Source organism: Lissotriton vulgaris, chromosome 2_1, assembly GCF_964263255.1.
Source record: "Lissotriton vulgaris chromosome 2_1, aLisVul1.2, whole genome shotgun sequence".
In the NCBI taxonomy this organism is placed as follows: Eukaryota; Metazoa; Chordata; class Amphibia; order Caudata; family Salamandridae; genus Lissotriton; species Lissotriton vulgaris.
Window position 1 is genome coordinate 957,339,839 of NC_141687.1, and position 72,089 is coordinate 957,411,927.

Consider the following 72,089-nt stretch of genomic DNA (forward strand, 5'->3'; position numbering starts at 1 on the left):
ACTCCGGGATTGCACCACTGGAGTGCGAGTCGTATCACACACACAGATCCGGTGCAGGTAATCAGGATAAGCAACAGGATAATAGAGCGAAGGACGGAGGTCAGCGGAGCCGGGAGACTATGCGGCCATCTTGGTTGGTGTCGTAGCTCCTCCTCCATGAAAGTAATTTTAATGGTGGATATTAGTCAGTTATTTGGAGTGAGAAGGAAAGCGGAGGGATAATAGGGGAAGAAAGGTTTACATTCATATAGCACTTGTTACCCATGATAGGTGTTGAAGCGCTTTTCTGGCGCATAACACGCCACTCCAGAACCCATAAAGAATTATTGTTGAAAATTAGTATAGTAAAATATGAAGTAATTTGAGTAGTGGATATGTTATTCAGTTATTTGGGTAGAGAATGAGCAGTGTGAATACTTGGCAACAATGAAGCATATTCCAAAATAATGTTTTGAAACGTGAGGGTGACCGTTCATAAATGAACCCTGATGAGGAAATTTGCTCTCTTGTGGGGAGAATTGTCACACAACATATAAATTTATTGAAAAAATGAACTCCAGTTACGAAACGACAGTGCGGTTCAACCATAAATATTTAAATCGCGGCTGGAATAAAAAAACAAGCATTTACAATGCAATGGTCTCGGCATTATTAAAGGTAGAGCTATTGGCATTGCTCATGACATCTTTTTTTATCATAAATAAATAGCATTGTCATTTACATTGCCAATAGCTTAATCGTTAAATAAATGGCATTGTCATTTACAATGCCAATAGCTTAATTGCTCATATATGCATGAGCTATTGCATTTGCACCCACACAGAGCCACACACACACATATATAGAGCCACCCACACAGAGTCATTCACATAGAGCCACCCACACACACAGAGCCACCCACACATAGAGCCACCTACAAAAAAGCTATCCACACAGAGCCACACACATACACAGAGAACACACACACATAGCACACACACACAGACAGAGCCACACACACACAGACAGATCCACACACACACAGACAGATCCACACACACACACAGACAGATCCACACACACACAGAGCCACACACACACACAGACAGAGCCACACACACAAAGCCACACACACACACGGAGCCACACACACACACAGAGCCACACACACACACACACGGAGCCACACACACAGACAGAGCCACACACACACAGACAGAGCCACACACACACAGACAGAGCCACACACACACACAGACAGAGCCACACACACAGACATGCTGCACACCACTCCTGATGCTGTGTCACAGACGCCAACCTAGGTTATTCTGCAGGGATGCATGTATGCCCCAGTGCAACGGAGTCCTAAACCTAAAAAGGGGGCACACACACGAGAATTCATTATTCCAGCCAGTTTAATGAGGTTAGGTCCCACCACACTCTGCAGAAAAATCACTGAGACGCGTTTCGGCTGTGAACAGCCTTTATCAATCAGCGAGTCATCAGATTAAACACTGCTTTTAAAACCACCCTGATCATGAAAATAAAAACCGTACTAACATTGATTTCACCGAATGAAAATAATGAACAGGAGGTGTAAAAATGTAAAGCAAAGACAAATGAAGGAGGCCCCCTTATCTGTCGGTTTTGGGACAGGGGAGAATAAGTGAAAAAAACAAGGAAGTCCCACAAATAACCCTAATTGGGTGATATTATTTTGTAGGTGCCCAAAATTGTGTTTTTTACTAATACCAATCACACATTATTGTAACCAAATCTTATTTATAGCTCTCTTAGGTTGTATAACTGCCAACATCTAAATACAAACAATTCAGGATTTATTTAATACTCATACTCTCCTTGAGTTTTATCAAGCTTAAAGAGGACAGGACATTAGATTTTAGAAAAATATAACAATGTATATTTATTTCAGTGTCACAAGTTGATCGCAAAAAACACAAGTAATAAAAACAGTTTATACAGTAACAGGTTTAAAAACATTTAAAAAAAAAAAATCATTGGTGTGCGCATCAAGCAAATAGTTCATACAAAAAAAATTTCTACAAAAGAATTTCACAAGAAATTACACAAGAACAGGGGTCGACGCGGCGTTTCGGTTTTTGGAGAAACGATTAAAAACCTTCTTCAGGACCAAGTTCTAAAAATAAACATACAATTACTTTTTTTGCGTTTAACAAGTATTTCGTGCATTTATAAAACATTTTTTGCAACAATCATGTGAACCTAAATCATTTCCTGTCATTTAGGGATACAGAACACCTTATTTCTATTTGTAGTTGGCACTAAGCTATTTTCAGATTTTGGTAAAGATATTGGTATATGTAAAAGACATCTTTAATCACTAAAAGGCACATCACTGGTAAATACCAATGTTTGATTTACTTGATCTATGTGTTACGACTGGCATTGATTGCCTTAATATCAAAAAAAAATGTAAATTTAAAATTTCTTAATAATATCATTGAGGTGTTTTTAGCATATCACCATCATTTTCTGATTTTTAAAGCAGATGGAAACTCGCTCTTATCCCTTGCCTGATGTGAAAGGACATTTTATAAAGCTAGTTACCTTTGTTATAAAAAACTGTCATCCAGATAAATCAGAGAAGACTGTCTGCCCAAGTACACTTTTGGGTTTCAGCAGAGCTGCATATTACCAGGTATAGACATAATTGTGGTACCTGTGAGTAGATAATAGTGACAAAGCCTGTATCAGTTTCTAACCAGACATGCTATATAAGACAAGGGGCAGATAGTAAAGTACAGCTACCTTGTGATTTCCTGGAGTAATTTCATACTTTAGTAGTAGGAGCCACCGATATGGGTATTTCGTAGGGCTGAAAAATAGATGGAGATGCAGATACTCTAATCACTGTTTTTTGGGGTGATTCTCGATGGTGTAAAAATGTATACACTTTGCCATCATGCGCTTAAAAATTTTGCCCTGCATGTATATTGTAATACTGATTTTGAGCCACAGTGACCTTTCAATGAAATACCGTTGCCTAACGTGTAGCGCAATTGCAATAAACTCAATCCTGCCAATACTACAGTCCAAATGATCTAGATATATACAAACGGAAGATTTGTCATTACAGTCTGTTCGTGTGGCGTGTTCCACCAAAATTTGAAAAGTATTGAACATATATTTGCGCTCTTTCAAATGAATGTTTCTGTTGCGGGAAACGCAAGTTGCAAGTTACACAAACACTTCTTAGTACCTATGCATTGAAGCGCTATGCGGGGATAACTGTGAGTAACATAATGTTGCCACATTGCTGCCAATAGGATGCGAAGTTCTCAGAGAACACCAAATGCTGATCACAGCAAAGGAACAAACAGTAATATGTGGCATATGGTCTAACAGGAAGGGAGCTATTGAAGTCTTATGCCGGGCATGGAGGCACAATCACCAACAGTATCGAAGCCGACCATGAGCACACGAGGGAGTGAGCAACACGAAGTGTGGTGGTGAAGCAGATAGAGAGCAGCACACGAGGGAGAGAGCTACATGAAGTGGGGTGGGGGAGAAGCAGATAGAGAGCAGCACACGAGGGAGAGACCAACATGAAGTGAGGTGGGGAGAAGCAGATAGAGAGCAGCACACGAGGGAGAGAGCATCAAGAAGTGTGGTGGGGAGGAGAAGCAGATAGAGAGCCACACACAAGGGAGGGAGCATCATGAAGTGTGGTGTTGGCGGTGAAGCAGATAGAGAGCAGCACACAAGGGAGAGAGCAATATGAAGTGTGGTGGGGGAGAAGCAGATAGAGAGCAGCACACGAGGGAGAGAGCAACATGAAGTGTGGTGGTGGAGGAGAAGCAGATAGAGAGCAGCACACGAGGGAGAGAGCAATATTGAATGCAGGTGTATGGAGAGAGCCACATAAGAAAGACCTGCACAAGAGGGAGAGAGCAACACAGAGCGCAAGCGCTGAGGGTGGGGGGGGGGGTGTTTGGATGAGGAAAGCAGCTCACAACCGAGGGAGCTAGAAAGCACATGGACACCCATGGAGCACTGAAAGAAAAAGAAAAAACGTAGTTGTCCTACTGTGAGCAGTGGAAGGATACAAGAAATCAAATCAAGAGGATGAGGAAGAGACTGTGGTCATGGGGAGGTAGAAGCAGAAGAATGAGAATGCAAGCCATGATCAAGGAAGAAGTGAGCAACTGAGAGTGACAATAAAGCCAACCAAGGAAAGAACACAATAGGTCTTTTGCAACCAGGTAGGTGCGCTGTGTGGACGGCGATACCTAAAAAGAGAGTCCTTTAAGTACACAGTGAAAAGAAACACGTCATCCAATCACAACACTGGAAGACCAGAATGCTCCTGGCCCAGGCACACACATGTATAGAGAGGAAAACCATGGATCAAGAGCAACAACTCAGACAGGCCCAAGGTCCACTCTAAGTATATATTTTGCGTTGGCAATAATAGGTATGCCTACAGTCAGCTCGAGCCAAAACTCTCTGTAGCAGAGACCTAAAGACAGATAAACAACAAACGGCTCCAACACATACTAACATTAAAGTATCAAAATGAAAACACAAAGGCTTTAAGAAATACAGCAAGCAAACACAGACACCCACAGAAATGATACACCAATGGACAAAAACCTACACAAGCACTTATGCAGATATCGCTACTGTACACACTCACTGTCAGCAGGGCCCTACTTCGAGCCGTCAATACAATGCTAAGTTACTCCAGGTGTCTTGAGAATTCATCTTGCATTCAGACAGCTCACTCCTCATTCTCACTATTCACCCTTCACACTCACAGTGATTACACTGCTCACCATGTAATAACACCATCTACCCTCCTCCCTCCCTGCACTCACACATCACTCACCCTGCACGCACTCCACTCACACTACACTCACAGCGATCACACTGCACTCACACCGTTCCTCCTACTCTTACCCTGCGCTCACACAAGCACACCATTCACCTTGCACTCACAGCGTACACACTGCACTCATGCCCCTAGCTATGAACGCATGCCTTTATCCCTCCACTTACTCTTCGGTCACATGAGCACACCGCTCACCCTGCACTCACAGGGACCACACTGCACTCATACCACTCGCCATGCACTTGCACTTTTCACACTGCACTTACACAAGGACACTACTCACCTGTCACTCACTGCTCACTCTGCAATCTCAATCCAACAAGCACATCACTCAGCATGCATTCATTCCGCTCACTCTGCACTTTCCCCTGCACCCAAACTCATGTCACATCACTCACTGTGCACTCACATAGGCACTCCGGTAACTCACACAGCTCACCCTTCATCCACACAGACTGCACTCCTGCTCCCACACCACACAAACAAAAACAGCACTCACCTTGGAGTCACAGCACTCACCTTGCACTTCCTCCTCTCACCCTGCACTGACAGACAAACTAGCCTGCATTTATACAGGCACTCTGTTCATCCTGTCTGCACACAGGGACAATAGTCTGCCAGAATTCATAAGAACACACCACTCACTCTGCACTAACTCCTCTCACCATGCGCTTACCAGTCACTCTCACAGATCACCCTGCACCACACACAGGCACACCACTCACCCTCATTTACACTGCTCACACCAGCCTCCACTCATTCCGCTCTGCACGCACTCCTCTCACCAAACACACACATGGGCCCTCTCACACTGTATTGATGCAGCTCACCTGACATATCCGCACTTTTTTTTACCCTGCACTCGCACCACTCATGATGCACTCATTGGCACTATTAACCATTATCCAGCACTTACATGAGCACACCTCTTACTCTGCACATATAGAAATTACACAACTTTCGGGAATATACACATTTCTACAAAGGCACCCACAGAATACCTGCTCTTTCTGCAGTACTAGATGCCTACTTAATTCCATCTGCAACAAAGGGGCTGGTGCAAGAGGGGAGAGTGGACTGAAAATGTGGGACGGCACAAGGAAAGGGGACTAGAGATGAGACTTTGGGGTATGGTGAAAGATCGAGAATTGTGTGACACATTCAGCCATTCCTGGCTTTCCATTCACCACAATGCTTCATTCCAGGACATGTCATTTTTGTTTTTTTCATTAGAAGCTGGGTCTCCAAAATCCTAAAATGCAAAGTGTTACCAGATAAAATCCATGGTTGCAGAAGTCAAGCATTTCAAAAGATCGATTGGATGCTGTGATATTACATGTTAGAACATAGTTTAGTTAACTCCTATAACTGTAGCTGCTTGAGCCACATGTGAAACCAAATACAAGCCCTGTAAAGCTATTTAAAGGAAGTGTACTTTTCATTCACATCATACTCGTAGCAAACATTGACAAGGCAAAATATATATATTTTTTAATAGAGTATAACTTGTTTAGCTTGCTGGAAGTATCACACCCCACCACTTTCCTTATATAATAGCTATGAGGTTAGCTCTCATGCTTTTTCTGGAAAAGCTTGTCATGTACCATTGTTGGGCGCAGTACTGGCTTTTGGGCAGTGCAACTGGTGCAGCTGCACCTAGCACTGACCTTGGTGGGGGCCTCTGTGTTCAAAAAAACCTTTTGGTTTAACAGCACATGAACTGCCTTGTGCATCAGGTAGTTTTCAAGCAACAATAAAAATGTGAAGCTAACGCTGGTGAATAATGTTCCTACTGGTGGGAGTTCGGAATGTTGTCCAGTGGCAGTTTTGGGTCTTCGTAAAGTTTCACGGAGGGTTAATTTCCCTGCTGCAAAGAACGTGTACCATGCCGATCACACAACTGAGTGAGAGGACTAAGTAGCACTGTAAAAATTGAAATGTACGACAGAGAGAGGCTACGGATAGATGAGGTACACTGTTGGAGAGGGGTAGTGATGGAGAAAGAGGATATGGGGGAGTAGTGCGCCAAAAAAAGACTGTCGAACTGTCGCCACCAGCCGGCCCTGACTGGGAGTCTTAGCCCCCCTTCCCCACCCCAAAGTTCAAGTCTAGTTGCGCACCTGGAAGTCTCCCAGGATATTTGCAGTAGATTGGAAGGCACCATCATGGTGTGCAAGCAACCAAAAATGCAGATGGAGTTAAGCATTGAACAGGGTGATCCCAGTGAGGTGAATGCGGGATAAATAATTTAGCGGGTGACGTGACACCACTAGAGAGAAATGTTATTCTTCTGTAGCGTGAGAATACATAAACAGGGGATTACACAAAATGCAGACCCCTGCGGTGAAGGGGGAGATTTCAGGGGTCCCAACCTTAAGAGGGCCCCTATGCAGACCAAGAACAATGAAAATCTGTAAGAAATAGAAGGCTCAAGGACCTCTAATCAGTCTCACAATCTAAAGGAAGCCCCATTATTTTGTCACGTCATTGCATTCGCCAAATGCTGGCGAGTTGGCATGAACGAAATGCCATAAACATACCTGTGATTATGGCGTCCCAGCTGGAGATCCTGGCCAGACTGAGCCCTCAGTAATCCCGGTTTTCAGCCGCAGCCACACTCTGCTCCTCGCACATAGTGTAAGCTTTTTAGATCCGCCCTTGTCGAGCATGAACACCTGTCAGAGCGAGGGGAGGGGCGCCAGGGTTAGCTGCAGCTCCTGGTCTAGGGACACCTGGGAAGGGGAGTGTCCTGGTTGTGAGGGCACCTGAGCTGTCTGGGGAATCCGGGGTTGAGAATAGAGAGCGTCTTGCCTTACAGGAGGGGGAACGCATGCAAACTAACATTCTCTGCCCGAGAAATCAAAAGCAGGCTGTAAATGACCGGACTGCGGAACAACGAGCAAACTCCAACTTCCGCCGTGGGGGATAATAAAGACCGAGTAAGATGTTATGCATTTTGGTATCAGCCTACAATCACCTGCTGCATCACAAGCAGATTCCAACATTTCCAGTCTGAGGTAGATACTACAAATAAAGACGCTCTCTGTAACAACAGTATTCACGATATTTAGAATAAAAGTGCGCTACCGTTCTGCCTGGCTATAAGCAAATCATAGCGAAACATTGAATTAGGAGGAGACTTCGGCACAGAGACACGGCAATGTGCGAACGAGCCTCGAGGATGTATACTGCTCCGAATACCTGTTTGCTGTTAAAGAGCGGTTCACATCAAACGTTCTCCTTTTTAAGCCCCCAGGGGACACGCAAACAAGGTGACTGAAGAGGCGACTCACAGGGGACGGGTTGGTGCAGGCTAGACGGCGGGAAAAATGGCGACTCAAGCTTCCGATATTTTTCGGATTTGGGGACAACAGTATTCACGATATTTAGAACAAAAGTGCGCTACCGTTCTGCCTGGCTATAAGCAAATCATAGAGAAACATTGAATTAGGTGGAGACTTCGGCACAGAGACACAGCAATGTGCGAACGAGCCTCGAGGATGTTATCTGCTCCGAATACCTGTTTGCTGTTAAAGAGCGGTTCACATCAAACGTTCTCATTTTAAGCCCCCAGGGGACACGCAAACAAGGTGACTGAAGAGGCGACTCACAGGGGACGGGTTGGTGCAGGCTAGACGGCGGGAAAAATGGCGACTCAAGCTTCCGATATTTTTCGGATTTGGGGGCGTGGTTTTGCTGTCCTGAGTGACGGACTACGTCACGAGCTAAAGAACAGCAAAAATGACGCCCCCAAATCCGAAAAAGACGGAGCCTATTTGGAGTGATGGCTCTCTCCTCCAATGGCTGGCCTCCATTTAGGAAGCCAGCCAATGGGAGAGAGCCAAAAAGAGCCAAAATTAGAGGCGGGATGAAGAGCCCCTCTAAGAAACATAATTTCTCGCTACTTCCGGTTCTGACGAACCGGATAGTACCGAGACCTAAAAAAAAAATTAAGTAGAGGGGTCCGATTATGAGTTACTGGTAATATTCTGAGCCATGTGTATCATACGGATTTTGGTGCTTAAACACCAAAATCGGCACCTCGTTGGAATCGTGATTTATCGGGCGATATATGACGCCTTGAATCGTAATCCGGACCTAAGTGTTCCTCATTTCTCCATACTATTTTTCGCGCATGACAGTTGAAAAAATTTCCCCCTCTGCTTGCTTCAAAGGTAACCTCACTATCTCACTCTACAACAATGGTACTGTCCTGATCCAAGGCACAGACAACTGCCTCTCGCTCTTTGACTGCCTCTTCCCCTCCTTACTCCCCTCCTCTGCAACCGGATTCCGCCATCACTCTCCTTCCAGCTCCACCCATTACTCCCTTTCTCCTCCGCAGACCCCACCTCACTCCAATTGGCGGCTCCCTCGAGGAGCACAGGTCGGCCCCCTTCCCTCCCCCCCCCTGTGACCTCCCCTCCTATTCCTCCCCCCTCACAGTATATCCCTTCACACATCATTTCAACCTTACCACAAGCCAATACGCTCCTCGTCCCATCTGCACCATCCCGTTTCTCCAATCTCTTCTCCTCCCCCATCTTCCTTCCCATTACCCCCCTTTTTAGCCCACCTCTCCTCCGTCCCTCTCCCCAAGTGTACTTTCCTTATGCTCCCCTCACCCCTTCCATCCCTCCCCCTTACCCCCTCCTCCCCTCGTTATTCACCCCGTCCTGCGCTGCATGCTTCACAACTGCAGATCTGCAGTAAAACACAAACTTGAAATCTCCGATACCATCACCCTTCATAATATTGACATGCTCTTCCTCACAGAGACCTGGTTCAAAGATACATCTCACTCTATATTTGATCTCCTATTACCCACAGGCTACTCTTTACTTAGAAATGACAGAACTGACAACACGGGGGGAGGTGTTGCAGTCATCTTTAGAAACACCCTCCAACTCAAGGCCTCTCCTAACAGCTCCTCCAAAACCTTTGAATGCCTTTCTCTTGAGCTTCAATTGCAACACCGTTCACCCCTCAGATTCCATGTCATTTACCGCCCGCCTCGTAGTGGCCCTTCGTTTATGGATGAACTCACCGACTTCATCAGCGACCAATACTCGCGAAGTGACAATCAGACCTTCGTGGGTGACTTCAATCTCCACTGGGGAGTACCGCAAGACTCCTCTGCGAACTCACTGGCCACTTTCCTATCTACTAACGATCTTATCCAACACTGCACTGAATCAACCCATTCTAAGGGCGCAATCCTGGACCTTGTTATATCTAAAGCAGGCATGCTTTCTACCACTACCCCAATTCATGTAGATTGGTCTGACCACCTCCTCATCCCATTCTCTCTTCAACTTTCACACTCTATAACTCTTGGCCAACCCAAGAGGGCCATCTCATGGTTCCGGGATGCAAAAAAATATTGATGTCGGTCCCCTTTGTGAATCAGCTTTGCTATCCCTTCCAAGGCTCGACCCGAACCTAGATGTTGACGAACTCACCTCTCAAAGCCTCACAGTTCTTGCAGCTGAAATTAATAAAGTCGCTCCACTCAAAAGCAAAAGGTTAAGGCCCACTCCCTCAGCACCTTGGTTCAACAAATCCCTTTATGAGGAAAGGAAGCAGCTAAGATCCCTGGAGAAACAATGGAGGCAAGTGCCCTCCTCCGACAATCTGGCCAAGCTTCGCTCAGCAAGATCCAAGTACCACAAGCACATCTTCCTTGGGAAAGCGACACACTTCAAAACCCTCCTTGATTCCGCCAAAAATAGACCCAAAAAACTATTTGATCTCATCAAAATGCCTAACTGCTCTCCCCCAACCTCCAAGGTGGATGATTCTACAAAGAGAGCAGCGGATTTTGCTATTTTCTTTGATGAAAAAGTGAAATCACTTGTGGATCAGGTCGCTCATCCTACCCCTCCAGAGGAGCGCAAATCCTTAGCCATTTGGCAGAGCTTTGACTCTATATCTGAAGATGCCCTTCTCAAGTGCATACGAGAAACGAAGCCATCCAACCACTCTCTTGACCCTATCCCCAGTGCCATTGCCATTGACTTCTATACCCATTCCCTCTCCTATTGGACCACTCTGATCAACCTCTCCCTCTGGCAAGGCTCCCTTCCTGCCTCCTTCAAAACTGGGCAGGTCACCCCTCTTCTGAAAAAACCCACTGCTGATGCGAATGACCTCAACAACTTCCGCCCCATCACTAACCTTCCCTTTCTGGCGAAGATCACAGAAAGATGTGTATCAAAACAACTCTCCTGTCATATCAAGGACAATGACCTTCTAGACCACTGTCAGTCCGGCTTCATCCAAAACTGCAGCACTGAAACAGCCCTACTGCAAGTGGTTGATGACGCGTTGAGGATACTCGATTCAGGGGGGTCCTGTCTGCTAATTCTCCTTGACCTTTCCGCAGCCTTTGACACTGTCAATCACAATACCCTCCTCAATATTCTTCAACAGAGAATGGGCATGGAGGGCACTGTGCTTAAATGGTTTGCATCCTTCCTTTCTGGCAGATCCCAAATGATCAAAATAGCGAACAGTCTTTCACCTCCTGTGGCGGTAGGTCAAGGAGTTCCCCAAGGCTCGATACTTGCTCCCACACTGTTCAATCTCTATTTAGAACCACTGGGAAATCTCCTAAGTAAATCCGGGATTCACTATCATCTTTATGCTGACGACACTCAACTCTACCTCAAGATTGCCTCTACTCACGATCTTTCCATCCTAAGCTCCACTCTCGACTCCATTCAAAACTGGATGTCAACTCATCAACTGATTCTGAATCCCTCCAAAACGGAATTCCTCCTCTTCTCCTCCTCACTCTCTCCTCCCCCGGTTCAATCATGGATGGATCAGATGAATCTACTAAACAATAAACCCATCATTGTCGACAGCGCCAAATCCCTTGGTGTCATACTAGACAAAAAACTTAATCTAATTCCCCACATCAATTCCATTGCGAAATCAGCTCGTTACCAACTGCGCCTTCTTTGGGGAATCCGTCGCTTCTTCGCGGAGCGGGACCTTATAACCCTGGTGCAAGCACTGGTCCTCTCCAGACTCGACTACTGCAATTCTCTTCTTACTGGCCTCCCCAAATCCCACGTGTCCCCACTTAAGTCTGTTTTCCACTCAGCAACTCGTTTCATTTATGGGGCCAAAAGAAGCGATCACATCACACCGATGTTATCTACCCTCCGCTGGCTTCCCTTGGAGGCTAGAGCTATCTACAAGACCGCTTGTATCACCCACAAAGCCCTGCACTCCTCTTCTCCTCTCTACCTGGCGAATAAACTGAAACTCTCTGGAGGTTCTAGACCTTCACGCAATGCGGAGAATCTACTGCTTGAACCTCCCACTTTCAAGAAGGAAAGAACGATGGCCCAATCATTTTCAGGCAACGCAGTGAGAATCTGGAACTCATTGCCGCCTCAGCTCCGGACCACAGCCTCCTCCCAGGCCTTTAAAAGGGACCTCAAAGCTCTCCTCCTCCAGAGACACCTCCAAAAGTAACTCTCTTCTGTCTGTAGGAAGATCTCCCACTACTGATAATTTCTACTTCTCATGTCCATGGAAGTGCCTTCCCAGTGTGTTCTTGCGGTTAGAGTGTTTGCCTTTTATTGCAGTATTATCCATGTACTTGTGTTTGGTACCCTCTTGCAACTTGCACTCACCACTTTGCCCCTGTAACACACGGTTTGCTTCCTCTCACAGGTTTTTTTACCTTTGATACTTGCACAAGTGCCACTTTTGCCTACGTAATCGTTTGTTCTTGTGCTTGAGTGTGTAACATATACTGCAGTATTATACCACAAATTATACTCTATTTTCTCTTGTAGCCTGCACACTTGTCACTTTTCCCTCCTGAGCACTTTTTACTACCTCATGTATTTTTGGTAGCCCACATTTTTACTACCTCATGTATTTTGTTTGCTCACAAGTGTCACAATTACCTTGTCTACCTCATGTATTTTTGGTTTCTCACAATTTTTACTACCTCATGTATTCTTGGTTGCTCACAATTATCACTTTACCGTATGTAACATAACGAATGCCTCTGCAATCTGTTGCTCGTGTAACGTTCTCAGTTTGTATCTTTTCTGTTCCTATTGTGAAGCGCTCTGACACCTTCGGGTAAAGTCCGCGCTATATAAAATTGCATAAATAAAATAAAATAAAATAAATAACTGGGACTGCGCAGCCAGTGACTGAATTTCCTGGCAAATGCTCCAGGCTGATTCAGGCGTCGTGAACTACAGTGGGCCGCCCTGACACCAAAAACACACCCATCGGAATTGCGTAGACCAACACCAATCAACACTGCTATGTGGAGTTAACTGACAGCGAACTGGCCCAATGGCGCTCCCTGGGGGCGCGGAATACGGGGGAGTGGAGACGTCGCTATTGGACGAGCTATACGTCCGTTGCCAGCCATCGTGACCGTTAGGCGGAGCAACGTCACATATTTAAGACAGGAACAAAGCCCGTGACGAACTCTCTAGTACGCCATTTTAGGAGCTTGCTTCTCAAGGTTACCTCAGCGAGAAGCACACAAAATCTTCGTCTGGCGGAAGAGCCTGCACAAACACCGACCGGAGGGAGGCATGGCGCACAACCAGTTCAGAGGCCGCGGTATGGTGATGGGAGGCGGCTACCAGCAGCGCGGCCGAGGCGGCGCCATGCCCCGCGGAGGCGGCATGTTCAGCCCCATGCAGAATTTCCGCAGCCCCTATATGGGCCAGAGTCCGAACCGCGGCTACCAGGGGGGATCAGCCCCATCGAAGCCGCAGACATCGCCGATCGCCAACAAGCCGACACCTACTCCTCCCAAACCGTCACCCACCACCACCCCAGCCAAGCCAACGCCGGCTTCAACTACTCCTACGAAACCAGCGGCCGATACCACCCCCGTTAAGCCCACAGGGCAACCCTCTTCGACCGCGTCTACACAGAGTAACGCCGCTGCTAAGCCGGCCACTCCGAACTCCGCGACGTCCACGCCTCAGAAACCAGCGACAGCAACTACCCCTGGTGGTGCGCAGAAGACAGGCCAGACTCCTACAGGACAAGCTTCAACTAAACCTGGTCAGACACCTGGAAAGCCTGGACAGTCTCCGAACACTACCACAAACACTACAAAGCCGGCCCAGTCTCCTGCATCTCAAGCTCAGAAACCAGGCCAGGCCTCGACGCCTGGCAAGCCTGCCCAATCTCCTGCCCCTCAGCCTGGCAAGCCTGCCCAATCTCCTGCCCCTCAGCCTGGCAAGCCTGCCCAATCTCCAGCCCCTCAGCCTGGCAAGCCTGCCCAATCTCCAGCCCCTCAGCCTGGCAAGCCTGCCCAGTCCCCAGCCGGACAGGGAGCAAAGCCAGCCCAGTCTCCTAATGTGCAGCAGGAGAAGACCGCTCAGACTCCTCCCTCCTCACAGCAAAATAAGCCCGGACAAAACCAGCAACCACAGAAACCAGGCCAGAACCAGCAGAGGCCTGGTCAGAATCAAGGCCAACAAAAACCAGGTCAAACCCAGAACCAGGTGAACCAAAACCAGCAACAAAAAACGGGTCAAAATCAAGGCCAAAGTCAACAGAAAGGCGGTCAGAATCCGGTACAGAGCCAGCAGCAACAGAAGACTACACAGAACCAAAATCAGAGACCCGGTCAGAGTCCTGGACAAAACCAGCAACAGAAGCCAGGCCAGAATCAACAGCAAAAGCCGGGCCAGGGGCCAAACCAGGGCCAGAATCAACAGCAAAAGCCGGGCCAGGGGGCAAACCAGAGCCAGAATAATCAGCAGCAGAAACCGGGCCAGGGGACAAACCAGAGCCAGAATAATCAGCAGCAGAAACCAGGCCAGGGGCCAAACCAAGGCCAGAATCAGCAGCAGAAAACGGGCCAGGGGCCAAACCAGGGTCAAAATCAGCAGCTGAAACCGGGCCAGGGGCCAAACCAGGGCCAGAATCAACAGCAGAAGCCGGGCCAGGGGCCAAACCAGGGCCAGAATCAACAGCAGAAGCCGGGCCAGGGACCAAACCAGGGCCAGAATCAACAGCAGAAGCAAGGCCAGGGCCAAAACCAGGCGCAGACTCAGCAACGACCCGGTCAAAACCAGAATCAGCAACGACCCGGTCAGAATCAGGGGTCCAATCAGGGTCAGAATCAGCGTGGTGGGTCTGGCATGCAGCAGAACCAGCAGGGCAGGCCTAGGCCGAATAATCCCCAAAACCAGGCCGGACAAAAAAGGCCCTACAGCCGTTTCCAGGACTACCCACCCACTGAACAGCAACAGCGGCAACACGAACAGTATCGACAGGAACGACGAGAAGAAAGGCAACAGCAGCAGGTATACATGCAGTACGGCGGAGCTGAGGACGAGGATGACCAACCGGAGGATGCTGAAGAGGAGAAGCCTACGGAAGGGGTAAGTGTCAGAAATAAGAGTCAAATGAGTCTAGAAATGCTGCGATTGTGAAGATGGTGGGCAAAATGGCGGCGGCGACGTAAAATGGCGGCTTTGTTTGGGTCTATGCTAGTGCGCCATGTTTATGGGTGGGTGGCACTGATACCGCGTATCTCGACACGGCAGCCATTACTGTTCCTTTTTTGTGTGAAACGGTAAGATTAAGTGATTTGCAGTCGGTGCCTCTGGTCGTGACGTCACATTGCGTGGGTCATTTTCGTGGAAGAAAACGCACCCTATTTAGTCGCGCACTGATTTGTAGACTGGTACGAGTGGGTGGAGCCTCTAGCCTGTTCCTCAGTTTATAGATTTTCGATTTCAAAATGGCGCTGGTGTCTGTTTGTTGTGAAGAACTGACAATGGATTAACGCTTACATTTTGACCTCCTTTTCAGGGCATTGTAGCTTCACTGTCGCTTCTGAGAAGGCCAGGAGAGAAGACTTATACACAACGCTGTCGCCTGTTTGTCGGTAACCTTCCCGCTGATATCACAGAAGAGGAGTTTAAGGGTCTCTTTTCCAAGTATGGGGAGCCCGGAGAAGTTTTTATAAATAAAAGCAAAGGCTTTGGATTCATTAAACTGGTATGTATAAAGGCGTAGTGATATTTTAACATACTATGTCGTTGCTGTTATAAAGAAACGTCTTCCAAAACTCTTTACAAGAAGTACTTCGATGTTTTATTAGCAATCTTTTTATTTGTAGGAGTCTCGGGCGTTGTCTGAAATTGCTAAGGCGGAACTTGATGACCTGCCTATGAGAGGACGACAACTTCGCGTTAGATTTGCCACACACGCAGCAGCTCTGTCCGTCCGCAACCTTTCTCCTTTTATTTCAAATGAATTGCTCGAAGAAGCTTTCAGTCAGTTTGGTCCAGTGGAAAGGGCGGTTGTAATTGTCGATGACCGTGGGCGATCTACAGGGAAAGGGATTGTGGAATTTGCATCCAAACCAGCAGCACGGAAAGCATTTGATCGATGCAATGATGGCGTTTTCCTTTTGACAACGTGAGTTTAACGCTTTTACGGCTCTGTAAACAGGTTATACCCGTGGCACAATTTATGAATATTTTTTTAATTATTTTTAGGACTCCACAACCGGTCATTGTTGAACCGCTTGAACAGTTTGACGAAGATGATGGTTTGCCTGAAAAGCTTGCTCAGAAGCATCCTTTGTATATGAAGTAAGTGCCGGACTTGTTTAAACAGTCTCTCGTCAACGTGACATGAGTTACCGTGCTAAATCGAAGTTACAGGTTCTAGTTAATTTCGAGCCAGGGTGAAAACCCTATAGCGTTGGGTATTACTCGCGCTCCATATTTCTCTGGCTCGTTTTGTATTAATGTGCTCAGATCAGTTGAGTTGCCGGTCGCACTGCAGGTATGCCTTAGAACAGCATTACACAGCTGATGTGACAGTTCTGTCATCATGCGCGTCAGCTGTGGAGTACTTTTGATCCTGATTGACTTATGTCAGCTATTCATCTTTTAGCGGTTTCAAGATTTTGCACTTTATATCCCTATGTGGTATACGTAGGGGCGTAATAGCCGAACCAAGGGCCATATGTATGAACACATTTTCCCATAGACACAGAATGGGCAAAACCCTCTGATGCATCTGGCCACAAGTCTTGTTCCGTTGTGCAATTTACTAAATCATAACACTCGACGTTAACTATGACCCTGCTGCTACCGTTGTCAGTGAATCGGGCTTGTAATTGATCTTTGTGCATGTTTATTGTGCAAAGCTTGACTAGTGTCCTGATCAAAAATTGCCTTGTGCAGGGAGAGGGAACACCCACCGCGTTTTGCCCAACCAGGCTCCTTTGAATATGAATATTCTAAAAGGTGGAAGTCTTTGGATGAGATGGAGAAGCAGCAAAGGGAGCAAGTTGAAAAAAACTTGAAAGATGCAAAAGAAAAGCTAGAGAGCGAGATGGACGATGCATACCACGAACATCAAGCTAAGCTTATGCGTCAGGGTGAGTCATTTATAGTAAAGTCCTGATCTTTGTAGAAAAGAAGTTGGGCTGTCTGGTCACCAGATGACTGGTTGTCGGCTATTTCTTCTAGACCTCATGAGGCGTCAAGAAGAGCTCCGGCGTATGGAGGAGATACACAATCAAGAAATGCTGAAACGTAAAGAAATGCAAATGCGGTAAGCGGTTTTTAATCAATACTAAGCGGTTTGTTCTCTAAATTGGGTGTTGTACACAAGTACAAACTGTTACTGCAATTTTATTTGTACAGTCCCTAAAACATAAAATTGCTAAACATCTGTATGAACCAGACGTGAAAGGAAAGACAATCGAGCCCCAATAGTTCCAAAATGAGCCGCCCGAGCAGAGAATTTAGATCTCCTGCTCTTGAGGAACCACTTGAATGTTCATATATCTAGAAATGCCTGGCCTTTAACAAGACGACTTTAAGTGGCAAATGCGCTTGTGAATTTTTAGTCGCTGAATTGGAGCTAGGAATGCTTCATGAAGCAACGAAGCAGTACGTTAATCGGCACAATATCGTAATCCTACTGGTCCCAGATGTGCTCTTAAGGTGAAATTGGGTTAATGAATCAATGTCTCTATACTAGATTTCTTTTTCAGGTGTGTGCATCTTATTTTATCCCTTATGTTTACTTAGGCCACGGATGAACATTTCGGCTGTTTTTTAGGTGCTTTAAACCATGTTGCATTGTCTAGTAGATTTGAATTGAATGTATACAATAAACATATTTGTAACTATTTAACAGGCAGGACGAAGAGCGCCGTAGGAGGGAAGAAATGATAATTCGTCAGCGCGACATGGAGGAACAAATGCGGCGTCAACGAGAAGAAGCATACCGTATGAGCTACATGGACCCGGTAAGTTACCTGTACAGTCAACTGAGCGTAGAACGACTTGCGATCATCTTTGGTCTTGCAGTGGTAAGCTTACGCCATTTTTTGTTATTTTAGCGCGAACGAGAGATGAGAATGGCTAGCAGTACAATGAGCGCTGCAGGTAACGAAGCATCTTTTATTTATTGATATTGGTCTGAACTACGCATACACGATGTGCGCTTAAGTGACAATTAACAGCCACGGTCCAATTGGGGACTAAATATGAATCTTAAAAACCCAGTATGGCTATTCAGTTGTAAACTTATCTGCTTTGCTTAGATCCTTACAGCTCAGCAAGCCAACAGTATGCTATACCTAGCCAAACCGCCACAGGATACGAAGACAGTCCAGGGGCGACACCAGCTGTTAGTGCCTCTGCCTTAGACCCAGACATGGTAACGTATTACTATTTACATATCTTAGGCTACTTGCAAAGGCCGCGTTCACTTCAGCTTAGTTGGCCAATTCTATGAGCTAAGTCATTGTCTATCAGAAGTTATTCATACACTTTATACCTGCGACTCCCTTGTCGCACATTTACGCTCGAACAGCACTTTTACACTATAGCTTGCAGCCTTGACTGTGCAAGCCTCCTGCATTGCCACGCCCTAATACAATTAGGAGCTTTCCCCCTATGGTAGTCTTCTTACTGCTATGGCAGTGGAGCTTTTACCCTATGGTAGTAAGTTTACTGACTTCCAAAATGTATTTCCGAGCCTTACACTGCGCCCCCTCAGTCCTCCTAGTGTAGAACTTGAGTTGTAATAGGCATTTAAAAAATGGGTAGAATGAACATTCTCTATAGGAAATACCCATCCTTCCACACACTTAAGATCCATTCCTTGGTGACATTAAAGGATTGGATCACCAATTGCAGCCCCCCCTCCCCGCTTGAACATTTCTTTGTTGTAACAGACCATGACATTTATGTAAGCATATGACCACTTAAGCTTCCACTGGGACCATCGCACCAAACGGACGTGCGTTGACTTTTTGGTGCCCTAGATACTTCTAATAGTACGGTAGTCTAGGTGCGTACAATTCCAATGGATATTTTTAGGTATGCGACTCCTGTAGATCAATACATTAAATTGATATATAAATATAGGTACATTGTTTTATCTTAGCATATGGGCTCTAGTTGTGGAGGAAGATTTCTATTAAAGGGGTGTGGTTAAGCTACGTGTAACCGTAAAAAAGCAATGCTTGAATTTGCTTTTGAGTGGGTGACAATTTCCACCGTAAAAAGCTGGCTACTGTATTGTCATTTAGGGTATTTGGAAGATGTTGTTACTTTAGGGTAGAGCTTGGTGACGAGGGAAAGAGCTAAAGGCAAAATTTAGATTTCAATCAGTTTACACTCCCATTAAGGCAGATCCTAACGTCACAGCCCCTACAGGCACTGACTGCGACACTTGCACTATTTATTGCCTTGTTGCATGGAGTTGCCGATTTACATTGCAGATGGTAATTTAGGGTAGAGCTTGGTGACGAGGGAAAGTGCTAAAAGAAAAATTAAGATTTCAATCAGTTTACACTCCCAATAAGGCAGATCCTAACGTCACAGCCCCTACAGGCACTGACTGCGGCACTGCACTATTTATTGCCTTGTTGCATGGAGTTGCCGATTTACATTGCAGTAATAGAAAACGTTAATGACCCTTTTAGACCACGGAGAGTAAACCGTATTGTAAATTGTTTCCGTAATACCGCAGGGGTTGAGAATATGCAGAAACTGGATGCCTTGCAGGCGTTCTTTCAGATAGTGTCAAGTTAAATTTTCCAGCATGTTGCTCAATACAGTAGTGATCCGTAGTGTAAATAGCTTTTCAGAATTTCTAGGAAAGTGATTTTCACGTGTCAATATAGCAAATTCGGAACATGTTTCAGTTAATTAAAACGGTCATAACAGATTCATTCAGTGCCAGCTCTATTGCTGTCCAATCAGTTAAACAAGTTACATCACTGAGGAAAGTTGCCTCATAAATTACTTCCATTACATGGAAAATCACCTCCGTGTCTTACTTCCTTTACATTGAAAATCACCTCCGTGTCTAGATGGCAAAATGACTTGTAGATCAGTATTACATACTGCACGGACTTGCCATCTTGAATCCATTAACCTTTAAGCCTTTACTTCTCTTACAAGGTACAGCCCACTGAATTAATATAGGATCGTTAATAGTAAAGAGCATAAAATACTAGGCAGCTTTGGCCCGCCAGCTAATGTCTATTCTCGGAGTACATTTGTGAGGTGGCTTTGTCTCAGTTTGTCATTATCCATTTTAAAGAATTTGGCGACTTCAACTGAGCAGACAGTTCTCATTTGAGGCAACCCGATGTCTTTAAACCTTCAGTGGAGTTTTACACTACACACATACTTAGTAGATAGAGCTGGTCGCCAAAGCGAGCACGAAAATTTGTGCTGATCACTGCATTACAATTGGGTACTATATACCGCAACTCTTGCGGCGGGCGACCAATTGTACAGGTATTCTGCACATTAGCAGAACTTGTCTTCCTGTATGCTACTCTGCGAAACCTGCATGCTTCATTGTTGGTCAAGGTGGTAAGATGTCTTTGTAAGAAGTTTGTGAGGAAAACAAACGCATGACAAATGTGACTTGTGTTTTTAGGCCTTCATGTCCGTGCCAACTGATGTAGTTTAAGTACTTGATACTCCTTGTCCAGCTCCTTGAAGGTCTCCATTCCTGCGAATGTCAAGATGCAACCAGTGCCAGAAACTGTAGTTCCACAGCCACACCGTGGCTTCAGCATCGTCTACTGTTTTTTCCGGACAATAATTCGGATTTTTCCTGTGCAGCGACTAATGTTACATTGCAGGTCTGTTCTGTAATGTGATGTTAGTCTCGGTGTTTTGTCGTGATATTTGCTTATCGACTTGTATGCTTTGTGTACTTTTGCTTATTCAGGGTTCGGTTATTAAATGCCTGTCATTTTTAACCAGACAGCTCTGAATGCGGCATTGGTGGATATACCCAAAATTGTTTCGGGTGTTGGGCAATGTTCTAGTCTGTAATGAACTGGAACATAATGTATTGCGCTGAACCGGAAAAGGCGACCAAGGGGTCGCCTTGACCGAGTATCTCGGAGGTTCCCAGTTTCTAAAGCAAGTTGTGGTTTGAAGCGATTGTGATTTTTGCGTGAATGTTCCCTTGAGTGAATGTGCTCTAAAGGCATGCATTTTCGTGGAAGCACCTGCCTGTAAAGATCCGTGCTAAGGAATCATTTGCGCGCTGACCAGATAACAGTTACTTACTTACCTGAAGGTTTATTTGCTGTTCCGTTAGGAAAAGTTGGGGAAACTCTTAACTGTTCCGGTTGTAAATCTTAATGTGAATAGGAGTGGAAGTCCAGCTGTGGGGAGGAGTTTAAAATAGTTAACAAAATTTGCTCGATGGCATATTTTTGAGACTTCGCGAATGGAGAAACAATAACTTGCTCAAATAAAATGGCGCTTAATGAATTGTGCCGTGGGTGAAAACTGTATCTTACACATTTGTGCCTCGCAATTTAGATCCTCCAGGTTCAAATGTTATCCTGCAAGGTTGCCTACCACAGCACTGGTATTTTCTGAGAATCTGTATGCCTTGCAAATAAATGCTCCTTAAATAATCCTGTGTCACCGTGCAAATTTAAATATTTGTAGAGGTAAGCGGGTTTGCCAATTGACCACCATCATGGTGCCCCACTTGTTTTGGGTTTAGTGCTTCTGTATCAAAGTTTCCAACGTTTAAATAAATCTATATACTAGGTAAATTTAAATATTTGTAGAGGTAAGCGGGTTTGCCAATTGACTTCCATCATGGTGCCCCACTTGTTTTGGGTTTAGTGCTTCTGTATCAAAGTTTCCAACGTTTAAATAAATCTATATACTAGGTATATGAACTCGCGCAATCTGCATTGCTGCGCTTTTTTAAGGAGACCCTCTGAGCTGGCACAAGTTTGTAAAAGCTGGCACAAGTTTGTAGTTTTACTTGTTGATAATGCCCAATGGGCTGGGTCTAAGGGCTAAATTCAGCTTAGTATCTTCCTGTAAAAACGCCGTATACTTGTGTATCCCTAATATCGCAACAGTTTGTCAGTTAAAAAGAAATAACGGTTTACTTATGTCCAACCTAAAGTCAATGAAATGCGGCTTTTAGTTATCCAGTGGTTTCAACTTTACACTCCTAGTTGTGCCTGGCTGTTTAGACTAATCCCAAAGCCTCCTGATTTGTCTGCCACCACATCCCGAGACTTTAATCGTTAAATTAACACAGGTCAATAGCCAGTCTGGGGTATGCACATCTGCGATTACGGTATTGTAGCTTAAGACGCTGCACTGTTTCAGACAAGTTTTTAACTTGGACGGGATAGGGTCTGTTTCATCTTTGCAAGTGCTTAAATGCGCCCTGTGAATCCCCTGATGAAATATTGACACAATCCTGAACGGGGTCACTAAGCAGCACCAGATTAAAAAAACATGGTTGTGGTAGCCAATCTTAGGAGATCTTTACGGATTTATCCACCGAAAAGTAATTGGGTACCACATTTCTCCTTAGAAATCTAGCAAAATATGTGTCCTTAATCAGGTTTCTCAGTGACCGCACATGACAAGATTGCATTGGTGCTTCAGGCAGGGTTGCCAGTTGTAATGTTTAAGGTTTCAAGTTGAAATGCCTCTTGCTGGTAAGTTACTGCTGCACCCCTCGCAGACGCCACAGCAATACTGATATAAGATGCACCTTCTCGCATGCTTTAAATATTTTGGAAATCAACCATTTTTTGTACCCCACCATGTGAGTCATGAAAATGTTCGTCTCGTACACTTCGATTTTGGTATACATATATTGGCTGCCTACAGGCGAGCTACAGGTTGCTTGAGAGCTTCTAGTAGCTCCCTTACTAGACAGACTACTAAGCAGAGACTGCCTAAATGTCAACCTCGCTAGTAATGTCACTTAACCTAATAGATCGTATACCAACTTTTCAGTGGCACGAATGGGCTGAATACTTGCTATCGAATGAAATGGCATTGTTTTGCCCCTTAAATATATTATTTTCGCTAATACATGATTACTCTGCAGTTTGGGGTGGGGGGGTCAGTCCCCTTTTGATAACCTGTACTATATTCTAGTTAGTTACTTTGTCAGTTGGCCTTTTTTGTATGCAAAAGAGCGCGTGGTCCGGCGTCTTTTTTGTATGCAAAAGAGCGTGTTCGCGGCCTTTTTTCAAGATGCTTTACAGTTTCTGGCCCTGGTCATCAGATGGCAACATTTCTTAGGATTTGGTAATGGGAGCCTGTGGACCAGGAGTACCATTTACTATGGTAAGTAGCGACCTTTTAACATCTGTAGTGTTAAATCGAATATAGCTCTGGTATTCTCGTAGTTTTCAATGACTTGCTCTGTGCCCGGTTTGCAAATGGTTAATATTGTGGCTGACTTCTGCTGACAGACCTACTGCTACACCAAATTTGTTCAATTGCTGATTTGTTAAACCTTGGAGAAATGACTCCACATAGTATTCTTCAGAATACTTCTGTCCCCTTGTGTTACGTCCACGTCTGGCTTGCAGAGCCGGAACTGCACACGTATGACATTCTGCATAGCCCTCGTCATTCTGTGGATCCCATGTTCCAGTTCCATATGCTCATTGCAGGGGAATATTTTCATTGCGAGGCTTATGTTTCGACTCCATGTAGTGTATCTCTGCACGAGCGGAGCGTGTCAAAGGTGGTAGACAAGAATGCCATCAGTTAGCCGAAAGGCTGCCTCCCCTCGCTGCTCTATTTTACATACTAGGTAGAAGTGTGGCTCAATGGTTAGAGCAGGCAGCCCTCGACGCAGAGCTCTGGCCAGGGACCAGGGTTCGATTCCTGCCCCGGCGGGTCTCTGGCTCATTAATTCCCCATACCAGATATTCTCGCCTCAGTGCCTATTCTGATCATGGGTCCCACGCTGCAACTCTGGGCAATAGCTTGCTTAGTCTCCACAACGGCCCCCACAACGCGAGGGATGCCTGGTCAACCATGGGGGTGCTCAGGAATGGACACTTCACAGGGAAAGCCAGGAAGGGTTCCCTTGCGGTATTCGTACAAGCGCCGGGAAACCCACTGCGCTACAAATGTACAAAAAAACATTTACTAGGTAATGCCCCCCCCCCTCCCCCCCTCCATCCAAAACATAATTTTCTGGTTAAGCCCATAGAGGGCACGGCACATCCCACTCCCACCTATTTACAGGTACACGTCCCTGTACCGGAGGCATGTTTGGCGCTAGCATTGCAACGCTTTAGCATCAGCCGACTGATCAATGGTTTGTATTCTGGCTTGTCACGTCAACTTAATAGGGTACCGCCTTCCCTCGCAATGCCAACTTCATTAACTCAGTATGATAGAAATCCCGAGGGTTGGAGTTACTGTCACCTGAAAATATACAAATGCCAATGTAGTTAAAACTTCATTGATGGCAACTTTAAAAATAAATTGACCCGATAATCGGGTTATAGTAGCATGCTGTGATTTAACATGGGATTATAACCTCGTTAATTCAGAGTATGGCAACAGTGTGTAGTGTCATAAGAATTCTCTGCACCTCTTACCAGTCAGTATCCGTGAATGGTTTGTGTTCGCCAGTAATCTGTCAGCAGAATAAATCAGTTGCTTTTGAGATTACACAATGCAAATTCACTTAAAAGGCCAGTTCGTAGCCTAACAGTCCACAGAATTTGAATATATTTTCAACATGGTCCCTAGTTGCGAATTTACTTCCCTGTGACTGCTTCATGCCATCTTCCAAAGTGACTTAATCTGACGCTTGGTGCAGCTAGTAATTTATTGCATGCGCCATGTCGTCAGGCTTGCCGGAAAAGAATCGCTTGGTGTGGCACGAAGCAATAGGGCAGCGAATGAACATTAACTTGTTTTATAATTGGAGTATACAGAAGGGGGAGATGCGAGTGGCTATAGATTGGTAAGCGTCACCTGTTACCACAAATCCATGGCTAAGTCATCCTCCAGGTATTGGGTTTTTTTACACTTCAGCACGTTCGTGCTTGGCTTAGCCTGTAAACCATGGCTAACCCGATATTGGTTTAGAATAGCTTAAACTGGTGCTTCCTATGGTACCAGTTAAAACTTCAAATTTCTGCAGACAAGGCTATCCCTTCGCAGTAAATCTTAAATGTGAAGTTAGTGTTTGGGGTTTATTCATGAGCACACCACATGTGTATTTCATTTATCTTTAGATTTGGATCTAAATTTGTTAGGTGGGTTGTGGTTTTACTCTTTACATTATAGGACTGGTCTGTTTTTGTGGAACCAGATGTGTGGATCAGTGGAACATACCAGAAAAGGCATGTGTATAACTTAACTAATTTTCAAATTACCCTTTTTTCCTTTCTATGTTCCTGGTGCCTGTGGATCGACTCAATGGTGATTGTATCGACGAACGTTGACTGCGGATCCTTCTAAATATAATCTATGCACATATGGACGTCAACTACCTATAATGACCGGATTCTGCCCCAATAGCGAAGTGAGCGCTATGCTCAGGGAAGTGCAAGTGCAGGTCCTGCGAGTACCTCGGCTCCCAGAGGAATGGGCACTGGGGCGCAAAGTGCAGGAACAGTTGCAGCTGGGTATAGTAGGGGGAGAGGGGACGAGTACGAAGGCCCGAACAAAAAGCCCCGATACTAAAACTTACATTCCTTTTTATTTTACTTTTTTGGCACCAACATTTTTATTCTTGCATTTTAGTAAGAAACATTTTTTTGTTAAGCCAAGATTTGCAAAAGGTCTGTTTAGAGGTAATTTATGTAAATGTTCCAAATTTGCAGTTCTCATGTTCACTTCCCCATTGCAATGTAACAGAGCCGTACCGCCATTATTGTCCGTTGTATGACTGCAAATGGGGTTCATTGGACACAATGCGTATCTTGTGTTTTTTAAGACTGGTAGACCAAGTCAATTAAATCCATACTTGGTTTTGCGTGCAGGTTACAAACATTGCAGTTAATGACCGTAGCACTCTGGAAATATATTCTCCAGTTACCAACTTGCATAGTATATATTTAACACAACTGACTGAGGGCATAGCATCTAAACTGTAATACTTGTTGCGGTTATGTGAACATTGTGATATAGGCCTCAACTTTAAGCCATTAGGGCAAAGTGCTGGCAGTTTAATGTTGAGGCTTATTTTTTGGCATTGTACATGTGAGCGTTTGCGGACCTTGAATGTGGAAGTTGTCCTTTTAAGAAACGCTATCCCTATTGGGTTGTATTAAATGACTTTAAATAAAAAGAAAAAATGTCAAACGTTCAGACTGGTTGTGTATTGGGAAACTAAACTGTTCATTGTGAGTGAAACTAGGATATAAAACTTGAGTCACATTTGAAGGTATGTGTTGGTTTAGCAAGCCCATACTATGTATAATTTGCAAGTGGCCTCCCCGTTCTGGCATCCGTAGTACAGATAACGGAGGAATAGCAGAATTTGAATTCGGTTTTAAATACATGGGATTTTGGTAGATGCTTAATTTGGGTGTTGAAAGTTTTATAATTCTGCACAATAAATCCTGGGCAATGAAGGTGTAATAGATACTTTAAAAGTTATGGAGTTGTCTCCATGATATGCGACACTGATTTGGCAACTAAATAAAACGGGAGTAACCTGCGTTGGTCTACTCTCTAAATCCGGCAATGGTTGGTCGAAGTAGCCTATGGCTTTTCGCAAACGAGCGCTGGGTATGTTTGGAATGTTAGCTTTAATTGACTGCCTCTTCAAACTTGTCCTTGTGTTAATGACTAGTCAACAGGTGTACGCTTTGGACACCTCATTAGTTGAACGATCCAATAACGCGATGAGATTGGCAGAACACTGCTATACTGGACTTGCATAAAATTGCTTATGCAGGAAACTAGTTGCATTTGTTAGATTTTTTAAAAAGTAGTGAAACCCCTTAAGTGTGCTTTCCACAACTCAAACGTGTACAGAATTTGTTTAATTAAGACTCGCTGTCCTAGTAATTGTACATCGGCTTAAGGGCCCTATTGACTTGTTAATGTGGGTTTGGGCTTAGTTAGTTAAACACGCTTATTGTTAAGTGGAATTGCCCTCTACAGTACCATAATAAGTTTGCATTCCTTTTTTCTTACATCCACTTGTGGACCGGCACAGTCGGACATATTAGGTCCACAATTCCTAAATAGTTGTCCAGTTGGCTTTAAATTCAACCTATGGATACGTGTCCGCATGATGTAGCCTGGTCAATTCGCATATATACATAGTGGTTTGTACGCTTTAGACAGCCGTCCTAAACCTTCGATGAGAAAATTGTGCCATGTATTAGACCACGAAGTGGTAATTTTTAATGCCAAAAGCTTTACTTACCCTGAATTAGAGGCCACGCGTTGCCAAATGTGAAATGGTTCACGTTCCCTATAGTAAAGTTTAAAACTTGAAGGACTTGCTTAGCTTAACATTCAGCTGCTATTTGCCCCCGCCATTCCTCACCTCCAGTGTTTTGCATAGTCTTTATTTGGCCAGTAGATTCCCCCACCAGTGTTTAAGACTGGAAGGCATTGCCCCTGAAGTTAACATTGTAATTTGAATACCTATTCCACAAATGCTGCGCAGTGTAAAACTGCGTTTACGACGGGGTTGCCGTGTATTTCAGACTGCATTTGACTTAAAAATGAATGGGATTGTACACATTTGCTAGCCTAGTTTCTAAAGTCTTAGTCAAATGACCGATTCACATGCGAGTTCTTTAGTTCCTGCAGTAGGCCTAATTAAGTCTGTTACACTTGGTCACTGAATCCCTAGAAAAAGGTTGGGCTTGCTCCCTACTCCGATTTGCATTGTTCCTAACATACACAAAGGGTATCACTTTTTGGACGCTTATATGGAATTTTGCCAGTTTTCAATTAAGAGTTGTACACATTTTGTAGGAACTGCTCTAGTTAAATTACATTTGGGTAAAAAAATGCGCATTCCCCATATGCTGAATTTTATTGTGACTGTTGCACAAGAGGATGCTCTTAAAGAGCGTTTGGAGGATTGGGAACCTCACTGGCATCTGGCACAGAACCTTGTTTTGGATGCTCGTCTGCCTAACTTCGTTAGACATGAGCAGTTCGTCACTTGATGCCTTACTAATATGTAAGTTGGTTGCCTCCTACAGGTGCAATGGTGTAGCCAACTGACCCCCTTTCTAAGGAACCCCTCCACCAGAATGGACACGCCAAATTTAAGACTGAAGATTAGCCTTTGGCCTAGCCCACTTATACTAACGTTTGACTTTTTTACACCCCACATTACATTTTTCTGTATCATACTAAGTTATTTGGCCAACAATGTTAACCTACCACAATTTTTTGACCTTAAACACTTCATTCACACTTTTGTCCAAATGCATCATTCCTTTTTTTCTGTATGCTGCCTGGCTAGTTTCAATACCTGAAACTCTATTCACAATTTATTGTGTAGTAGCATTAATTAGACGTCCCCACCCTTTGCTTTAACGTGGCACATGTGTTTGGAATCTTTTTTGCTGGAGTTCTGGAGTCAACAATTGCTGAAGTTAATAGTACTCATCTACGTAACTGCTTAGCCAGCCTTTCTTCAGTGCATTACTGTGAGGAACATAGTACTTCAGGTGGCAATGGACAATAGGACCCGGATGTAGTATTCCCGCTTGCTTCAAGATTCTCATTGCTGGCTGATGCAGGTAGGTATAAAAGCAATATCCTATAACTTGCTCACTTATAATGTATGTGTCGTGTTATTCTGGCATCACACTTCTGACTGAAATTTCAGTGCAGCACTCGCTTGTGTGGTATGACCAATGTTGCTTGAACCATGTTTTACTTCTGTACTTTTTACATATAGTACGCATTGTGGGTTGGACTTAAAAACCATGCAGTAATTATTTCTTTGGTGCACATTGCGCCGTGTGAAATGCTTGCATTCTGTACTTGCTGAAATTCAAATCGGCACGTGCAGCACATAATTTGCTTCTTTAATTAAATGTGCAAAGAAATTAACGAAGTGCTCGAAGTGATGCACTTTGTGTACGTATTTCTGAAAGGCCCTGTGGAGCTTAAAAAAGCTTTCAGGTGCTAATCTTTTCTGTTGGGGTTGGTCTAGGTTTGTATCGTAGAGGGAGGAACGGGTTTTTGAGTAATACTCAACTTGTCCCATTTTAACTCCGTGTCTTTGTTATTGAATCAGCCAGTTAATGAGTTGTACAGCTGCATAGCTGTACAGCACAACATTGATTTCGCCGTCTGTATTACACTTGGTTGCCCGAAACATTGTTTTCCACGCAATCTTGGACTCGTTCTAAAATTTTGATCGCAGTCTTGGGTTTAAGATGGGAGTTTTGGTGACCTGATGCGCTTGGCAAGACTCTAATCTGGTTTTGGTTGGAAAACCCCTGAAATCCCCAGTCTGACTCTTGGCTGACTTTTTTTTATTCAGACAACTTGTTTGTTATCGTGTGCAGTGTGGGCATTAAGTATTTAGAGCTGGAAGCATAAAGTGGTTCACAGGGGAGTCAAATGTATTACTTTTCTCGGTTTATCTAACTGCATAATCTGCTGACCTCTTCCCCAGCTTTTGATTACTTTCAGCGCTATTCAAGTGCTAAGCTAGTTCGTATAGTGCCTATAACTAGCATTGCCTAGGTGGCAGCTTGTATAGTATGCTTGTGATTATGAATACTGCAAATGTATACGAGTTAATAACGTGGGTAGAAAGCTGGTTACTTTCTACGCGTATAGCTCACTTGGATCTTACTCGCTCAATTCCTTAGGTCCCTTTTGGAATTGATTCGAATAAGTGAAGTGCAAACTTTAGTGCTCGCACTGGGTTTCATTTTTTTATAGCCTTGAGTTTATCACATTTTGATAAAATAAAACGTCAGAAATGTGGTGCCAGAATCTTTGCATTCATGTCCAATACTGGTACTTTTGAGGGACATGATTGCATAATCTTAGTATTTCAGTCAAGCTTTTATAACATTGCTGTTTTTCAATATGAAATGTATTTTGGGGGAGGTAATATGGCGACTTACTGCTTGCCCCCGGATATGCCGAAATTGAGCAACCTGACCGACCAGTTATCAAATGGTCTCCGTAAAGGGTTGGGCATGTATCTGTAGCAATCTCAAGGATTCTCTACATGTTACTGCCCCAGTTTCAATACTCTTCCAAAGGTTTGCCTGCCTTAGTAAGAATGCAGACTTAATCACACTGTATTTTTAAAAATGGAAGAACCACTTCCTGGTCAGGAGTTAAGGATGTCCTTTACAAATCCCTTTACACAGCGCTACTTGAATTTTCCTTTAGTGGAAATACACTTAAGCTCTGAACTTGGTTCTAAACAAGTTAGCATGATAGGTGGGAGGGGGTGATTGAGTTTTTTCATACTTAGACTTCTTAAGACTTTGCTTAGGTTTTTACCAATTTTAACTTTGCTCTGTTATTCTTTAGGTAACGATACTGGGTGTTGGTTGAAATGGATAAACCGAAACCTTTTATTTCAGGTACGATTCTCAGTAACAATGAGAGCTTTTTTTATATATGTCTGTTGCTTGCACCTACAGCATGGCTGAAGACTTTCTCTTGAAACTGGAGGGTGGGCTGAACTAACCTCAGGGGCGGGTGCCAGTCTATTGCCAAGAAATAAGCCTGCTGAAACAGAAGTGATGGTAAAATAGAGTACTTTTGGCCCATAAGAGTAACTGCTAATCTCTCAAGTAACAATGATGATGCACAAAGTGATATCGTAGTTTTAAAGGATCAAACCTCCTAAGTTATGCTGATCTTTAATGTTGGGTGGTGTGCAAGAGGTCTTGAGTTGTCCTACAACTACTTCGTTGCTGCAAGTTTTCTGAAATTAACTAAATATGGAGTAAAGTAGATTTGATGCAAAGTTAGGGTAAAATGGTACAAGCTACAGTTGGCAACTCGAGACTACAATTTCCTGGTATGTCTGTATGCGTTATCCCGATCAGAGAAGAGTTCTTTGCTTATAGTGCAATCTTGCTTGTCTGAGTCCTACCTAATCCAACATTAAATAAGTGGTGTACAACGAGAGTATAGGCAGGTTAAAATTGGATTTAATCTCCAAGTTTAAACACTGGGCCAAATGCTATAAAGTTTCATGATTAAGAAAGGGCACAAGCAACTTAACTTAATGTAATGAGATTTTTTTTTTCAATTTTAGCTGTAGAATCAGAAACACGCCTGCTTTGTGGTCGGGATTGGAGGTCGTAACTTCAACAGAAAAAGGTAAGTGTTCATGATGCAGATGTAAACATTGTAGAGCCTTGGCAGTCTAGTTCTAAGCTGAAGCTTTTGGTACGTACTGTAAAATACTAATCTGCATGACTAAATCTATTAATTCCTTAAAGCGAACTAATAACCCTATGAAAATGACCTTGGCGGAGTGCATTTTTGAGGTTGCTTTTTTGCACTGGTCCTAGTCAGAGGGGTGGTATTCGATCAAATCTGTTTAGAGGATCTTGGTCTGATTTGCTTGAGGTTGATTGTGGTTGCCTTTATTTAGTTCATTTCCATTTTTATGCACTTTCTGTGGGTGGCTTGTCTACTGAGACTTTGTAATGTGACACTTTTCTGGATTCACATTGTTGTGCATGTAGCAGTCTAGTAGTTGACACAAACATTTATTGTGTAGGTTTTTTTATGCCATTGACTAGTGCATAGTCCTTTCTTCTGCAATGTATGGTTGCAGTCTTTAAATTCCGTTTTCTGGAAGCGCAGCAATAATATGGAAGATCTAAGGCTGCAGTGGCTGCATTGAGTAAGGAAGGCTTTTCCAGGTGCAAATTTCTGTGGACCACCGTCCCACCTCAAGGGGTGGTGAATGTATAAAGATGAAGCAATACCCCTTTAGATTACCAGAAGTGCCACCATAAATGCATGGGCCCAGTTCTGCTGCCCTTGCTTACCTGAAGGCCGTGATGCAGAGCAAGCCTGGGCAGAATCCCAAACTAGGACCCTGAAGAGAAGGTGGACACCCACCCGGGTTTAGACCATATTATTGAAAGGCCACTTTATTTAAAGAAGCGCAGACTCCACCCTCGCAAGCCCAAGTCACTTGTGGTGTGGCAGTGACCAAAGAGACAACGTTGCAGTCTAAAATCTTCCCTCAAGTGCCATGACATTGGGGGGCTGTACCAAAGCATTCAGACTAGACCGAGAGCTAACCAAAAACATAGGACATAGATACTCTAGATTCTGCATCAATTTCTCCAAGCCAGGCCAAAAGGCTCACTCATAAGTGTCAAGCAGACTAAACCTAATTTAAGTCTGCACTAAATCTCACCATGCGTATTCACTAAATCCACCTGTGAGGGCTCCACTCAGATGACACTCGTGGCTGACTCTTTTCAAACAGGTAGTTCAAAATACGCAATTAACCGCCTTCCTTTTCGGCTGAGCAGTGGATAAGTCACTGCAGAAAGATAGCAGCACTGCTAAGCCTTCTAGTTCGGGGGACCTTTTGGAGGAGGACCAGCACAAAGTCTAGGAAGTATCAGCCCCCCTCAAAACACCAGCTCTAAGCCCGTTGCCAGCTCACAATGCGCACCACAGTAGTGGCAGTATCCCCGCGCTGCTAGACTGCCAGTTTGAGGCAGGGCTCGAGCAAAGGTGTCCCTCCACAACTATCTAGCCATGAGACCCACTGCTGGACACTTGTAGGGCGCAGGCTTAAACGTTTCCTCAAGGAATGGAAAGTATTAAGTTTGCATGGTTCATGACTTGGATGTAGTGGCATTTAGTAGAGGATAGCACTGAGTCGTCAATCTGCCAAGGCTTAAACATGAAAGCTTGAACCGATAAAGCAGGAAAACTAACTCATAAAGTTGCTTAAGCAGGATGCTTGTTGGAATAAAAAATCCATAAATGGGAAACTCGCAGATGAACTGGTTTAAAACGCGAGGGACACAAATGCTTAACTTTTGCAGAGAGTAACCAAGATTATGTGGTTAATGCGACCTGTCAAATGTGTATCTTTGCCCCGAATCTTAACTGCTCCTGCTGCTAAATGGGTGCAGATGGGCACCCACGATTCAGATGGTAATCCACCTCACACTCAATTCAGTGGGTCAGACTAGGTTTTTAGAGCTGTTGGATGTGGCACAGGACTGGTTGAGACTTGTGCCTCAAACTTGTCAACTATGGCACAAAGGCAGATATACCAACTAGAGCCAGCAACTTTCAGCTTGTCACTTGGTTCCTGAAGGTTTTGTTGGTCCCCTAGGTCTCTCTCAGAAGACCATGGAATTTTTCAATGAATCTACATGGAAATGCTACACTGCAAATTGGAGCAGGATCCTAGAATGGTGTGTGGCAAAAGGTATAATCTGAAATTAAAGTGGTTCAGTACATCACACTTGAATGAAGGATTGTTCTGTGCATCAGTCTACTTGGGCATAGTAGCTTACACTAGTGATTAGGATTACTCTAGTATTAGAACTTCAATAGATTCCCATAGCTTGTATCCTTCCCAGTCTGAATGGGAGTATCTGCAAATGTCCCAGGGCCAATCTGGCTCTTGAGCAGCAAGAGCTTCTTGCTTTAGATATCTCTTTGAAGAGATTAAGGAGGTTCTGTAGTAGGGGATCTGTATAGTCATAATCTAGTGAATAGTCCCGCCCATGTGCATGGACCCCGGAGCAATCTAAATTTAAGTTGTCTTCTGCAGTCCTGCATAGACACGTAAGAGAACTATAGACTACTATGCAGACTAAAACTACAAGGCTACACTGAGCAGCACTTCATCTTCAAGTGAAAAAAGATAGCCAAATATTACATTTTTATACCTTGTAAAGTTTCACACCTAGATAAACTCCCCTTCACAAAAATCCTTTGTCATGATAAAGAGGAAGGGTTGGACAGACAAGCCGAATAGGCTGCCATTATGTGTCTGGAAAAGGGATGGTGTGTCTTTAAAGAACTCTCTAGAGACACTCTATCCCAGGATGCAGTTTCCATTCTTTTTTCCGGCTTCTGCTAGCGGAACCCTGGAGCATTAAGCTCTACCTTTTTGGTATATCCAATTTTTGGAACTTATACAGTGTTTTGAGTTTCACTCAACGTCTTGGGTCTTCTTCTTCCAGTTGCTGTGCCTTTTGACAAGTTTTGCCACCTGTATATTGTCAATGGCAGCTTTATTCGACCAGTGCCCTGAGTGTGGTAGGAAGGCTAAATCTGACAACCCCCCCCTCCCAGTGTGTATACTGTCTTCCTTCTCGCCATGTCCGGTCTCCTCCTGCATCTGCCTCTGGGGGGGCTCCCCAGTCAAAAGGCCCAGAAAAGTTCCCGGGCGAAGTCAATAACTTCGTCGGTGACGAGAGGTATGACTACCATCTGCTCCACGTCGACCCAGGCCTCTGGGTCGAAGCGACTTTGGCGTCTAGGGGTAGGACTTCGAGACCTCGGACGAGGTCGTGTCTGAGTTCACTGGCGTCGACACACCATCGACGTGATGAATCCTGAAAAGGCAGGCGCTCGCTGTTAAGGCAACACCGCCGTTCGCAGTCAACATCGACTCGAAGTTCGACGTCTAGCAGAGAAAGATCGCCATCGAGGCGAAGACACATCGGAGTTCGTCGACGTCAAGAGATGTCAAAGATCGACTTTGAGGAGAGAAGTCAACGTCGAGGGGAGAACTGTCTAAAAGGACATAGTCATCAGCGAGTCACCGGTCGCGGCGGCGCTCGTGACCCGAGAGGTCTGCCTCCAGTGTCCTTCCCGAGGCCTGCTCGCGTGAAGAGTCCTTAGGTCACCCAACTCTGATCACTCCAAGACCTATTTTCCCTTGAAGCCTAGAACACCTACTCTTGCTCTTCCGCAGCTTCCACCTTCTCTGCCACCACTGCCTTGGCCTCAACTACCGAGCCCTGTGGTTCCAGCACTGCCTGTTCCGCAGCTCCTGGGGCTGGTGGTTCCTGCAAGGCCCAGAAAGCCAAGGTCAAGATCCAGAGGGAAGAATCGCGCACAGTGAGCGTCTATCCACAAGGTCACGCCATCGGCCGAGGGTCAGGTCACGGTCCAGGTATACAGACTCATCCAGTGACCGGTTCTCCAGGAGTGTCCCTAGTGGATGACCATGTGACTTTCCAAGATGTGCTGCTGAGGGGGGGCAGCGAAGTTGGGGGATCACTGACTGTGCCCACGCCTACCACTTCAGTGATCTTTGAAACGTTGCAACACAGGCACCTCTCGCCCCTTGGTGCCAGGACTGGAAGAGCCAACCATGGAGCGGTTTGGACTGAAGTCTGCACCCAGGACTTTCTCAAAATACATGGCAGTGGTGGCAGCGCACCTGAGAGAACATGGTGTTTGCCTACCGATCCCATGACAACTGGTTGATCGAAGCCTCCACCTTCCAGGAAGCGCAATTGCATTTCAACAGGACTGCCGTTCTGTTAAATCAGCTCGGTTTGCACATGAACATAAAGTGACGACTCCTGTTAAGTACCTGCAGTACTTGAGAGCCTCCATCAATACTATCAGAGCAAGCGTGTCTTATTCGGAGGAGCAGCACTTATCGATCCTTAGGAAGGCTCAGGCTCCTGTCCCATCAACAGTAAGGACGGTGTCTTCTCTAATGGGGTTGATGGCCTCTTGCATCTTCCTCACACCACATGCACACCTTCCCATGAGGCCGCTGCTGGAATTTTTGAAGGATCAATTGGAGCTGGGATGACGGTTCTCAAGGGGGGTCCCTTTCCACAAGGACATTCCCACACAGACTTGTGACCGATGCGTCTCTCCACGGCTGGGGAGCGCATTGAGACCATCTTCATATCGACGTGGTCCCAGGTGGAATCCACGTGTACCTCATCAAAACGGCGACCCATCTACCAGGTGTGCAGAATGCTCAGGCGGATGCACTCAGCAGGCTCGTTCAGGAGAACCGTGAGTGGGTATTAAAAGATGAGGTGCTAGGAAACCTCTTCGAAAGATGAGGCACTCCAGACATAGATCTGTTCGCCACAGCCAAACAGCAAATGCTGAGACTTCACCTCCAGGATTTACCAACCGGGGACCATGGGGAATACTCTATGGTTCAGCTGGTCTTTCTGTACGCTTTTCCACCCATTCCCTGATTCTGGCAGTGCTCGTCAATCTCAGTCCAGGGCGCAAATAATCCTTAGTGCTCCGGAGTGGCCTCGACAGTGGTGGTTCACAGACCTGCTCCACCGGTCTCTCCAACCCCACCTGCAGCTTCCATGTCGGCCGGACCTTGTAATGAAGTTCGGGGGGCATATGGTGCAGCCCAACCTCATTGTTGTTTGGTGGCATTGCTCCTGAGTACAGTATGGACACTAACTTGCCTGACAGCATGGAGATACTCAAGGAGGCTAAGACCTTCCACCGGGACTTCCTACACCTACAAGTGGAAGAGGTTCTGCATCTGGTGCACGTCCAAGAATGCTGATCCTACCTCCTGCAGGGAAGATGTCCTCCTTCCATAGCTTTCATTTAACTCAATCTGACCTTAATTTCGAATTCTATTAAGTTTCACCTCCCAGCATTAACTGCGTATAGGAAATGCCCTTCACAAACATCCATCCAGATTCCTGTAATTAAAGATTATTTGGAAGGATTGAATAAAGTGTTTGTTCCTGGTTAAACGTCAGTCACCTTCATGGGAACTGAATGCGCTGCTGTCTTGGTTGATGAAGGAGCCTTTTGAACTCATTCATAAGGCTTCTCTGCAGCATCTTTCCTGGAAGCCGGCCTTCCTTGTGGCTATGACATCGGCCCGCAGGGTGAGTGAGCTTCAAGCCTCGTGTTGCAACAAGCCTTATAGTGTTTCATGCTTCTAAGGTTGTCATGAGGACTCTCCCTAAGTTCCTGCCTAAAGTGATTTCTGATTTTTTTGTCAATCAGACGATAACTTAACATTCTTTCAACATCCTTCCTCCGGCGGAGAGCTCTCTTCATTCCCTGGATGTAAGAAGGGTGTTGGTTATCCTTAGATAAGACTAAGGACATTCGTATGTCGAACCAATGGTTTGTCAATTATGGTTTGGTCAGGACTGGTCTTGCCACATCTAAACAGTCCATCTCTAGATGGATAGTGTCCTGTATCCAGTTGTTACCAATAGGCTAATAAGACCTTAGGGGGTAAGCCTAAGGCTCATTCTACCAGGGGCAAAGCAGCTACAACTGCTTTGCTACATAATGATCCCATTGCAGATAGCAGGGCTGCCACTTGGAAGTCGGTCCATACCTTTGCCAAACACTCCTGCCTGGACTCTGATGCCAGAACAGTTTCTTACCTGTAACTCCAGTTCTGTGGCAAGGGTGTGTCTGTTATAGTCGTAAGCGTCCACTCCTCCCCGGTGGATGAAATGATAATGCACTGAATGCTACAGGCCTAGCTTTATACACCTTCAAAAAGAATTGAAAGGCCTTTGCCTGTGCATCCTTGGATACAGAGGGTCTTGAGATCCTTAAAGTCAGTCACATGTCCAGACACATAATGGCAGCCTATGGGGCTTGTCTGTCCAACCCTTCATCTCTATCATGACAAAGGATTTTTGTGAAGCTAGGTGTGAAACCTTACCAAGTGTATACATTTATTTTTGGCTATCTTTCATCACTTCAAGATGAATTGCTGGCCAGTGTAGCCTTGCAGTTTTAGGCTACAGAACTGGAGTTACAGGTTAACTACTTCCTCCGGCTAGAGCTACTTCTACTAAAAAGACATAGTTTAAATGAAACAGGTCAAAGTAGATAAAACTTGCATGCTTGCAAGCACTAACCAGTTACACTGCTGACATATCGGTTGTACAGTGACTACGGGCGAACTTGTGCATGAGCAGGACACATTGACCCATTCGCCATAAAAGGCATCACTATGCAGCCATGAGGTGCTCCATACACTTACACAAAACGCTACTGTGGATGTCCAAGCGAACAGGTGGCAGAGTACTTCAAAATGGTTTGCATACACCCTTTCAATCCAACCTCCCAAGAGGGGGCAGTCTCTATGTAATTTATGCACAGCATGCAAATTCATGAATTAAAACACGCTATGAAACAAAATAGCTTCATCTGTATTTTTTCAGATTTACATGCAAACCTCCCACTTACTCCATAAGTGTTTCTGGGTTCACAAAAGGAAAGGCCAGGCAGCACCTAATGATACTAAATTCAAAATCAACCTTTAAATGGCAGAATAATGCGCTGCAATGGAGTGCTGAGTGAGCATACATTGCATGTGTGCTGATAAATGGTTTGGTTGACTCCCTGTAGCTTGTGTTCACAATTTCCTTGGACCGTTTTTCATTCCACAGAAGCTGGATTTCAAAGACTGCTGGATCGGTTAGGTCTGCATCTCACCGGCCTTCGGCATACAGTATTTTTCTGTGCTTCCGAAATTTTACATTCTTGGTTTAAGAAATGAGCTGCATGTTACAGTCAGCCTCTGTATTTTGAAAATGTAAGTCTGGCATGCCCAGGCAGCCTCTGTATTTTGAAAATGTAAGTCTGGCATGCCCAACAATACAGGAGTTGTCAAACTGCATAACAATCTCCACTGCTTTTTGAGGTAGTGTACGGCAAAGGAGTCCATCCAGTTTATCAAACTTTTTAGAATTCAGACCTTCATCCTTAAAAATTTTTTAAACTACCAATATACTCTTCCTAAATATAATGCTCTTGACCCATAAACTGGTTTTAAATTCTGTGCTCCTGAGCAAGAAGTTTAATTCAGACGCAGTTTTATTTATCACATAATGCACCTTCAAATAAGAGATCAGCACATGCTGTACAGAACTTTTTGATTTAATAAACTAACTACATATAAAATACAAATCTAGCCACAAAGGATACACATGACGGCTGACTTGTCTTATATCATTAACTGCATTGTCCGAGCGGCAGGAATGTTTCTAATCACTTAATAAATACATGATGAAAGCAATCAGATTTTACAATAAATTGCCACAATTTGTCACCGACATGTGGTTTTAATAGTATATAGTGTACACAATATTTGGAAATAAAGTGTGCAAATATTTGTCATTTGGACTTCAGGTTAAGTATTCCGATTTTCTTGGCTTTAATTTAAATCTTTGCATCACACTTCTCAATTACAAAATTTTTCATAATTCCTGTTCCATTTTGAAATATTTGTACTTTTCATTCACAAGTTTGATTGTTGGAAAAAACTGACATTTTACATCTTTTTGTTGAACTATTCTTGTCGGTCACCTGACAAACCATTAACTGATTAGTGAGGAGCTAAAACCATTTTCCAGGGACACAGGCAAAAATTGAAGTCAAACTGACATTTGACCTGTCATTGAGCAAACGTGTGAAGGCTATGATTTCACTTTCAGAATGTACTGAACGTGTTTCTTCCAGCTTATGTTTACTTGCCACCAAAGGAAGGATAAAATTACAAAATGGAAAATTGGCAGTGTAGTCACCTAAACTCTTTTGAACTAGTGGGAGTATTCCAGTTTTGCTTTATTGAATGCTCAATGTTTTACACGGTTTTGCTTACTTGTCCTATTGCTGGCCATGCAAATTTGAATGTAGGTTTATATGGCAAAAAGTGATGGCTAGTAAAATTAAGTACCTTTTCACTGTTGTTTACAGGATCAGCAGTGAAGATGGCCGGTTTGGACTTGGTGGAGCAGATTCGATTTTTAAAGATTTATAAATAAAAACCAGACTAATGGAACTCAATCTTTTGACTTTGTTTATCTGTTTTGTGACATTTTTATTTAGCAGCATAATGCAGATATATTTTTGTGTATGATTGCTGCAAACGAGTTTTAAGACCTTGTCCTGCACCTCACAGGATTGGAAGGTATTGAAAATAAAATGCGCCCTGCCACCTCAGCACACTTTCAGTCTCTTATACCTAACAGGAAATCTAAACAAGCTTTTTTTATTTGAAAAAATCGTATGCATCAATTGGCTGCAAAATGTGACCGCACAAATCTAAATTCCCAATTCATTCTTACAGCTATAATCAAATGTGTTGCTTCCCCAGCATTCTATCATTGTAAAATCACAGCGCTCCCTACATCACCTAGTAGTAATGTTATACCGGGTCCCACTGCCATGCGGCCAGATGCGAACTACATAAATTCTTCAAACGGATGAACCTTTCGAGACAATTTTAAATATTTTTTAAATGGCCTCAAAGCGTGAACAAGTTTGTAGTGCATGGAGCACTTTAGCAGTTCATAGCTATCTGTACTAGATTATAGTTGTAACTCATGACCTGCACAGTAACATCTAACCAAAGCAGTAACCTACTGAGATTAACAGAATACTGTTTGATACTAGAAGAACCTTCCATCTATCCAGCAGGTACCTTATCACCAGTTATCCTTAACCCTTTCGATGCTCATGATGGAACGGTTCCGTCATGAGCATCGGTTGGGCTGTGCTCATGACGGAACCGTTCCGTCATGACCACACCCATTAACATTGGGCCCCAGCACCGGCGGTAAATCGTGGCAGCATGGATGAGGTTAAAACTGCTGGATAAACAAGGTAATTTGCAGTGCTTTTAACACTCTCAAATAAAGTAACCCATACTAAAATGTTTTTCTTGAGGTCCCAACTGATTACGTGCCAGCCCCAGCCTTAGGCTACCTGAACACAGAGCCCCAAACAAGAGGCATAGCACTTCTGCTTATGGGTAATCTTGTGGCTGGAAGTAAAGAGCGAATGGGCATCAAAGCTCTAGGCCCAAACACGGGTGCACACTTCACACGAGGGGACACCAGCATGACTGATCATTGCTATCACCCATCAGCTTACACCCAAGGTTAAATGGTGATTGGCCAAGTCCTGCATTAGATCGCAGTTTGGGAACAGCATCACAGAAATAATCCACTCTGCTTTACGTTATGCTGAAGAATCAGCTGCTTCTCCGTGAGCATGTGGTTAAAACATGGGGTTTAACCCCTTCCATGCTGGTGACGAACCCCAGCCGTCATGCACTAAAGTGCTCGTGTGCTGATGACGGCTGGGGTTCGTCATGGCCCGCCCCTGTTCGTTTGTTTACCGCACAGGGGCGGAAACGTGCCAGCATGGAAGGGGTTAATCGGCATACTTGAGAAAGTTGAACGAGATGCATATTAAACCTACACCTACGGTTAATACTGAAGATGTAACCACACGTTTTCTGTGGGTGTGCCTATAGGGAACTGGCAATAGTATGCGCTGCAGAAATAGTAGTGAGCTAGTTTTGGGATTATATTTGCAGGGATGTGGAATTCCTATAGCCCGACGCCCGGGACATTGTTTGGGGTAAAGGGCAACAAGTTTTAATGTGCATTTTGTCCTCGGGACAAGTAGGCCCAACCCCCTGCAGCACAAACCCTTTGGCTGCCAGTTTACAGTACCACATTGCTGCTCGAGGAAGGGTATTCTCTACAATTAAGGTAAAGTGTGTGTTCTAAGTTATGTGTTTATGCTGTTCTAACTTGTATATATGGTTCATTAACGCAAAGCCTTTACTACGGTGAGCACTACAAGTAAATGTGTTAAGCTCAGCCTGCACTACTGACAGTGGTTTCGGTATGAAAGTGTACACACATTTTCAACGTTTAATATGAGGCTCTGTATAATGCACCCAGAATGCTCTCTGATTATATGCAAATATTTGCAGAAGCTTGAAAGCAAAAGTGGTGATAATTTGCTTTCAAAATAAAAGGTTCACAACAAAATGCATGTAAGAAAAAACATTTAGCTAAACTACTGTAAGATTTTAGGTAGCATATCTTTGCAGCATCATTTAGTAACATGTTAATGTATATTAGTATTTCCCAAAAATATTTAGATGGAATATTAGTGTAACCAGTTTGAATACGAATATGGAAAACAAGAACAAACCAGCATTGGCAAAGCTAGTGGGTCTTAAATTGGTGGTCAGCCTTTTGGTTTTGTCAAGGCGTGACTTGTTTAGGCATGGTTTTTCTGAAACCTTAACAGTGTGGGAGCTGCTGGGTCCTCCCCATTCTAACAAGCATTGGCAAAAGCAAAACAAAAAATGGTTGGTCTCAGCATATATTGCCACAGCGGTTCTGGGCACTTAACAAAACTACTTTGTGTGCCAATATGCTTCTTCTAAAAGAGCAAAATACTGTCACTTACAGGGACGCCAGCTGATAGACAGACTGAGAGACAGAATAAAAAACAAAACACAAGGTCATGGTTAACGCCAGGTCTAATTAGAGGCCCAATTATTAAAGAAAGTCTTGAAAGTGCATCCATGGTATATATCCTTGCATGAAGTGCATATGTACAGTTTGCATGAATTTACAAGAATTTACAGAAGTAGGCCAAGAAATATTACTCCCAGAAAATATTTGTGGACTGCATTTTAGCATGAGCAAATATGCAGGTGTAGATTTGCTTATGTGAAAATCTGAAAGTTTTCAAGTTCACTTTTTTCCCAACCCTGGAAGAAGTTTTAAGTCTGCCACTAGTAAATTTCCACCCGTTCTCAGTATGGGAAATGATTAGAGAAGAATTGGTGAAAACCCTTAAAACATGCATGTTAGTAGGTTTGCACAGACTAAAAAGGGCATTCCAACCCTGGAACTATTGCTTACCACTACCTTCAGCCCCAGTATGTAGACCTGCAGAAACCTAACAGCATAAGGGAATTGCTAGTATTCAAACACTACTATGGTATGAACCCTGGCATAATCAAGAGAGGCTATATCGGAACTCTTATATATTGAGATTGCTGCGTAAATTGTTGCCGCATTACATGGCACAAAGGGGACAAGTGGATTTTGTTACAGGACAAGTAGATTTATTAAGCAGCCTGCCCCATGGACCAGTAGATATTGTAATAAATTCCACACCCCTGTATTTGTGGTGTACATCTTTTCTGGACTCACATACTGAACATTCTGTCAGTGGTTGGGTCCAGATAACTCCTAAATACGAATAGTCCCATTTCTGTGGGTTTTTTTGTCACTTGTGCCTCCTTTCCCCCACGGAACTTCTACATGTGGTTGCGGTCTTTAAATTAATTTTGTTTGAGGTATGAGCTGTAGATCACATGCTATGCATAGAACGCAGTCTAGTGTTGGGTCTGGATCTTTGCACTTTGTTTATCTTTGAAGAGGGTTTCTGTAGTGGGGATCTGTGTATAGTGAATGGTCCCACCCATGTGCATGGACCCCGGAGCAATCTAAATAGTCGTAAGTTGTCTTCTGCAGTCCTGTATAGACACTTGGGAGAAAATCAAAGACCAATAATGCAGCCTAAAACTACAAGGCTACTAAACTGACCAGCACTTAATCTTGAAGTGAAAGAGCAATAAAACATTTTGTACAATTTGTAAAGTTTCACACCTAGAGAAACTCCCCTTCACTAAAATCTTTTGTATGATGAAGAGGAAGGGTTTGACAGACAAGCCTCACAGGCTGCCATTGTGTCTGGAGAGTTCATTAGAGACACAGTAGTTCGTTTTTTCTGGCTCCTGCTAGCGGTACCCTGGAGCATTGAGCTCTACCTTTTTGGGTGTATTCAATTTTTGGAACTTTTCCAGTGTTTTGAGTTTTACTCTACTTCTGGGGTCTTCTTCCAGTTACTGTTTTTGAGCAGTTTTGCCACCTTTAGACAAGGTCCCGGAGTGCGGTAGGAAGAAGGCTAAATCTGACCCCCACAGAGTGTGTATACTCGGTCTCCCTTCAAGCCATGTCCCCGACTCCTGTGATATTTGTCACTTTTTCCAGGAGGACCGTGTGTCAGGGAGAAGGTTTGTCTCCTAGGCCTGGAGCAGAGGAGACATCAGGAAACAGGTGGGACTTCAGTGCATGGAGGGACTCTATCGTAATCCTCTACCTGTGCATCCGCCTCTGGTGGGCTCCCCAGTCAAGAAAAAGCCCAGAAAAGGCAATGGATTTGTTGGTGACAAGGTAGGACTACCATCTGCTCCCAGATGACCCAGGGCTCTGGTTCGTAGAATTGTAGTTGATCGGCGTCTAGGGGTATGATTTCGAGAACTTGGATGAGGTCGACGTCTTGAGTTCACCGGTGTCAACACCATCGATTTCTTGAGGAAGATCGAGGAGTCAACGCGGATCCTCCACCAGATCAAGGCGTTGCCATAGGAGACTGGGATCTAGGTCCCGCACGGACTCCTCCAGGAGCCGCTCCTACTCGCCAACTTTATCAGACTCCACAGGGACCGGGGTGTCTCCGGTGGACGACATAAGCACATTCCAGGAGGTTCTCCTGAGGAGGGTTGCAAAATTGGGTATCACGGTGACCACTCCAACACCAACGACCTCCGTGATATTCGAAACGCTTCACAAGAAGCATTTCTCGCCCTCTACTGCCACTAGTACCTGGTTTGGTAGAACCTGCAGAGGAGCTGTTCCTCACATCAGCGGTAGTGAAGGCCGCTCCCTCCCGACTTCTGAAGTACAGGGCCCCTGATTTGGACCCGGCCTTTGAGGGTAGATCCAGTACTGGATTCGGTGATGGTGAAGGCAGCCAGGAAGTTACTCACTACCTCCCTGTCCTCCACCGTGCCGCCAGATAAAGTTGATGGATCGACTCGGCTGGGAGGGAAGGTTTGTGGGGCTGCGTCCACGGCCATGAAGGCGTCCAGCGATACAGCGCTGCCAAGATGTTATGACTGGGCCCTGTGGGACTCCCTGCAACAGTTCGTGCAACTCCTACCAAGAGACAAGAGGGAGGACTTCCAAGAGATCCTCAAGGAAGGGATGCTGGTGTCAAATCAGGTCATCAGCGCAGCGGCAGATGTCTCTGTTGGCTGCCCTTGATTACTGTCATGGGATCAATCAGCGGCGCCATGCTTGGCTCAGGCTCATGTCACTCAAGCCGGAGGCCCAGCAGCGGGTGGGTGGCCTATCTGCCCTTTTCCGGGGAAACCTTTTTTCGGAAAACACTAAGATGAGATGGCCCGCGCGGAGACACTTACGGCCGTGGTCTTGGAGAAGCCCAAAGAAATGTTCCAGAGACGGTTCGGTGCACAGGGAAGAGGACAACGGCAGTCTTCGGGACAGCAGCAGCAGTTCAGGAGACACTTCCAGAAGCACCAGAAGGGTAGAGGGGGACAGCAGTCCTCTACAGCGAACAAGGGCCCGGCTGGGTCACGACCCTGAGCTTTTACTTCCCCTTCATCCATTACCCGCTCGGGGGGGCGTTCAATTATTTCTGGCAGATTGGAGAAAAATTACTCTGGACAAGTAGGTGCTGAATATTGTTTGCAATGGATAGTCTTCGGTTCATCAGCCCGCCTCAAGCGATCCCTCCGGTCAGCTCGCAGTATCAACTGCGCGAGCTCCAGGTGGTCTCAAGGAAGAGGTCTGTACTCCCGGTTCTTCCTGGTTCGCAAGGATAAGAACTAGTTCAGTCCCATTCTGGACTTGCAGTAGGAAAACAAGTGGATTAGCAGAGCAGTTTCGCATGCTGTCGTTGCATAAGATTTATCCTCAGTTGCAACGGGAGACTGGCTTTGTGCAGTAGACCTACAGGATGCGTACTTCCATGTGCCCATTACATGCAAACACAGGAAGTTTCTGCGATTTCAAGCTGGCATCAGTACACAGTACTGCCATTCGGGCTGAAATCTGCACCCAGAACATTCTCCAAGTGCATGGCAGTGGTAGCGGCACACCTAAGGAAGAAAAAGTTGTTTGTCTACCCGTTCCTGGACGATTGGTTGATCAAGTCCTCCTTCTTGGAAGCTCAAGCACACTTCCAGAAGACTTGCGTTCTCTTGAACAAGCTGGGGTTGCACATCAACATGTCCAAGTCTGTCCCGACTCCGGTCCAGTGCATTCAGTACTTGGGAGCTACCATCAATATGCTGTCAAGCGTGTCTCCTTCAGAGGAGCGACGGCAATCGATCCTTGGAAGGCTCAGGCTCTTATGACCGCTCCATTTACAACAGTGAGGACGGTGTCTTCTCTACTGGGGTCGATGGCCTCTTGTATCTTCCTCACTCCTCATGCACGGCTGCACATGAGACCTCTGCAGGAGTGCTTGGAGGACCAGTGGGACCAGAGGAAAGGATCTTGGGACGACAAGATACAACTGTCTCTGCATGCTCTTCAGTCTCTGAAGTGGTGTTCAGCGGAGAATCTCCTCAGAGGGGTTCCCTTCCACAAGGACATTCCCATTCAGACTATCGTGACGGATGCCTCTCCACAGGTGGGGACCACATTCGGGAGACTTACAGGTTCAAGGAACATGGTCCCTGATGGAGTCCACGTACAATACCAACTTCCTGGAACTCAGAGCTGTTCGCTTGGCACTGAAGGCCTTTCATCCGTCCTTCCAGACAAACTCCGTGTTTGTACAGACGGACAATACGACCACGATGTATTACCTCAACAAGCAGGGGGGCTCAAGATCACGCACTCGGTCACAAGAGGCCCAGGCGATCTGGCTTCTGGCCAGAGGATTTACGATAACTGCTAACCCATCTACCAGGTGTGCAGAATGTTTAGGCAGACGCACTGAGCAGACTGATTCAGGAAAACCACCCATGGGTCATAAACGACGAAGTACTAGGAGAAGTCTTCGAAAGGTGGGGGATTCCAGACATAGATCTGTTCGCCACCGCCGAAAACAGCAAATGCCGAGACTTTGCCTCCAGGTACTACCAGCAAGGGACGCGGGGGAATGCGTTATGGATCAACTGGTCGAACAGCTTTCTGTGCGATTTCCCACCCATTCCCCTGATTCCAGCGGTGCTCATCAAGCTGTCCCAGCCCAGGGCACGGATGATCCTGATTGCCCTGGAATGGCCCAGGCAGTGGTGGTTCACAGACCTGCTTCACCGGTCTCTCCTTCCGCACATACGGCTGCCGTGCAGGCCGCACCTTCTCACAAAGTTCAGGGGGGCAGATGTTGCTCCCCAACCTCTCGTCTTTGAGTTTGGCGGCATGGCTCCTGAGAGTGCAATATGGCCATTTGAATCTATCCGAAGATTGCATGGACATACTGAAGGAGGCTAAGCGACCTTCCACTCTTACTTCCTATGCTTCCAAGTGATGAGGTTTTGTATCTGGTGTAAGTCTAAGAACTATGACCAGACGACGTGCAAGGAAGACATCTTCCTTCCTTACCTTCTACATTTAGCGAGGTCTGGCCTTAATGTTCATTCCATTAAGGTTCATCTCGCTGCATTGACTGCCTATAAGTGGAAGAGGTTCTGCATCTCGTGCACGTCCAAGAATGCTGATCCTACCTCCTTCAGGGAATGTTATCTTTCCATATCTTGCATTTGGCTCAATCTGGCCTTAATTTCCATTCATTAAGGTACACCTCGCAGCATTAACTGCATATAGGAAATGCCCTTCACAAACCTTCCAGACTCCTGTAATTCAAGATTTTTTGAAGGATTGAATCGTGTTTCCTCCAGTTAGTTGTCTGTCACCTTCATGGGTACTGAATGTGGTGCTGTCTCTGTTGATGAAGGAACCTTTTGAACCCATTCATAAGGCTTCTCTGCACTCTTTCTTTCCTGGAAAGCAGCGCCTTCCAGGTGGCTATAACATCTGCCTGCAGGGTGAGAGATTTAGGCCTTGTGTTGCACCAAGCCTTATACAGTGTTATGAGAATTCACCCTAAGTTCCTGCCCAAAATGCTAAAAGTCTCGCCTTCAGGTACCCACACCAGTTATCCAAAGGCAGTGCTCTATGGATAAACTGGATATTTGCTTACTCATTTCCACCTCCACTAATTCCATCAGTGGTTTGGAAACTTGGCCAAACATCTCAAACTAATCCTGGTAGCTCCTATATGGGCATGTCTACCGTGGTTCAGTGCCCTGTTTGGGCTCTCCTTGGTACTGCATCAAAAATTATTGATTTCTCCATGGCTGTTTGAGGAGATGGAGTTCAAACACCCACATCCCAAACCACAACCTCGTGATCAGGCTCCTGATGTCATAGAGATTGGATAGGAGTCTTCCACCAGATTATGAACATTAGGAAGACCAGAAGGCCTACCAAAAGAGCCTGCTGTGCAGCCAAATGTGAGCGTTTTGTTATCTATTGCATTTATATCAACCCTCTTGATTCTTTCATTCAAAATATTTTCTGCTAACTGTTAAATTTGCAGCAGTCTGCATTGGCCTATACGTTTCAGACTGCATCTCGCGGAGATAGCTGTATATCTTCAAAATGCGCAACATCTATCCCTATTTAGGGTACCTGTAATCAAAGCCTTCGTAGGACTAAAGTTATGTCTCAAATAATTCCACCTGCCCAGTATGGAATGTTAAGAGTCATCACAAGATTAATGGGCTCACAGTTTGAACACATGCGAACTACAGTTCCTCACTTAGAACACCGCTTTCCTCATTGCAATCACTTCAGTGAGTGGGGAACTACAGACACTAACCATAGAAGAACCTTTTTTCCCCTCTACCCAAAGATAAAGAAGTTCTTCGTACAAATCCCACATTCCTACCTATGGTAGTATCTGCATTTCTTGCACATTAGTCTGTAGAATTACCTGAATTCTGCCTGTGAGAAGTTGGCCTGATACACAATGATCACTAGAATAGTGAGCACTATATATCATTCCAAACGACGATGGCACCGGATGAGGTCACCGCGATCAGGTGAGTGGGCCACGCTGGACTCTGCAGCCACACGGGCCAGGAGGCGTTGTCGGCGACCAGGCTGGAGGTGCGAGCTGTCCCACGAGGGTATCTGCTGTCGGTGATGCTGGATCCAAGATTGGAGCAACAAACCTTGGCAAAGGCAAGCCCACGCGGTGGAGTCAAAATGGCGTCTTGAGTGGACCAGGAGGGTCAAGGGCACTTCTTGTTGGACAAGAAGTAAGGGCCAGTCTAGGGGACCTGGACCAGCGGTGAAAACGTCGTGGTACGTCAGGAGGGTCACTAGCCAACCGGCAAGTGACAGGACAACGTGGCAAGCAGCAAACAAGCAGAAGGGCCCCATGCAGATCTCGTGGATGCTGGGGGGCTGGACTTCGGTGCTGGAGCTGCTCTGGGTCGGGGCTTCTCAAACCCCAGTGCACTCACTTGAGGATCCCTCGGCAGTCGTGCTGGTTAAGCGTCGTGCAGGTTTTAAAGATGGCCGGTCCCTCAGGTCTCGTCACACCCACGAATCTCAGCTGGGCTGATGATGCAGGTAGAGGTCAGAGATGCCAGGGAATCCGGGTCTCGTCCAGCTGGTCAGTCTTGATCCGGAGGATGGACGTGCAGCAAACCGCAAATGCTTAGGTGGTGCCTGCGGGTGCAGGGTGGCTACTCCTTAGCCACAAGGGAGAGTCTTCAGAGAATGTCAAGAGTTCCTTTCGTGGAAAGTAGTTCAAGATTCAAGATTATCTAATTTGGGAAGGGGGCCCGCTCCTACCTTTATCCTAAGAAAAGGGGCTGGCACGCGACTAGGTCCTGCCCATGGGTGGGACCAGGAGGGGGGTGGTTACACCCATCTCCTTTGTCCGGTCTTTTCCCAGCTCAGGGGCTGGGGTGCCCCTGGAACTGGTTTGAGCGGGCATATGCACAGTGAGCACCGGGGTGCCACTTGCAGTCACCTTCCTCTCAGCCCTGCCTACCTGGGATATACAAAACCCTGTCTGGGATGGTGCTAGCACGGCCCCTGACAGGAAACCCTTTGTCCGAGCCCTCCTCGCTGGAAGGACTCCCAGCAGCAGGAGGTCAGACTTGTCTGTGGTGGCAGCATCCATTTTGTGATGCTGAGGCTCGAGTTAACTTTAACCGGGGTTCACAGTTACATACATGTCGTGTCCCTCTAGAAGGGTGGAATGCTAACCCCGTCGCCAGAATTGGCGAGGGGTTAGTATTCCAATTCGTATGACACCTTACTCGACATGTTTTGATAAAGCGATACCAAAGTTAGCATTTGACCGTGAGGTACATAATGCACTTAAGAGTATATGGTATAGCGTTATCATGGAACAGCTATTAGGACTTGGTTCCGCAAGCTGCAAATGGGCTCAGCTCATGCCAGAGCACCATCTCACATAATTCCACGCGCTCTGCCTTCAGGATTGATAAGGCCTGCCATAGAAGTGACTGACAGGAATATATGCGTCCATTTTAGGGTTAGATATAGGAATACTATATCTAAAGCAAAGGGTGTTTACACCACCTTGCCCCAGCTGTCGTGCAGCCAGTTGTGTCAGATTTGGGTGGCCAGCCAGGGGTGGCATAATACATGCTGCAGCCCCTGGTAGGCCCTGGGTACACCTATGCCCTGGGTACCTATAGTACACTGTACAGGTACTGATAAGGTGGCCCAGTACCAATTGGTAAATGCACCTAAGGTACATGGAATCCATTTTACAGAGAGCAGTGGGCCTGGGACCCTGAATAGCAGGGTCCCAGGTCAACTAATTCGAAAAACCAGCAAAACACCAGGCAAAAAGTTGGGGGCAACCATAGTCGTATATCCACCTTCCTACACTGCCCTCAACCTGATTCTGTTGCAGAACAAGCGCTACACACCTTAGATAGGAGAGCACTATTGTAATACACGGAAAGCACAATTTCGAAAGACAAAACCACTCTGGCACTTTTGCACCACCTCATAAGGGCAATCCTTGCTCCAAATCAGAAACTGGTAGGTGGATCCTTAAATGTACTCAAATATGCTGTGCCAAAGCCAAGAGGACTGTAACTAACCCCCCCTGCTCATTACACTCGGCTGCAACATGGTCTACACCATACATGTTCACCTAGCACTATTGTGTGTTAGTAAGACGACACTGGATAGCCACCTCTTAGGGAGCCTGCTGTATAGTCTATGCATGCATTTTTAAAAGCAACCTCTCCGTTACTAAAGTCACCTCCCCCTCCCTCTCCTCCTGTGAACTCCTCTGCCTCGACATTACCAGCGAGGGCAAACAAGTTTGTGCTCTACATCTCATCTATCACCCGCCTGGTGACAATCTCATATTCACCCAACAACCCATGGACATGATCACTTCCAATGCCGGTCGGCAGACCACCCAAGTCTACCTGGGTGACTTCAATCTCCACTGGAACGACCAGAAAGACACAGTGGTAAACAGTCTCAAAACTTTCCTTAATGCACTTGACCTCACCCAAATATGCGATAGACCAACACACGACAAAGGCGCGATACTTGATCTCATCATTGCCAAAGAGAATTCTACACAACTGGAGACGATTCTACCCTGCGACTGGTCAGATCACCACATTATCACCTTCTTTATCAATGAAAAAGTTAAACCTAACCCGACTCAACCAATCAAATCCAAAACATGGAAAAGGGACATGAAGAATCTCAACGCCTCTACTCTGCCTCCCCACATCGGCAATCTGCTCCTTCCCCCCTCAGGTGCCATGGATGTTCAATCACTGACTGACCACTACCTTGAATCTATGAATACATTAGTCAATGAAGTCGCCCCACTGCAACTGAAGAGAGTCTCCACCAAAACTTCTAACCCCTGGTATGACGACAGACTCAATGACGACAGGCGTTCGATGCGAATGGCAGAGCGCACTTGGAGAGCGGACCCCTCAGCACTGCACCTCAAAAGGCTCAAAAACAAGAGAAATGCCTACTTCAGGAAAATAAAGCGCACAAAATTGGACTTCTTCAGCCGCCAATTGGACCAAGCAAAAAACAGGCCAAGAAAACTCTTCAAACTAATCAAAACCCAAACAAAGGCACAACCCCTACAATCAAGTAGCACAACAAGCGACACCCCACACTGTGAAGACTTCTCTGCTTTCTTTAAGCTAAAGACTGACAACATAAGAAATGACCTCATCATGGATGTAAGCCGATTCCCCAACCACACAAGAATGGCTAACACTCAACCTAAAAACATGGCTTCCTGGCAGTACTTCGATACCTACTCGGAAGAAACAATACACAAACTGCTCTGCACCTTGAAGCCCTCTAACCACCACACAGACCCTCTACCTGCTAATGCTGTAAAAGACTTCATCCCCTTGCTCCTCCCTCTCTGGACCAAAATCATCAACTGCTCCCTGCAACAAGGCCTCATTCCGGACTCCCTCAAGGTGGGGCAAGTCACACCTATACTCAAGAAACCTACAGCTGATCCGACTGACCTAAACAATTACCGACCCATCACCAATATCCCCACCCTGGCCAAACTGCTGGAGAAATGTGTCCAACTCCAACTAACAAGACACATTGACCAATTTGACCTCCTCAATTCTCATCAATCAGGATTCCGAGCGAAACATAGCACGGAAACAGCTATGACACACAATTGATGACGCCCTCCAAATTCTTGATCGCAATGAGTCCTGTCTCCTCATCCTTCTTGACCTCTCGTCAGCATTTGACACGGTCAAACATGAGAACCTGCTGGAACTGCTAAGCACTAGAATGGGTCTATCGGGAACGGTTCTCAAATGGTTTTCGTCCTTCCTACACAACCGATCTCAGAAGTTCAAGATCGATAATGTGCTATCTTCACCTGTGCCTGCGGATCTAGGTGTTCCACAAGGATCCTCCCTCTCCCCCACTTTGTTCAACCTCGTCATGGAACCGCTCGCCACCTTGCTCCAAGCTTCTAATGTCCAATTCCATATGTACGCCGACGACACACAACTGTACCTAAAGCTTCAATCTCCGGAAGATATCAAACATCTGAATTCCACGCTTATTAACACTCAATCTTGGCTAGCCGATAATCACCTCAAACTAAATGCTCTGAAAACTGAGTTCCTTCTCATCTCACCCCCGGCGAAAATTTCCACCACCCAAACATGGCTCAACAACCGGCACTCAATGTCCAACCCACCATCGTGGACTCAGCGAAATCCCTAGGCATCACACTGGACGCCAAGCTCAACATGCAGCAACACATCAGCAAAGCCACAAAAGCAGCTAATTTCCAAATAAACACACTGAGGAAAATCAAACCCTTCCTTCCGACTGAAGACTTCCGAACTGCTGTACAAGCGTTAGTCATCCCTCGAATCGACTACGGAATTGTGACCCTCAGCGGACTCCCGCTATCCACTACAGCACCCTTAAGAGCCTCCCTGAACGCTGCCGCAAGACTCATTACTGGCTCAAGAAAACATTCGCATATTTCCCCAGATTTAAAGTCCCTAAAATGGCTGCCTTTTGAAGCCAGAATACAACTAAAAATTGCAGTTATGACACACGCGGCCGTGCACCACAATGCACCCAACTACCTCGCTCAAAAATTGTCCATATCAGGAGGTTCGAGGTCCAATAGAAGCTCAAAAAATCTACTCCTGAAGCCCCGTAGATTCAGGAAAGAGAAAACCTACAAGCGCTCCTTCTCAGGAATGGCACCCAGGATCTGGAATGCGCTCCCGCCTGAAACTAGGCGTATCTCCTCCGCTGCACTCTTCAAGAAAGAGGTGAAAACCATCCTTCTGGCCAAGATCTCCTGAACCTTATAGGTAGTGGATCAGAGACTCTACATTGCCTTGTATCAATGCTCACCTTGTCCTTTGGCATTATACCTCTACTTGATGGTGACACTACTACGCTTCTTTCGTCCTACCGACCAATATATGAGACACATTGGGTCACTGATTCACCCTCCCGATGCCCTCACTCAGTGCGCTCTCTATACTAAAACACTGGTATAAGCCTGCCACACACCCAAGGTGTACCTGAACACCTATGTAATGGGATCCATGACTTGTGCCGTTTTATTACCTGTTCACTTGACTGTATATTGATATGTTTTATGTATTTTATTTTATTATTATCCTTTCATGTTAGTGACTACTACATTGCTCCCATTACCTCTGGTCTTTCCTACTGCCCCTACCCTGCCATTGTGAAGCGCTCTGATATCTGTAAGGATCTTGTTCGCGCTATATAAAACTTTGAATAAATAAATAAATAAATGGCATGTGATCTACAGCTCGCATGCCTTGAAAAGTAAATGCTACATACCTAGTAAGCATCTGTTGGCATGTAGAGCAGTAGAATCTCATGCACCCACCTCCCTCCCCAGGTACCTGTAGTTCTTGTCACTATACATACAGAAGGAGTAGTTTCTGTCTTGTAACTCAAGTTCTGTAGTAGGGGTATCTCTGTTATAGTCCTTATCCAGTGAATAGTCCCTCCCATGTGCGTGGACCCCGGAGCAATCAAAAATAATCTCTTATGGTGTCGAAAAAAATGCAGAACTGCACAGAAACCTAACAGAATTTAAAGACAGATAATGCAGCCTATAAACAGGCTACACTGTCCAGTACTTCAACTAGAAATTCCACCAAAATCCACAAACAGCAAAGTCTGTCCAGATTTCCCTTGCCTCAGCAGCAAAAACCCTCTGGAATGATAGAAAGGAAGACCTGGACAGACAAGCCTCATAGGCTGCCATTATGTGGCTCAAAACAGGATACTGTGCCTTTAAGAGAACTTTCCAGAACTTCACAGTATCCCAGAATGCACTGCAGGTCCCTTTACTTTCAGTTCTTTTTGAAGGCGTAACACGCCAGATCTGTAGCATTCCTTACATGAATATCTCTCCACCGGGGAGGAGGGCGGGCGCTTATGACTATAACAGATACCCCTACTGCAGAACTGGAGTTACAGGACAGAAACTACTCCATCTTTAGTAGGGGATCCGTGTATAGTCATAATCTAGTGAATAGAATGGCAAGCCCATCTCCACAACAAAGCGGCGGTGGAGAAACAAGAAATAACCACTAGTTTGCGAACAGATTTCGCAGCGAAGCCTGCCCAACCTGAGCGTCTGCCCTGGCATCCGTGTCCAGACAGTAATGCTTAGCAAAGGTATGGACCGACTTCCAAGTGGCGGCCTTGCAGATTTCTGCAATAGAAACATTACGGAGCAAAGCTGTCGTGGCAGCTTTGCCCCTGGTGGAATGAGCCTTAGGTTTACCCCCTAAGGTCTTATTAGCTTTCTGGTAACAGTGTATGCAGGACACAATCCACCTAGAGATGGACTGCTTAGAGGTAGCAAGACCCGTCCTGACTGATCCATAATTGATGAACAATTGGTCTGACCTACAAATATCTTTGGTCTTATCCAGATAAAATTTCAACACCCTCCTAACATCCAGGGAATGTAAGAACCTTTCCGCTGGAGATGAAGGATTCTGAAAAAACATAGGCAAAGTTAGTCTGGTTGACATGAAAATCAGAAATAACCTTGGGAAGAAATTTGGGGTGAGTACGCATAACAACCTTAGCAGCATGAAATACAGTATAAGGTTCTTGGCAGCACAACGCCTGAATTTCACTCACCCTGCGGGCCGATGTAATGGCCACGAGGAACGCTGCCTTCCAGGACAGGTGCTGCAACGAAGCCTTATGAATAGGTTCAAAAGGCTGCTTCATCAATCTGGACAGCACCACATTCAATTCCCATGAAGGCGAAGGAAGCCTGACGGGAGGGAACACTTTCTTCAAGCCTTTCAAAAAGTCTTTGATCACAGGGATCTGGAATAAGGAAGTCTGTGAAGGGCTTTTCCTTTAGGCAGTCAAGGCAGCGAGATGAACATTAAGGCCAGACCGTGCCAAATGTAGAAGGTAAGGAAGGATGACATCTTCCTTGCACGTAGTCGGGTCATAGTTCTTAGACTCACACCAGATACAAAACCTCTTCCACTTGTAAGCATAGGATGTCCGAGTGGAAGGTTGCTTAGACTCCTTCAGTATGTCCATGCTATCCTCGGGCAGATTTAAATGGCCATATTGCACTATCTCAGGAGCCATGCCGCCAAACTCAGACGAGAGGTTGGGGTGCAACATCTGCCCCCCTGAACTTTGTGAGAAGGTCCGGCCTGCACGGCAGCCGTATGTGCGGAAGGAGAGACCGGTGAAGCAGGTCCGTGAACCACCACTGCCTGGGCCATTCCGGGGCAATCAGGATCATCCGTGCCCTGGACTGGGACAGCTTGATGAGCACCGCTGGAATCAGGGGAATGGGTGGAAAAGCATACAAAAAGCTGTTTGACCAGTTGATCCATAGCGCATTCCCCAGCGTCCCTTACTGGTAGTACCTGTAGGCGAAGTCTCGGCATTTACTGTTTTCGGCGGTTGCGAACAGATCTACGTCTGGAGTCTCCCACCTTTCGAAGCCTTCTCCTAGTACTTCGTCGTTTAAGACTCATTCGTGGTTTTCCTGAATCAGTCTGCTCAGTGCGTCTGCCTGAACATCCTGCACACCTGGTAGATGGGTAGCCGTTATCGTCAATCCTCTGGCCAGAAGCCAGTGCCAGATCGTCTGCACCTCCTGAGACAGGGTGCGCAATCTCGAGCCCTCCTGCTTGTTGAGGTAATACATCGTGGTCGTATTGTCCGTCTGTACAAGCAGAGAGTTGGTCTGGAAGGACGGGTGAAAGGCCTTCAGTGCCAAGTGAACAGCTCTGAGTTCCAGGAAATTGATGTGATACGTGGACTCAATCGGAGACCACGTTCCTTGAATCTGTAAGTCTCCCAAATGCGCTCCCCAATCGTGGAGAGGCGCATCCGTCGCAATAGTCTGAGTAGGAATGTCCTTGTGGAAGGGAACCCCTCTGAGGAGATTCTCCGCTGAACACCACCACTTCAGAGACTGAAGAGCATGCAGAGACAGTTGTATCTTGTCGTCCCAAGATCCTTTCCTCTGGTCCCACTGGTGCTCCAAGCACTCCTGCAGAGGTCTCATGTGTAGCCGTGCATGAGGAGTGAGGAAGATACAAGAGGCCATCGACCCCAGTAGAGAAGACACCGTCCTCACTGTTGTACATGAAGCGGTCATAAGAGATTGAGCCTTCCGAAAGATCGATTGCCGTCGCTCCTCCGAAGGAGACGCTTGCTGACAGTGTATTGATGGTGGCTCCCAAGTACTGAATGCACTGGACAGGGATCGGGACAGACTTGGACATGTTGATGTGCAACCCCAACTTGTTCAAGAGAACGCATGTCTTCTGGAAGTGTGCTTGAGCTTCCGAGAAGGAGGAGGCCTTGATCAACCAATCGTCCAGCTACGGGTAGACAAACACCTTGTTCTTCCTTAGGTGTGCTGCTACCACACACTTCGAGAATGTTCTGGGTGCAGATTTCAGCCCGAATGGCAGCACTGTGTACTGATAATGATTGGTGCCGACTTGAAATCGCAGAAACTTCCTTTGTTTGCATGTAATGGGCACATGGAAGTACGCATCCTGTAGGTCTATTGCACAAAGCCAGTCTCCCTGTTGCAACTGAGGGTAAATCTGATGCAACGACAGCATGCGAAACTTTTCTCTGCGAATCCACTTGTTTGCCTTTCGCAAGTCCAGAATGGGCCTGAACTCGTTCTTGTCCTTCTTGCGAACCGGGAGTACAGACGTCTTCCTCTTTGAGGCGGAGGTACGTCTTCTATCGCCCTTTTCCTTAACAGGATATTGGGCTCCGCCTGGAGCACGCGCAGTTGATACTGTGAGCTGACCGGAGGGATCGCTGGAGGCGGGCTGATGAACCGAAGACTGTATCCATTGCAAACAATATTCAGCACCCACTTGTCCTGAGTAATTTTTCTCCACTCTGCCAGAAAAAATTGAACGCTTCCCCCCACTGGAGCGGGTAACGGATGTAGGGGAAGTAACCGCTCAGGGTCTCGACCCGGCCGGGCCCTTGTTCGCTGTAAGGGACTGCTGTCCCCCTCTACCCTTCTGGCGCTTCTGGAAGGGTCTCCGGAACTGCTGATGTTGTTGCTGGCCCGAAGACTGCCCTCGTCCTCTAACCTGTGCACCGCACCGTCTTTGAACGGGCGGTAGGACTTCTTTTCCTTCGGCTTCTCCAAGCCCACAGCCTTAAGGGTCTCTGCCTCCATGCGGGCCATTTCGTCATCTGCGTGTTTTCCGAATAAGGTTTCCCTGGAAAAGGGCAGATTGGCCACCCGCTGCTGGGCCTCCGGCTTGAGTGATGTGAGCCTGAGCCAAGCATGGCGTCTCTGATTGATCCCATGACAGTAACCATGGGCAGCCAACAGGGAGACATCCGCCGCTGCGCTGATGACTTGGTTTGACACCAGCATTCCTTCCTTGAGGATCTCTTGGAAGTCCTTCCTCTTGTCTCTTGGCAGAAGTTCCACGAACTGTTGCAGGGAGTCCCACAGAGCCCGGTCATAGCGGCCTAGCAGCGCAGCACTGCATCGCTGGACGCCTTCATAGCCGGAGTCCCACAAGCCTTCCTTCCAGCCGAGTCGATCCAGTGACTTTCTTTATCTGGAGGCACAGTGGAGGACGTGGAGGTAGAGTAACTTCCTGGCCGCCGTCACTATCACTGAATCAGGGACCGGATCTATCCTCAGAAAGGCTGTGTCCGAATCTGGGGCCCTGCACTTCAGAAGCCGGGAGGGAGCGGCCTTCACTACCGCCGGTGTGAGGACCAGCTCCTCTGCAGGTTCTACCAGTCCAGGTACCAGTGGTAGGAGAGGGCGAGACAAGTGCCTTTTGTGAAGCGTTTCGAATATCACGGACGTCGTAGGTGTCGAAGCCGTCACCGTGATACCCAGTTTTGCAGCCCCCCTCAGGAGAACCTCCTGGAATGTACTTGTCGTCCACTGGAGACACTCTGGTCCCTGGGGAGCCCGCCAAAGTCTGCGAGTAGGCGCGGGTCCTGGAGGAGTCCGTGCGGGACCTAGATCCCCTCCTCCTATGGTGATGCCTTGATCTGGTGGAGGATCTGCGTCGACTCCTCGATCTTCCTCTCCGTCCGGAGCGTGACCTCGGCCTAGGGCGATCAACCGGTTCCACCGGAGCAGGTGACTTGGGCTTGGCCGGGGCCTTCGGCTTAGGTGTCCCTTTGGGAGGTGTCGGAAGATTAGGCAATGAAGTCGACCGCTGAGGAATCGGAGGCGGTTTCTCTGGCAACCGAGGTCCAGGTAGAGGTAACGGAGGAGGAGTAGTATTCCTCGGAGGGGACCCCTCGGCAATGGAGGAGGTGGAGTCACCTTCCCCGACGGGGAATGCACCAAGCCCGGTGAACCGCCTCCTTTACCAGCCTGGGATGTTGGCAAACCTCCCATGGCGTCAGGTCTCCTTCCACTTCTCTTCGACGTCGAACGGCGACCAGATGGTGAGCGTCGGCCCCGCGACGTCGAGTGTCTCCTCGGCGTCTAACTCCTTCGCCTCGACGGCGATCTTCTGCGCCTCGATGGCGATCTTTTGTGCCTCGACGGCGATCTTTTGTGCCTCGACGGCGATCTTTTGTGCCTCGACGGCGGTCTTCTGTGCCTCGATGGCGATCTTCTGTGCCTCGACTGCGACCTGTGCCTCGACGGCGATAGTCTCCTCTTCGCCGACGGAGAACAGCGGTGTTGCCTCGACGGAGAGCGCCGACCCCTGGCCTTTCGACGTCGATAGCTCGACGAGGACAAAATAGTCGCCGGGGACTTAGATGGTCTTGTAACATCCTTCGACGCCGAGCGTCGCCGTCGTTTCGCCCCTGATGGGGAACAGACCGTAGTCCTCCCTCTTGACGCTGTAGTTGGTGCAATCGACCCAGACGGAGAATGGTGACGTTTGCTGGCCTTCCTGCCCCTGGGGAGCCCCCCAGAGGCCTCCGCATTGGCAGATGAAGCCCCCTGCAGACCCACCTTGTGCCTTCATTCTTCTTTCTTCGATCTTCTTTCTGTCCTTCAGGATCCTGCCAGAGAAGCCTTGACAGATCACACACACTCCTCTGGGACATGGGAAGATGGAAGACAGAGGATACACACCTCATGGGGATCTGATTTGGCCTTCTTCCTGGAGCACTCTGAGCATTTATCGAATAAAGCAGGCATATTTGACAAAAAAAAGCAGAGTGCAAGAACCAAGAACAAAGGAGAAAGGCACCAAGTACTATAAAGCACTTAATTTTGAAAAAAGTGAAAAATCACCAAAAACCCTTAAAAAGGGAGAGCTCAATGCTCCAGGGTCCTGCTTGCAGGAGCCGGAAAAAAGAACTGAAAGTAAAAGGGACCTGCAGTGCATTCTGGGATACTGTGAAGTTCTGGAAAGTTCTCTTACAGGCACAGTATCCTGTTTTGAGCCACATAATGGCAGCCTATGGGGCTTGTCTGTGCATGTCTTCCTCTCTATCATTCCACAGGGTTTTTGCTGCTGAGGCAAGGGAAATCGGGACAGACTTTGCTGTTTGTGGATTTTTGGTGGAATTTCTAGTTGAAGTACTGGACAGTGTAGCCTGGTTATAGGCTGCATTATCTGTCTCTAATTTCTCTTAGGTGTCTGTGCAGTTCTGCATTTTTTCGACACTTTAAGAGATTAATTTTGATTGCTCAGGGGTCCACGCACATGGGCGGGACTATTCACTAGATTATGACTATACACAGAGATCCCCTACTACAGAAGCATGGATACCTCTATTCTTTACTATTACTCAGTTATCTCTCCCTCTGCTGGAAAACAGTCACTGAAAGGAGTATCCTACCTCATGATTAAGAAGACTTAAAAGAAAAAAAAGACAACCACACCAAGCACTAGATGGTGATCTATGAATAGTATATTCTACAGGCTGAGAACAGATGCATACAGTCTACGTAGTATTTTCCCTCCCTGCTGTTGGGTTTGGAAGTATTGCTGAAGGCTATACAAGCATCAAAGGTTTATTCAAGTAGGAACATGACTATCAATTGTAGCATTTGTAAAGTGCACTACATACCTGTGAGGGTCTCAAGGCGCGGGGGGGGGGCAAGCTGCTACTGTTTGAAGAGCGAGATCTTGAGGAGTCTCTTGAAGGTTAGAAGGTCTTTGGTCTGCTGTAGGTGGATGGGGAGGGTGTTCCACGTCTTAGCGAGGTGGGATCTACTGCCGGTGGTCAACTTCGGATGCCGGGGATGGTGGCGTGATCTGTGGAGCTGGCAGGGGTGTAGAGGCAGTAGTTTGAGGTATGCTGGTCTGGTGTCGTGGAGTGCCTTGTGTGCTTGGGTGAGGAGCTTGAAGGTTATCCTCTTGTTGATGGGGGAGCCAGTGCAGGTCTTTCAGGTGGGGTGTGATGTGGCTGGGTATGTCTGATCAGGTGTGCAGAGGCGTTCTGGATGTGTTGGGAGTTGTCAGGAGTTTGGCCTAGGCTCCTGCGTAGAGTGCGTTGCCGTAGTCAATCTACTGTTGATGAGGGCCTGGGTGACGTCCTAGTTTCGGTGGGGTTCCACTTGAAGATCCCGCAAAGCATGCAGAGGGTGTTGAAGCAGGAGACTGCGTTGACTTGCTTTGTCATGGAGAGTGTGGAGTCCAGGATGACCCCTAGGTTTCGTGCGTGGTTGGTGGGTGTAGGGGGTGCTCCTAGTGCCATTGGCTGGCAGAAGTTGGCCGAGGAGGAGGAGCTGAGGATGAGGACAAGGACCGCTGTAATGTCGGAGTTCAGCTTCAGTCGGCTGTTCCTCATCCAGTCAGTGACTGCCTTCATTCTTTCGTGGAGGTTGGTTTTGGCGGTGTGGGGTTCCTTGGTGACCGAGAGTATCAGCTGGGTGGTGTTGGTGTAGGAGAGGTTTAGGTTGTGCCATGTAGATCAGCGTTGGGATGAGATGAACCTTGGGGTAAGCTTCAGATCTTGGTGGCTTTGGAGCAGAAGGTGGACGATCTGGGTTCTCTGAGAAGGTGGTGGTCCAGTCCAGGGCGTTCTCTTGGATTCTGGCGTGGAGGCGTGCTCTTAGTGTGCGGTGGCAGACTGTGTCAAAAGCGGCTGACAGGTCCAGGAGGATGAGGGCTGCGGTTTCTCAGTTGTCGAGCATTCTCCTGATGTCGGTGGCCACGATGAGGGCAGTTTCGGTGCTGTGGTTGCTGCAGAACCCAGACTGGGACGGGTCCAGGATGTTCTTTTCGAGGAAGCTGGTTAGTTGTTTGACTGATTACATTTTCGTTTACCTTTGGGAGCAGGGAGATGGGTCGGAAGTTCTTGGGGTCTGCCTTGAGTTTCTTTAGTAAGGTGTTGATCTCTGCATGCTTCCATTTTCCCGGGAATGTCGCTGTATCGAAGGAGATGTTGATGGTTTTCTGGAGGTGGGGTGATATGGTGCTGCTGGCTTTGTTGAAGATGTGGTGTGGGCAGGGGTCTTCTGGGGATTTTGGAGTGGACTGTGTTCATGATGGTGTCATTGATGTTGGTCCAAGCGAGCAGGCGGGTGGTGGTCGTGGGAGCGGGATGTCAGCTGTTGCTGGGGTGGTGACTGCGTCAAAGCTGTCATGGGTGTCTCTTGCGATGGAAGAAGGTGGCAAGCGAGTCGCACAGGTCTTGTGACGGTGGGATGTTTGTTTTGAAACTGGGTTTGGAGAGTTTCTTCACAATGCTTAAGAGCTCTTTGCTGTTGTGTGCGTTGTCTAGGTGGTCTCTGAAGGTGGTCCTTTTGGCGGATCTGATGAGTTGGCGGGTGGCGTTCCTGTGGGCTGTGTAGCTTTTAGGCGTTTTTTCGTGGATCCAGTTTTTCTCTAGTATCTGCAATGACTGGAGACCTGGGTAGACTTTACACAAAAGACTTTTGAAAGTCTAACACTAGGCCATGTAAGGACAGAAAAGACTGTTGCTGAGGACTATAGTTGTTGAGCTAGGAGGAGGACATTGCTAAAGGGGACTGGTTGGATGTTAAAATAAGGGCCATTGGTTTTGAAGGAACATAGTAGAACGAAGGAGAAACTACCTGAAGGAACAGGTATGAGTCTTGGGACTCACATGCAAAGCGGCCTCTAAATCACGATGATAGGGGGCTTATAAAGCGTTTGAATGCCGAGGCATCTTGGTGCTGATGGGTGTATGCAGAGGCATGGGCTGAGCTAGAACTAGTCTGGAGTAAACATCCCGGTTTTTCAAGGCCTTCCTGAAAGCTAAAAGGTTGGGTTGTAATCTTAGTACTGCTCGCCGCTTGTTCCACAGTTTAGCCGCACAGCAATCGGTGTCGCTGATTGAAGGCAAGCAGAAGTCAAAAGAACCCCTCTGGTCCTATTTGAAGGACCAGAGGGGTTCGGAGAAGGCAATGGCATCTGAGGGAGAAATGTTGAGACCTTGACAACACACCATGTGGAAAAGTGTCTTGAAGCTAAAATACCTGCAAAAGTGACTTAGTGTAGTGGTCTTAATGTTTTTGCTCTGAGCCCGCAAGGAGCCCAGGCCCCCACCCCCGGCAGAACCTAACTGCTTTGTTGCGGCCAGAATTCCCCCGCGGTGCTGAGTAATTCCACGCGAGTGTGGTTCAGACAGCCCCAGGCTGTCTGCACATGCCCACCGTGACTTTGGATGGCCGGTGGCTGCCTGACACATGGAAGAGGTTAATGGCATGGATCCGGTAACGGAGGCAGGGTGGGGTAATGAGGCGGAGCTTTTGAGATAATATAAAGGTTACTTTTTTTTGTGGCTCATCCTCAAATTGGAAACCTATATGGAAAATCATCAAACTATAACAAATCGACTAAACTGTTCTCCATAATTTAGTTATTTTGAACCCCTCACACTCCAATGCAATTGCACTAATGATTGCGGAGGCCCGAAGTAGCAGTCTACTGCCTCTTTATAACTTATTGACCATGGCCATCACTCCAATCTTGATACATGATATCATCCTTTTTTTATGTAGGGAGGACACACGGCCCAAGGGCATTTGGAAGCTCCTTTACACAAACAGATAATCATTTATTATGAATTTATTTTAGGCACTGGAGGATTAAGTGATTGCAAGCTGGCTCCGGTCCTCATGTCAACTCAAAAGTAGGCAGCTCTCACCATTAGGCCATAACTCCTCCCTTTTAAAAAAAATGTTTTCCAATGTGTTACCCCCACCTTTTTGCAGCAAAGGTGCTCTAATTTCTGAATGCACTTCGCAAAGCTAGACTGGTCACATTTCTGTTGCTTTTTTGGGCTTTAAACCAGCATTAATGAGGTGAAACCTGTGCCTTGATAGTTTTACCAAATGGAAAAATGACATATTAAAGTAAATGTATGACAAATATGCTGTATAACGCTGGATCATTTTCCTTGCTGCATATTTTAATCAACCCTGCCACATGATTTGGTCCTCCCCTGCTGCATAATTCCAGTGACCTGGCTTTAATTGGCCCTGCATGATGGAGCCTGTGCAGTTGGGAAAGCAAAATACAGAAGCTGCCGTTGAGCGAATATACACTTTGAGTTGGATTGCATTAACCACAGGCATGGAACTTGTAGCTCTATAAATACACAAGTTAGTATTTCACACTGTGACCAGGAGTTGCCGATTTGAGTCCTGATTTTCAGACACAAAGTGATTGCTTTAGCTAACTGATGTTTGTAACGCAAGACTATATTTTCCAAAAATTAGTTTAGTTTGCTTGAATGTGCCAGATAAAGAGTGCTGCTTCCAGGCCATCTTCATTTACAAGTCCTTACTTGCTGATGCAGTTCGCCCCTCTGGGATTGCAGTCACAGACCACCGGAGGGTGGCCCTCCCACCCCCCTTCCCCTTTAAAAGACCTGTGCCTTTGTCTGATTAGGTTTCTGCTGGAGAGTTCGATGGAACTGACTGAAAAAGCAAAGGATGTGCAAGAACTCAAGCACCCGATGACCCAAGAAGCACTGGAGGAAGAGGACCTGGAGTCATAAGCATGTTCCAGGATGCAGTGTGGGGGTGGTCCTGAATATCTAGAAACCCAGGACCTTGAAACCGATACCCTAGAAGAGGGAGTAGACCCTAATCCTTCAAGGCAGTCCCCTCCAGACAGCATATATAATCAATTGACGTAAATGGCTGATAAGTAAAATGTTCAGCAGGGGGAAGAGAAGGTTTATTACTACTATCGGTAAGTCAGTACCTCCTCATTCTCGAAGTATACTGGACTACAAAAGAGAGGCCTTCATAGAACCTGTAACGTGCAGGTCCAAGGGCTGAAGAGAAATAAAAGATTTCTTCAAAATTCCCTTGCAGGGGATCTGCAAAGTCTCAACTATGCTTGGGGTCATGGAACCTTAGTAGGCAGGGACTGAGTCATCCTGCCACCTGACTAACTAAACTGTGTGAGCAAGATAAGAAGGGAAGTGAGACACTGAGGACCATGTGATTAGACATCCCACAACACTTCTGACCCTCTTGGGAATTGCAGGACTTGTACTTGTCCACAATAGACAGAAGTTTAAACTGTTAATTTGAACTATCTTACTGCAGTGTGCAGTATGTGCCGCAACAAGTAGAATGCCGAACACAAATCTGATCAGCGTAGCAGGTACTCTGTAAATCATAAAAGGAGCTGTCATTATATACAACCGTGTAGCCTAAACTCCCTGTGTCTTATCTGTCCGTGTAGACCTGTACGACCAGAGCACATGTTCCCAAACAGCTGCATGTTTTGTCTAGGTGCTAGGGCCTGACCAGAACTGAATAACAAGGGGCATTGTTTAATCTTATCTGCAATGTTCAGACTAAATCCCAGGAAAAACCAATGCAAAAACAGCATGTTCTATGTGAAAAATGCAGCGTGGCACAAAGAAAAATGTTTGTGTAGTAATGTATGCAAAGCAGAGGACGGTCTGCAACGGGCTCCTGCTAACATGGGTGTGAGAAAGTTGGTTTCTGTTGCAGTATCTGTAGGAGAGTAGGGTCTACAATCCTATGGTCACCCCCGATTTTTGCTTTTTGCTTCACTGGTTTATGACCTTCCCTGGCTGTGGGCCTGCTAATCCGACCCACAGCCTAGCTGTGCTCTCTAAATTGACAACCGTGTACCTTAGGTGCATATCTAATTGGATACCGAGTCACCTTATCAGTCCCTGTACAGTGTACCTTAGGTACCCAGGGCACAGGTACACCCAGGACCTACCAGGGGCTGCAGCATGTATTATGCCACCGCTGGCTGGCCATCCAAATCTGACACAACTGGCTGATCAATCAGCTGGGGCAAGGTGGTGTAATCACCCTTTGCTGTAGATATAGTATCCCTATATCTAACCCTAAAATGGACACATATCCTCCTATCAGTCACTCCTATGGCAGGCCTTTTCAATCCTGAAGGCAGAGTGCTTGGAATTATGTGAGATGGTGCTCTAGCATGAGCTGAGCCTGTCTGCAGCTTTCGGAACCAAGTCCTTTAGGTGTTTCCATGATAACGCTATACCATATACTCTTAAGTGCATTATAATCCTCTGGGTTATTGCCAACTTTGGTATAGCATTATCAAAACATGTCGAGTAAAGTGTCATACGAGTTGTAATACTACCCCCTTGCCAATTCTGGCGACGGGGGTAGCATTCCACCCTTCTAGAGGGACACAACATGTATGTAACTGTGAACCCTGGTTAAAGTTAACTCGAGCCTCAGCATCACAAAATGGATGCTGCCACCACAGACACAAGTCTGACCTCCTGCTGCTGGGCGTCCTTCCAGCGAGGGAGGCTTGGACAAAGGGTTTCCTGCCTTGAGAAGGTGCTAGCACCACCCCAGACAGGATTTTGTGTATTAGGTAGGACAGGGCTGAAAGGAATGAGACATGCCTGGGGCACACAAGGTGTCCCTGTGTATACACCGGTCTAAACCAGTTCCTGTGGCACTCCAGCCCCAGAGCTGGCGCAAGACCGGACAAAGGATAGGGGGTTTAACCACCCCCCTTCCTGGTCCCATCCAGAGGAGGGACCTAGTCTTAGTACAGCCCCCTTTAGCCGGATAAAGGTAGGAGCTGGTCCCATTCCAAATTAGATTATCCTGAACAACTTTACAAGAAGAAACTCTGGACTTCGATTTTTTGCTCCACAGAAGACTGAAGAAATCTCCCTTGTGGGCAAGGAGTGTCTACCCTGCACAAGCAGGCACCATCAGCCTCCAGCGGCTTCCCTATGTTGTCTTCCTCCAAGGATCCAGACTTCAGAGCCCGACGAGACCCGGATTCCCAGACCTCTCTGACCTCTACCTACATCTGCAGCTCAGCTGAGACCCTTGGGTGCGACGAGACACGTGGGACCGGCCATCTTGAAAGAAGCAGCACTTCGCTCCAGCACGACTTCTGAGGTATCCTCGTCCAAGTGCTTTGGGGACTGAGAAGCCCCGACCCCGAGCAGCTCCTGCACCGAAGACCAGCCCTCCAGCATCCACGAGATCTGCGTGGGGCCCTTCTGCCTGTTTGCTGCTCGAGGCGTTGTCTGCTCACTTGCCGGCTTAGTGACCTCCTTGACGACGAACTCCGAAATCTTCACTGCTGGTCTGGTTGCTCCAGACTGGCCCTTGCTCCCTTCCAAAAGAGGAGCACTCCGGACCCTCCTGGTTCACTCCAAACTCCGTTTCCACTCACCGCGTGGGTTGCCTTTGCCAAGGACTGTTGACTCCGAATCCGAAGCTGACACCGCCGACAGTGAGAGCCTGCGTGGGACAGCTCGTGCCTCCATCCTGGTCGTCGAAGACACCACCTTGCCCACATGCCTGCAGAGACAAGCGTCCACCCTCATCTGATCTCGACGACGACATCTGGTTCCACTCCTGGTTCCATTCCAGTCACTGGCTAGTGACTTTGAACATTGTCCCCTCTGCTTTCAGGTTCTTCTCTTCACTGATCCACCCTTGGATCACACCGGACATCTTCCTCCTGACCGCCTGCAGCATCTTTTCCTCCGGGCTCCATAGACTTCAACGCCGGAACCCGACACAACTTGGCACCTATGCACCCGCAGCCCGTGGGTGAGGTAACACGAGCATTTCGGTGCTCAAGGGTAGCTTGACTCTCCTAGTGTCCAGATCCACAGTCGTTTTAGTTCTACCTAGTCAGGATTGTCCGTACTCACCTTTTTCTTGAACTGTACTGTCCATAGACACTGTTACGCATCTCGCGTGTGAGTTCACACTCTGTGCACACGTTCCGTGGGCCTCCTAGTACCTACCTAGAGTTAGTATAGCGTGGTCCCAGCGATCCTACAGCCTCTGGACAGCTCCATTCCTTTTATCGACTTTCACATTCCACTTACTTAGTATATGGTTTTTCGTGCCCCTAGGGCACCATTGTAATTTGTGCAACTTAAACGTATTTTTCCTAAGAGATTGCCATGTGCTTAGCCCTCTGATCTCATAAAGAGTTCAGAGGTGTATGTTAGTTAATAAATACTTGTTTATTTTCATAACAACCTGTGTGGTGTCCTTTCACTTGGTATTCAAGGGCTTATATGTGGTAAAACAGCTGGCTTCACATGCCAAAAGAGTTTAGCCTAAGACTGCTTTGTCCATGCTACCATTAGGATAGCTGGTCTATAAGGTTGACTTACAACCAATCACCATAAGGGTTGTTTGGACTGATACAAGGTGATCACTAGAACTAGTGAGCATCATATATCAGGCCAACTTCTCACATTGGTGTGCAGCGGTTGGGATTTGAGCTTGCTGTTGTTTTTACCAAATATAATCTTGAGATATCATTTGAAAGATCACATAAGGTACCATATGTACATATAACAAGCTTAGAAATACTGAGTTCTACTGAACCAGCTGTTGTAGTAGAAAGGGAGTAGCACACCCTGACTACAACTCTTAGCAAGGGATCAGTGGGTAAACCCATAGTGTAGGTAAGTGCACCACTTACACCTCACTAGAAAAGCATGTCTATCACAGGAGAGAACACAGTGGCTCCCCTTGGTGATATTGACCCTCCACAGGTCATGTCAAGATATGCAGCCCTTAGCTTCCAGGAGATGAGACAATTGTGTACCTCCAGGAAACTAAAACCGGGTTCTAACCCTACAATTCCTTTTCTGATAGGTCTCTTAGAGACATTTGATGCCAGACGGGCTTCTAATCCAGGCCCATCTGACCCTACAGAGGGAACCATACCCCCAGAAGAGGAAGACTCTAATCTCCCTGAAACTGATGAAGTAGAGGGAGATGGAGACTCATCTGATGGAGAGGTAAACCATGGTCAGGGAGGAGTCAGCAGACTTACCAGGGCCAACTTAAGCATACATGAGAATGGAACTGGGGGAGCCCCAGGCCCATCCCCAGGCAGGCTTAACCTTGGGAATAGATGAGTTAGATCTATTCACACCCATGTCTCTCAGGCATCTTCTCAGAGAGGTATGACATCCCCTCAGAGAAGGGAGCATGAAGCTAAGATGAGGGAAGTCAATCTGAGGATTGAGGGGGAAGAACTTGCCCTTGCCAAAGAAAGACTTTACTTTGCCAGAGAGCAGAAATTGAGTGGGGCAGACCCCACTGGTGGCAGCATTATCCCTAGAGATAAAGACAGGAGTTTTGATACTAGACACCTGAGTAAAATAGTGCCCCCCTTTAAGCAAGGGGATGACATCCACAAATGGATGACTGCTCTGGAGAGGGCCTGCACTGTCCAGTGCATCCCCCAGAGTGAGTGGGCAGCTATACTGTGGCTCTCCTTTGATGGTAAAGGTAGAGATAAGCTCCTCACTCCTAGAGCTGAGGATGCTAACAATTACCAAGTCCTGAAGAATACACTGATTGATGGGTTTGGCTTAACAACTGAGCAGTATAGGTTGCTGTTCAGAGACACCCAGAAAATTCAGTCTCAGGATTGGGCTGACTTTGTTGATTGTGCCACTAAGGCTTTTGAAGGCTGGTTACTGGGAAGTAAAGCTACTGATTACACAGGATTGTATAATCTAATTATGAGAGAGAAAATCTTAAGTAATTGTCAGAATCAGTTGTTGCATCAGCACCTTATTGACTCAGATCTGACCTCTCCCCAAGAATTGAGAAAGAAGGCAGACCGATGGGTCAGGACAAGGGTCAAGCAGCAGAACCAGAACCAGGGTGGTGGCCAGAAAAAAGCAGACCAGAAGGGTAATGAGAATAAGCAAAATGACCAGAAGTCTTCAACAGGGCCCCAACAATCTACGGAGGGTGGGTCCCAGAATTCCCAAAAGAAGAAAAATGATGGTCAGAGGAAACCATGGTGCCAATACTGTAAAAGTAAAACTCACTGGTTTAGTGAGTGCACCAAGAAAGGCCCAGCTCCTACCACTACTGCCCCTAAGGCACCTGCACCCCCTAGTACAATTAGTAGTGGTAGTGCTCCTCCCAAGACTATAGTGGGGCTAACCTTGGTATCTGAGGCGGGCTCTGACTTAGTCAGGGTACCTACTCAGGCTGTTCTTATTTGTACTGGGGACATGGATATGACCCCTACAATAAGTCCCAGTACTCTGGGCAAGTACAGGCAAACACCTTTAATCAATGGAAAAATGGCTCAGGCCTACAGGGACACCTGTGCCAGTGTCACTATGGTGACACCAGCATTTGTGGACCCTGGACAGGTAATACTAGGTTCAGACTACCTAGTGACCAATGCTAGCAATGTCACTACCAACCATAGTATGGCACTTGTTAATTTCTCCTGGGGAGGGGTAACTGGCCTCAAAAGGGTTGTAGTTAGTTCAGACCTCCCAGTAGACTGTCTTTTGGGCAATGATTTGAAATCCTCCTAATGGTCAGATGTGGAGTATAGGACTCATGTGGAAATGTTAGGTTTGTCAGCACATGTCCTTGCTGTGACTAGGTCACAGGCCAAAAAATGCCCAGCTGAACAAGTGCTGGATCCTGGGACAATGGACCAGACACTTCCCAAGAGAAAGAGAAGTAGGGTTAAGGCAGTGCCTTCCCCCCCTGCCTCAAGGTGAGGATCAGCCCTCTCAGGAGGCTGACCCAAAGACCCCAAAAGGAACTGTCCTAGAAGAGCTTGAGCCTGAACAGGTTGAGTTTCTTGGGACAGGGGGACCTTCCAGGGCAGACTTGAGGCAGGCACAGTTAGACTGTTCCTCTCTTGAACCCCTCAGACAGCAGGCTGCTGCAGAGGCTGCAGGGAATGCCACAGGCACCCACAAGGTGTACTGGGATGATGGACTCCTTTACTCTGAGGCAAGAGACCTCAAGCCTGGTGCTACCAGGAGGCTGGTCACCCCCTTGTCTCTGAGAGGTTTCCTTCTTACCTTGGCCCATGAGATTCCACCTGCAGGTCACTTAGGCCAGAACAAGACTTGGGACAGGCTTGTCCCTCACTTTCACTGGCCTCATATGTCTGAAGACACTAAAGAGTTTTGTCGCTCATGTGTCACCTGCCAAGCCTGTGGCAAATCAGGTGGCACCACAAAGGCCCCCCTTATACCACTACCTGTGGTGGGGGTACCCTTTGAAAGAGTGGGGATTGGCATTGTTGGACCAATGGACCCCCCAACAGCATCTGGGCACAGATTTATAATGGTGGTAGTGGATCATGCCACCAGGTATCCAGAAGCTATTCCCCTTAGGACCACTACAGCTGCAGTTGTGGCCAGGGCCCTACTTGGAGTTTTCTCCAGGGTAAGGAGGTTGTCTCTGACAGAGGTGCAAACTTCATGTCTGCTTATTTTTAACTTTCCTGTTTTGGGTATTTTATTTACATTTTCATTGCCTTGTCCGCTGTTTTTAACTTTGCCCCACTTGCCTGCACTGTAATAGGAATTTCACCGCATTTTGCGGGCCCCGTGTCATTCTTCGCCTCTGGCCGCCATCTTGGAGGGACTGAAGGACTCCTGGCGGCGCCATTGGGAGATCGGTCTAGTTGTCAGAAGGACGCTAGACCTGTACTTAAGGCGAGTGTGTAAGGCGCGCAGTCGATTCGAACTGACTGGTAATGTGAGCGTGATTGAGAGTGTTCTGCGCTTTACAGTGTAACTTTTTGCGAGGCTCACCGAGCTTATTTTTAACTTTCTTGTTTTGGGTATTTTATTTACATTTTCATTGCCTTCTCCCCTGTTTTTAACTTTGCCCCACTTGCCTGCACTGTAATAGGAATTTCACCGCATTTTGCGGGCCCCGTGTCATTCTTCGCCTCTGGCCGCCATCTTGGAGGGACTGAAGGACGCCTGGCGGCGCCATTGGGAGATTGGTCTAGTTGTCAGAAGGACGCTAGACCTGTACTTAATACGGCTATGGCAACGCGCAGCGGTCACGCGCAGAGGGATCGCCGGACTCCTGCCGGA

General features: G+C 46.5%; 1 protein-coding gene across 2 annotated transcripts; it reads left to right on the forward strand.

Annotated features, from left to right (window-relative positions):
• The first annotated feature begins 13,312 nt into the window (after window positions 1-13,312).
• Window positions 13,313-39,909, forward strand: SFPQ (splicing factor proline and glutamine rich). Of its 2 annotated transcripts, none has more exons than XM_086956527.1 (12): window positions 13,313-15,243; window positions 15,677-15,865; window positions 15,987-16,288; window positions 16,369-16,464; window positions 17,065-17,261; window positions 17,353-17,437; window positions 18,029-18,140; window positions 18,234-18,279; window positions 18,438-18,553; window positions 25,696-30,713; window positions 31,397-31,461; window positions 39,820-39,909. In XM_086956527.1, exons 1-10 carry the CDS (start codon window positions 13,432-13,434, stop codon window positions 25,858-25,860), a joined length of 3,120 nt encoding a protein of 1,039 aa, XP_086812653.1. In that variant the 5' UTR covers window positions 13,313-13,431; the 3' UTR covers window positions 25,861-30,713; window positions 31,397-31,461; window positions 39,820-39,909. The 2 variants fall into 2 exon arrangements, with proteins under 2 accessions (XP_086812653.1, XP_086812654.1); XM_086956528.1 differs by having other exon boundaries at window positions 30,661-30,713.
• Window positions 39,910-72,089: the final 32,180 nt, after the last annotated feature.

Bases quoted from the DNA above. Each gene is read 5' to 3' on its own strand.
- SFPQ (XM_086956527.1), top strand. From the start codon at position 13,432: ATGGCGCACAACCAGTTCAGAGGCCGCGGTATGGTGATGGGAGGCGGC. The intron at 15,866-15,986 runs GTATGTATAAAG...TTTTATTTGTAG, and splicing joins GCTTTGGATTCATTAAACTG to GAGTCTCGGGCGTTGTCTGA. The intron at 17,438-18,028 runs GTAAGCGGTTTT...ACTATTTAACAG, and splicing joins CGTAAAGAAATGCAAATGCG to GCAGGACGAAGAGCGCCGTA.